This window comes from Garra rufa, chromosome 10 (genome assembly GCF_049309525.1).
Source record: "Garra rufa chromosome 10, GarRuf1.0, whole genome shotgun sequence".
Lineage (NCBI taxonomy): Eukaryota > Metazoa > Chordata > Actinopteri > Cypriniformes > Cyprinidae > Garra > Garra rufa.
This window is the reverse complement of record NC_133370.1, coordinates 398768-449659: the sequence shown is the minus strand read 5'-3', so window position 1 is coordinate 449659 and position 50892 is coordinate 398768. Positions and strand designations below refer to the sequence as shown.

The 50892-nt window shown below is 32.8% G+C and overlaps 2 protein-coding genes across 2 annotated transcripts in view; one reads left to right on the top strand and one right to left on the bottom strand.

Annotated features, from left to right (window-relative positions):
- The first annotated feature begins 974 nt into the window (after positions 1-974).
- Positions 975-31007, top strand: stk11 (serine/threonine kinase 11). The gene is made up of 10 exons (XM_073849051.1): positions 975-1712; positions 7905-7988; positions 9390-9479; positions 9932-10064; positions 12719-12855; positions 15907-16034; positions 21037-21094; positions 22475-22674; positions 25712-25968; positions 30482-31007. Exons 1-9 carry the CDS (start codon positions 1426-1428, stop codon positions 25921-25923), a joined length of 1329 nt encoding a protein of 442 aa, XP_073705152.1. The 5' UTR covers positions 975-1425; the 3' UTR covers positions 25924-25968; positions 30482-31007.
- A 4078-nt stretch (positions 31008-35085) lies between these two features.
- Positions 35086-50892, bottom strand: part of cbarpa (CACN subunit beta associated regulatory protein a) — a 44021-nt gene continuing 28214 nt past the window's right edge. The window contains exons 8-13 of the mRNA XM_073848410.1: positions 48896-49061; positions 42288-42459; positions 40198-40335; positions 39711-39918; positions 38633-38828; positions 35086-37304 (exon numbers count right to left, since the gene is read on the bottom strand). Of these exons, the coding sequence (XP_073704511.1) occupies positions 35738-37304; positions 38633-38828; positions 39711-39918; positions 40198-40335; positions 42288-42459; positions 48896-49061 (2447 nt within the window). The 3' untranslated portion in view covers positions 35086-35737. The remainder of the gene's footprint in view (positions 37305-38632; positions 38829-39710; positions 39919-40197; positions 40336-42287; positions 42460-48895; positions 49062-50892) is intronic.

Sequence of the window (50892 nt, the reverse complement as noted above, 5' to 3'; positions counted from 1 at the left end):
TTATATTTTAATATTCTTATTATACATTTGTGATTTATTGTTATTAATTTTTATATATTTATTTACTTTTTTCTCTTTATTAACTGTAATCTAAAAATCTGAAAACCAAAAAAAAAGGTTGATGTTAATGTTTATAATATCTAACTGTCTTCACTCCCCATAATTGCATTTCCCAGAGCTGGATGAGACATTTGTGACTTATTATTATTCTTTTTAATATATTTATTTACATTTTTCTCTATTTACTAACTTTAATCCGTCTTTGCAACTACTATTAATTTAAATGAATCTGTTTCTGCATTTTTGTTCTAATGTAGTTTTGTGTTTGCATTTAAAAAAATGTAGTTAGTCCAAATAAAAAAATCTGAAAACCTAAAAAAAACAAAAAGATAAAAAAAATCTAAAAATATCTATTTATATTTTAATTTTCAATATTCAAATTATAAATTTGTGCTTTATTATTATAATTTTTTATACATTTTGTACTTTTTTTCTCTATTTATTAACTTTAATCTATCTTTGCAATTATTTTATGTCATGCACTTTTCACTTTGCAAAAAAAAAAAAAAAAATCTGAATACCTAAATGTTTATAATATCTAATTGTCTCCATGCCTTACAGTTGCATTTCTTAAATCTGGATGATATGTTTGTGGTTATATAAACAATCAGGCTGTTGAGATTTGCTATATAGTAATAATATATATATCACTTATGTGAGTGTACAGTATATAAATGATAAAATTGTCTGTACTATATATCCAATTTGAAGTCACTAGGTGATATATCCATTACATTTTGCAATTATACAATAGTTTACAACCATGAAAAATCACCAAAACGCCATCTGATTCAACATAGTAAAGCTTCAGACACGATGAAGAAAAGTGAAAAGATCCAGTTTGAAAATAATAGGGCCTGTTTTGCCACTTATAAGCACCTTTGATTAATCTTGCGTCTTATTTCTGGCAGGTATTTTGGATCTTGGTCATGGATTTCCCGTAAAGCTGAAGTGAAATCGCTAATCCTCACCAAAGAGAGTGTTCACGTGTTTCTGGAAAGGATGCAATGCTTTCCTGCGACTGAAGTTTAGATTTTCTATTTCTGCAGAGATGTCCGGAGCGATTCCCAGCGTCGGCTGATCGAGCCTCAGGACTAAAATCCAGCATCGCCGGCAGATTGTCAAAGACTTGTTAGACGCGGTTTGTTTTAGGTTATTGTTTGGATCTGTTCTCTTCATCCTCCGGAGCGATGCTCCTCCTGCGGTTTACCGGGCGTTTGTCGGTTGTGATGTTGTTCTACTGAGCGATCTTCCCACACTGAACTGCTCTTCCGTTCGCTGTACCGCTTCGGAATACGAATATTCCCGTCGAGCGACCGGGAAAGAGCGCGGGATCGGCGGGAGGAGAGCGAGGGGCCCGGGAAGATGAGTGTAGGTGGTGAACTCCAGCATCTGGACTACCTGACGGAGAACGAGCTCATGGGGATGGACACCTTCATCCACCGCATCGACTCCACCGAGGTCATCTACCAGCCGAGACGCAAGCGCGCCAAGCTTGTCGGGAAGTACCTGATGGGAGATCTGCTCGGGGAGGGGTCGTACGGGAAGGTCAAGGAGATGTTGGACTCGGAGACTCTGTGTCGCAGAGCCGTTAAGATCCTCAAGAAGAAGAAACTGAGGAGAATTCCCAACGGAGAGGCCAATGTGAAAAAGTAAGAGATGCTTGCTTTCTTTACTTTGGAATTTTAATGTCAATGTGGCATCAATTTATTGATTTTTATTTATTATGATAGCTAAATATTTATATTTATACTTGATAATGAATGAATGAAAATGTTTTTATTTACAATTTTGGTTGTAATTTTTAATGTTCAAAAAGGTAAATTTTAATCATGGAAATCTTTTTTTTATTTATAAAAAAAACTTATAAAAATGTTGTATTAATAAAAAGTTGTTAATTCATTTATAAAATATTTTATGTATTTAAATTAATTTTGTTTATTGCAATTTATTCGTATTTATATATTGTAATTTGGTCAAATTAATTTAAGAAAACTTTTTTATTTATAAGAATGCCATTTTTGTTTGGAAAAGTTATTTAAAAATATTTTTTTATTATTTTTAATTTTAAATTAGCTTGATTTGCTTATTAAAATAGCTAAATACTTATACTCTTAAAATTAAAATCTTTTAATTTACAGTTTTATTTATAGTTGGTACATTTTATTTATTTTAAAAATAAAAATAAAATGTTTTATTAATAGAAAATGGTGTTGAAATTTATTTCTAAAATATTTTATGTATTTAAATCTATTTTATTTATTACAATTTACATTATTTATAAACATTTTATTTCTAAAAAATGTTCTTTTATTTTTAAATAGACTTTTTTATTTATAAGAAAGTTATTTTATTTGGATTTATATTTTAAAACTATTTATTTATTTTAGAAATATTCTTATTTATAACAAGTACTTTAAAAAAAAAATTTTTATTCTATATTAAAGTTATTACAATTATATTTTAAGATAGTATTTTATATTTAATTATACAACATTTAAAACTCTGTTTTACACTTTATTTAAATAATATTTTAATATTCTTATATTTATCTATGTTTTATTTACATGTGACCCTGGAGCACAAAACCAGTCTTAAGTAGCAATAGCCAAAAATACATTGTATGGGTTAAAATGATCGTTTTTTTTGTTTTATGCTAAAAATCATTAGGATATTGAGTAAAGATGATGTTCCATGAAGATATTTTGTAAATTTCCTACCATAAATATATCAAAACTTAATTTTGATTAGTAATATGCATTGCTAAAAACTTAATTTGGACAACTTTAAAGGTGATTTTCTCAATATTTAGATTTTTTTAGCTCCCTCAGATTGCAGATTTTCAAATAGATGCATCTCAACCAAATATTGTCCTTTTCTAACAAACCATACATCAATTGAAAGCTATTTATTCAGCTTTCAGATGAATTTACACCTATGACTGGTTTTGTGCTCCAGGGTCACATATAGACATAAAAGTTTGTCTTCATAATCTAAATGTAATAACTTTCCTATCAAGCAATAGTCAGCCTTTCTCAGTCTTCCCAATAGTCATTTAAAGCTGGGTAACCGTGGGAAAGTCCTGCTATGGTTGTTTTGTTGGTCCGTTCGCTCATAAGTATTACGTCACGAGACAGAAGTGAAATGACTTGTGGATGTTCATGTTTACTTTAACTTCACTTACGAAAGTCTCACATCTTCAGTGTTTTCTGACTCTCATCATGTCCGCTCTGCGCTGTGAAATATCATCTTCATCTCTTGCCGTTTAATCACACAGAGCAGTTAGATTAATTAAAATAATGTGCAGTGAAGCCTCTGCTTTAAATAGACGAGAGCTTCTGGACCGGCTTCAAACCCCTCGCGTGCCAGGACACGTGTGTTTGGTCTTGATCGAAACTCCTTTAGAAGATTAGTCCAGCTCCGTGCCAGAACTACATAGACAGCACCCTTTTAAGGCAGCATCCTCCTCACTATAATGAACACGCATTTATTGCATGTATTCACCGCTATAGAAGTTTACTGACCATGACGACTTCTGCTTCTGAGAACCGCAGATGTGAAAGGAGTCTGTGATGAATACGTGTGACGCAGCATAACCTTCTGACGCCTTCATAGGGCACTCACTATAGAGTTGTCATGATCACAGGGTGTTTTCTAGTGAATCTCAGTATTGTGTGGATCCGAACTGAAGTCTACAGATCGAAATGAAGTGTTTTGGCTAATATTATAATATCACAGGTTGTCTCTCATTTATAGGCTTTGCTAGAGTGAGACATTATAAGCTGTAGATGTATGAATTCTGACGTTTCATTCTGCCGATTGAAGCGAGCGGAGTGTGTTTGTGTCCTTATACGGCCGCTGCTCTGGTCGCATGTTCGTTGACAGCAGGTCTGGAGCGGCAGCAGGACCAACGTTACGTAACGCGTGCGCCGTTCCCATGGACACACCAGAGCAATGCCAGACCCTGAGCGGGGAAAGAGGTCAGTGGAGTACAGGAAACAGGAAGTGCTCGAGAGGAGCACAGGTGACATTGAGTGGAACAGAATGAAGCTCTTTTTGGATACTAGTGAGGGCTCTAGTGTGCTCAGTGTGAGATGACACTCCACTGTTGTTGTTGTTGTTGTTGTTGTTTTGGCCTGACTGTAATGGTGCGTTCACACCGCACACTTTGTCTGCGTCAGGCAACGCACCTAACGCATCTAGTTTGACGCATGTACGTTGAAGCTGGCAACGCTTGCTTTTTGGTGCGTTCACACCGCACACGTCAGGCAACGCTCCCAACGCATCTAGTTTTCTGCACACTTCCCCTGAATAAACCATGGCAAACTATTGGGACTGGACATTTTGGAATCCTCTCATGAACATGTTTCGCTAGCTAACGAAATGGGAAATAATTACGTTGAGAAAAGATTTGACAACCCGATCTCTTCAGCGATCTTCATCCAAGCAAGTTCCTTTACATTCCTGTCTTTATACAACAACGAGGACGGATCATACAATTCTCTGCGATTGCAGACGGCTAGAATAAGTTTGTAGCCGTCGTCAATCGCAGAGAATTGTATGTTGTTGTTTTTTCTGCTCCCGCTTCATTCAAAATACGTGTGGTGACGTCGCTACAGTGAGACGCTCTGATTGGTTGACGCACTGCGTCAAGTGTGTTAAGTCCGTCAAAAGTTCAACTAGCTGAACTTCTGCGTTGCTTGCGTTGGCTGCGTTGACGCTTGAAACGCAGGTAACGCTTGAAAAGTTGACGGATCCAACGGACATAACGCAACGCAGAGCCTCTGACGGACTCAACCATTGACTTTACATGTAATCTTGCTGCAACTGACACATGACGGTTTGGGCGGTGTGAACGCAGCATAAGGCAGTGTTGTGTTTGAATGCTTTGGGAATCCCAGAATGCTTGTCACATTACCTGGAAACACTTTGCAGTAAGGTTCCATTTGTTAATTACGTTAGTTAACATGACCTAACAATGAAAAAATACTTTTGAAGCAGAACCCAATGAAGCTCTTTTTGGATACTAGTGAGGGCTCTAGTGTGCTCAGTGTGAGATGACACTCCACTGTTGCTGTTGTTGTTGTTGTTCTGGCCAGACTGTAAGGCAGTGTTGTGTTTGAATGCTTTGGGAATCCCAGAATGCTTGTCACATTACCTGGAAACACTTTGCAGTAAGGTTCCGTTAGTTAACATGACCTAACAATGAAAAATACTTTTGAAGCATTTCTTAAATGTAGTTAATGTTAATTTCAGTATTTTGCTAATACGTTTTTAAAATCAATAGTTGTTGCATCTGTTAACATTATTTAATGGATCTAAGCTAATAAAAACTAACAATGACCAGTTCTCTCCATTTAGTGGACTTCTGTGGTGCTCCTCGTAGGGCTGCTCGATTTTGGCAAAAATCATAATCACGATTATTTTGGTCAATATTGTAATCACGATTATTTAACACCATTATGACCGGGTCCAAAGCTTTATATTAGTGATTAATTTAAAGATAGCAATACAGCAGAAAAAAGATACAAATAAAAAAAAATACTAAACTTTTATGCAAGTCTAAAGTAGTCAACAATACTACAGAAATTGAATGTAATTTGAATGTAAAATAAAACGGCGTGTTCACTGTAATAGTTAAACATGCTTTGTTTCTTATTAAAACTACTAAAGTCCTTCATTCAAGAGCAGTGATTTTTCTCTTTGTATTTTTGCGTTTTATTCATATTAAGCACAGAGACGGCAGAAGGAATATTATTTTTTGCCGCTTTAAGAGCCACACAGATCCAATCTACTGTTACACACGGATTTCATTCTCAACTGTTTATGATCATTTAAGACACAACTGACAAGGGTTTACATCAATAATCACCAAACGCCTCATTTTGAAATATTTTGTGTGTTTGAGCGTTTAGGCGCACCTTGAGCTAACAGATAACTTTACATGTCCATGTTCTGCTCCGTCTCTGAGCGCAAACAGAACAGCGCAGGTTTTCTTACACGCAATTAAAAACACAACATCATAGAAACATTAATAAATCAAGCACGTTCCGTTTTATGAAAGTCACATTACATGATTTTGCTGATTTGCATGTGAAATTAGTCTTTTATGGAGGAGCAAAATCACACCACTGGTACGCAATAATCGTTTCATCTCCATTATGGTATTTTCATGATCGTTTTAAGCAGAAATCGAAACCGAATTTCGATTAATCGCACAGCCCTAGCTCCTCGAGTTTGAACTTCCAAAATGCAGTTTAAATTAGGGATGCACCAAATGTTCGGCAACCGAAATTATTCGGCTGAAAATAGGCAAAATAGCGTAAAGGCAGAATAAATTATAGTGAACAATGGCGTGATGCGATCAAATAGAGGCACATCCCTATTAATATCATTCAATAGACCTGAGCTAATATGTGACCCTGGACCACAAAACCTAAAAGGATTAGTTCACTTCCAAAACAAAAATGTACAAATGATGTCCTCAGCCCCTTGTCGTCCGAGATGTTCATGTCTTTCTTTCTTCAGTCATAAAGAAATGGGTTTTTTTTTTTGAGGAAAACATTTCAGGATTTCTCTTCATATGTGACCCTGGACCACAAAACCAGTCATAAAGTTAAATTTTACAAAACTGAGATGTATACATCATATGGACGCTCAATAAATAAGCTTTCTATTGATGTATGGTTTGTTAGGATAGGACAATATTTGGCTGAGATACATCTATTTGAAAATCTGGAATCTGAGGGTGCAGATAAATCAAAATACTGAGAAAATCACCTTTAAAGTTCTCCAAATTAAGTTCTTAACAATGCATATTACTAATCAAAAATTACATTTTGATATATTTATAGTATGAATTTTACAAAAAAATCTTCATGGAACACGATCTTTACTTAATTTCCTAATGATTTTTGGCATAAAAGAAAAATCAATAATTTTGACCCATACAATGTATTTTTGGCTATTGCTACAAATATACCCCAGCGACTTAAGACTGGTTTTGTGGTCCAGGGTCACATATAGTGGACTTCAATGGTGCCACCAAGTTTGAACTTCCAAAATGCAGCTTCAAAGGGCTCTAAACGATCCCAGCCGAGGAATAAGGGTCTTATCTAGCAAAACGATTGGTTATTTTCTAAAAAAAAAAAAATAATAATTGATATACTCTGTGATGCGCATTCACACTCTGTGTACTCCTGTTCAAGACAGTTAGGGTAAAAACTCCCATCTCATTTTGTCCTCCAACTTCAAAATGGTCCTACATCGCTGCAGAAGATCCGACCCAATGTTTACGAAGTGTTTTCAAACACCATTTACAAAAAAAGGTAAAACAGCAATGTAGGGCAATTTGTTTGCTCTTTAATGGATTCTCTAAATTAAACTTGGAAGTGAAAATCCTGCACCATATCCAGCACACATTGATCTCACACGTGTGATGCGGTGGGTCAGATAAAGCACATGCGCGTGCACTAGTGTGTGTTTGCATCAGCCTGCAGCTATTTTGGTCGCGTGGAAATGCGGCCCGTCTCTGTTCTCTGAGCTCTGCTGATTACTACACATCTCTCTCGTGCTTTTCATCTCATGTTTATTTGAATAGGATTTCTCTTGAATGTTCACCATGCAAATGTTGGTGCCAGCCTGTTGTCGCACAACCTCCTAAAATCTTCAATAACCCTTAAATACCAACTCTTTTAGTGTAAGCGCTGATCAATTAGGCCTTTAGTATGTTCATTTCATAAGTAGTGTTCTTCTGATTAGCTGGTAAATGTTGCTGATATGAGCAGATGGGAGATGTGTGTTTGTGTGTGTGTTTAATGGATGTGTGTTTTGTTGTTCTGCAGGGAGATTCAGCTGCTGAGACGACTACAGCACAAAAACGTCATCCAGCTGGTAGATGTGCTGTACAACGAGGAGAAGCAGAAAATATATCCTTTACACCAGCCGTGTGCGTGTGTGTGTGTGTGTGTGTGTGTGTGTGAGTGTGTGTGTGAGTGTGAGAGAGAGAGAACGCATGGATGCATGTGTGACGCAGAAATGACTAAACACGCGGTACTGCGTCAGCATTCAGCCTCGTCTTAAAGGAAAAGTTCAACCAAAATAAAAATGTGCTTAAAATATTATCTACCTCAGGCCATCCAAGATTAGGATGAGTTTGTTTCTTCATCCGATTTGTATAAATATGTGATTCCATCACTGTCTCACCAATGGATCCTCTGCAGTGAATGGGTGCCGTCAGAATGAGAGTCCAAGCATCTGATAAACAATATCAAATTAATCCACACCACTCCAGTCCATCAGTTAACATCTGGAGAAGACAAAAGCTCAAACAAATCCATCATTAAGACTTTTGTAACTTAAAATACGAGTCAATCCATAATAACACTTCCTCCAGTAAAAAGGTGGTCTGGTCTGAATCAGGAAAGAAATCTGCACAGATCAAGCACTGTTTACAAGCCAAAAACAGTCCATAACCCTCCAAACTAAAAAGCATTTGTCTTCTCAAGATGTGAACCGATGGACTGGAGTGGTGTGGATTATTGTGATGTTTTTATCAGCTGTTTGAAATCTCATTCTGACGGCACCCATTCAAGATCCATTGACGAGCATGTAAACAAACTTTATGAGAGTGGAATGTGTTGTTGTAGCACACAGTAAGATGAGTTGGTTTCTTTATCAGATTTGTGGAAATACGTCATTCCATCAATGTCTCACCAATGGATCCTCTGCAGTGAATGGGTGCCGTCAGAATGAGAGTCCGAACAGCTGATAAAAACATCACAATAATCCACACCAGTCCATCAGTTAACATCTTGAAGACAAAAGTTGTGTGTTTGTAAGAAACAAATCCATCATTAAGACGTTTTAAGCTTAAAATCCAAGCTGTTTTTGCTCTGTGCAGATTTCTCTCCTGATTCAGACCAGACCACTTTTTTCACTGCAGGAAGCGTTATTATAGATTATGAACTCGTATTTTAATTAAAAAGGTCATAATGATAGATTTCTTTCATCTTTTGTCTTCCCGAGTTGTTAACTGATGGACTGGAGTGGAGTGGATTACTTGTAGATTATTGTGATGTTTGTATCAGCTGTTTGGACTCTCATTCTGACGGCACCCATTCACTGCAGAGGATCCATTGAGCCTGAAATAAACAATGTCTCAAGGCAACACTTCTATTTTCTTTTAGTTTCCTATCTAATCTAATGTTCACATTTTATTTCAGATAATAAAAATACTTTTTATTGGTTTATTTGCCAATAATAACTGTGTAATGCTGATTCAGAGTGATTGGCTGTTGCTTATGTTTGTTCCTTAACCGCTGGTGCACGTATATGGTGATGGAGTATTGTGTCTGTGGAATGCAGGAAATGTTGGACAGCGTTCCAGAGAAGAGATTTCCAGTATTTCAAGCTCACGGGTGAGAGACGCTCAAACACCAGCTGAACATCAGATAAAACACACACACACCTCACTGAAAGCCAAAGACTAAGAGGCGCCACCACACCTGAGGCTCTTCTAGGTCGTTATCAGCCACTCTGATGGCTTGTAAAATTTCCATCATAGTCTATTTTTAGCCTGTTGATACGGGGTTTTATTTCCCACAGATGTCATATGTCATTCCATTTGAGTTTGTAGGCTTGTGTGTGCCATCTTGACCTTACAAAATATTGTTCTAGTTTAGGCCTGAAGTTGATGTTTCAGACTCTAACATGTTAAAAAGAATTCAAAACTAAAATCACTGTCAAAATTGAGTCTAGTGAAACAACAGGTACAGTCTTAATTTTCAGACTGAGAATGTTACATTAAAATACATTATTTTGTTACTGATAACTAATACGTTTTTATTTGTTGTTCTTGTGTCTCTTTTAGGTACTTTTGCCAGCTTCTGGATGGTCTTGAATACTTGCACAGCCAGGGAATTGTACACAAAGATATTAAACCAGGGAATTTGCTGCTCACTACAGATGGGGCGTTGAAGATCTCTGACTTGGGTGTAGCGGAGGTGAGACACCCGTCTGTTCTCACATTCGATCAACACTCTGATGAGTATTTTATCAACACACTGAGCTCATCAGCAAATGATTAACCCTGTAAATCCTTATATATGAAATGATAGTGAGGAACAACTATTTGTCTTAAATGAAATGGTACGTTTGATCCTTTAGACAAAGTTTACGAGGCTTTAAACGTTCATATAGTCTATATATAGTACGAATATGGAGGAAAAAACAGCTCGGTTTTATTTAGAGACTCAAAGTAAGCAAAAATATGAATTTGGTGCAGATTCTGAGTATTTATATGATGAAATTCTGATGCTTGTAATGTAAATCAATTAGATATTTCTAATAGTACTGAAGATACTGACATAAAATAATGAAATTATCAGTGTTCACTAGGGATGCACCAATAGGATTGGCCGATACCAATTTTAACAAACGATTATTGGCCGATATCAATACCGATACCGATTTTAACAAATAATTATTGGTCGATACCGATTTTAACAAACAATTATTGACCAATTCTAATACCGATACCAATTTTAACCAACGATTATTCGCTGATATCAATACCGATACTGATTTTAACAAATAATTATTGGCCGATACCGATTTTAACAAATAATTATTGACCGATTCTAATACCGATACCAATTTTAACAAACGATTATTCGCTGATATCAATACCGATACTGATTTTAACAAATAATTATTGGCCGATACCGATTTTAACAAATAATTATTGGTCGATACCGATTTTAACAAACAATTATTGACCAATTCTAATACCGATACCAATTTTAACCAACGATTATTCGCTGATACCAATACCGATACTGATTTTAACAAATAATTATTGGCCGATACCGATTTTAACAAATAATTATTGACCGATTCTAATACCGATACCGATTTTAACAAATAATTATTGGTCGATACCGATTTTAACAAACAATTATTGACCAATTCTAATACCGATACCAATTTTAACCAACGATTATTCGCTGATACCAATACCGATACTGATTTTAACAAATAATTATTGGCCGATACCGATTTTAACAAATAATTATTGGCCGATACCGATTTTAACAAATAATTATTGGCCGATACCGATTTTAAGAAACAATTATTGGCTGATATCAATACCTATACTGATTTTAACAAATAATTATTGGCCGATACCGATTTTAACAAACAATTATTGGCCGATACCGATTTTAACAAATAATTATTGGCCAATACCGATTTTAACAAACGATTATTCGCTGATATCAATACCTATACTGATTTTAACAAATAATTATTGGCCGATACCGATTTTAACAAACAATTATTGGCCGATACCGATTTTAACAAATAATTATTGGCCAATACCGATTTTAATAAACGATTATTCGCTGATATCAATACCTATACTGATTTTAACAAATAATTATTGGCCGATACCGATTTTAACAAACAATTATTGGCCGATACCGATTTTAACAAATAATTATTGGCCAATACCGATTTTAATAAACGATTATTCGCTGATATCAATACCTATACTGATTTTAACAAATAATTATTGGCCGATACCGATTTTAACAAATAATTATTGGCCGATACCGATTTTAACAAACAATTATTGGCCGATACCGATTTTAACAAATAATTATTGGCCGATAACGATTTTAATAAATAATTATTGACTGATACTAATACTGATACCGATTTTAACAAACAATTATTGGCAAATACAAATTTTAATAAACAATTATTGGCCGATACTAATACGAATACTGATTTTAGCAACAAATTTTTGGCCAATACCAATTTTATTAAACAGTTATTGGCCGATACTGATTTTAACAAACAATTATTGGCTGATACCGATACTGGTCAATTGCATAAAGCAGTGCTTAAAAACAAAACAAAAAATGGATTGTTCACTCTGAGCAGAATCGGTATTTAACTTTTATTCTGTTCCTGTGTATTATTACAGCTCCGAAACAAGTTTGAGCAGAAAAAATATGGTTAATAACATTATTTTTAAAATATTTTATTTGCCTACAATAATAATAATAATAATAAGGTACAGCGTTTTCTTTACTTAAAAAGAAAAAAAGAAAAAAACAGGTTTTTGATCTGGTAGCCTATCTTGCACTTAGTCATAGCAATACAGCATCATCTTTTCTAGATTTTGACCAAATGTATTAAAAGAAAAAACTGTCAATGTTTTAAAGGCATTAAAGTATTTTTTCAAGATATTTAAAAATAAATGAGTAGGCTATAGGCCTACGTCGCATTTGATTATTACAGTAAGAAATAATGTAGGCTAAAATACTGGTAAATAAAGCAAAATATTTACAAACACATTTACGCTATTTTAGTTCTCTTCTCTCCACAACAAATCCTCAAAAGTTGGATTTAGGCTAAATATAAACGTCAAGCCTAACCAAATTAATTAAAAAGCGAAACTACAGTTTGTACAGTTCCACTAAAAGAGCTTTTAATCGATTACAAACACCTGAAACTATCAATCAGACAAAGGCATGGAGTACACTGTGTGCATATATAGTTTATGTTTGTGTACAGAACTCGTGCTCAGAAACACCAGTGATGACATCTTCTGCACTGACTGCATGTTGATCTCTGACCTTTGACCCTCCAGGCGCTCCACCCGTTTGCCGAGGACGACACGTGTCGGACGAGTCAGGGGTCGCCGGCGTTCCAGCCCCCAGAGATCGCCAACGGCCTGGACACGTTTTCAGGGTTCAAGGTGGACATCTGGTCTGCTGGGGTCACACTGTGAGTTTCTTCAGATTCACGCTGGTGATGAGAAACACTGCAGTTTAATGTAAACACTGTCTGCTGGAGCTGCTGGGCGGACACAGGTTCTGGATTAGCTAATAGAATCAATTACTGCCTCCCACTTTTTCAGTGGCTTTGGTTCTGGAAGCGTTTTGTGGATTAAAACTTTAAACTGTTATGAGCCTTGCAGAAAAAAAATCTGCTATGAGAAACTTTGATTTTAAGAAAAAAAGCATTTCAAAATCAGACCAAGAGACAAAGATAGAAAAACTTGACACCTTTAGTGCGGAAACTAATTTTTTTTTTATTGTTTTAAATGAGCATATATGAAATAGAGAAAATTGAAAAGCACCTACATAAAATTGTATGTTTTTAATTAAAATGCTCACTAAGCCTGCATTTATTTGATTTAAAGTACAGCAAAAACAGTACGATATTTTGAAACGTTTTTACTATTAAAATAACTAACTATTTCCAATTGAATATATTTTAAAATTTTATTTATTCCTGTGATTTCAAAGATGAATTTTTAACATCATAATTCCAGTCACATGATCCTTCAGAAATCATTCTAATATTCTGATTTAACAATAACGATTTATTATGAAAACAGCTAAGTAGAATGTTTTCAGGTTTCAATGATTAATAGACAGCATTTTTGTAACATTACAAATGTATTTATCACAAGTTTTGATCAATTGAAAGCATCCTTGCTAAATGAAAGTGCTAATTTCTATAATTTATTTTCCAAAATAAACAAATACAACAGACTCCAAGCTTTTAAATGGTGTTATAGTATGTGATATTACCAATTCATCTTAAATAATTGCTGATCTTTGAATTCTTCTATTCATCAAAGAATCCTGAAATTTTTTGTAAATATTGATAAGAAGAAGAATACAAAAAGTTTGTTTCTCTTTTTTTTTAATATACACTGCTGCTCAAAAGTTTGGGATCAGTATGATTTTTAATGCTTTTTTAAAGGAGACTTTTATGTTTATTTTATTCAAAACACAGGGGAAAAAACTGTAATATTGTGAAATGTTATTGCAATTTAAAATAGCGTTTGTTTATTTGAATATACTTTAAAATACAATTTATTCCTGTGATGCAAAGCTGAATTTTCAGCATCATTTCTCCAGTCTTCAGCGATCCTTCAGAAATCATTCTAATATCCTGATTTATTATCAGTGTTGGAAACATTTGTGCTGCTTAATTTTTTTGGAGCCTTTGATACTTTTTTCAGGATTCTTTAATGAATAAAAAGTAAAAAAAAAACAGCATTTATTTAAAATAGAAAACTTCTTTTTACTTTTATTTAGCAAGGATGTGTTAAACTGATAAAGTTATAGTAAAGTCTTATATTGTTAGAAAACATTTCTATTTTGAATAAATTCTGTTGTTTTTAACTTTTTATTAATCAAAGAATCCTGAAATAAGTATCACAGGTTCCAAAACCTATAATATAAATAAAAAGCAGCACAACTGTTTCCAACATTGATAATAAAAGTAATAAATCAGTATATTAGAATGATTTCTGAAGGATCATGTGACACTGAAAACTGGAGTAATGGCTGATGAAAATTCAGCTTTGCATCACAGGAATAAATTCTATTTTAAAGTATATTAAAATAAAAAACTGTTATTTTGAATTGCAAAAATATTTCATATTTTTTCTGTATTTTTGATCAAATGAATAAAACTTTGATGAGCATAAGAGACTTAAAAAAAATCATACTGATCCCAAACTTTTGAATTTTGCAGTTCTGGAGCGTCTAATAATGCAGAAAATCCAGCTGCGCATCACAGCAATCTGTTACAGTTTAACAAAGATTTTAATAATATTTCAGCATTTTTCTGTATTTTTGATCAAATAAATGCAGCCTTGGTGAGCATTTTAGATTGTCTGTCAAATATCAAATTAAACTGCTTTATTTTTATATTCTTTAAAAATGAAAATTGAATCAATTTTTATATTTTCTGTTTTCATTTCAACTGTAGTCAATAAAAAATGTTAGATTAGTTTTGTTGGGTTTTTAAAAAAAAAAAGTTTTAGGTTTTTTATTTATTTTTTTATTAAATTTTAGTGATTCAACTAAATAAAAGTAATTAAATAAAAAATGAGAAATGTTGCTGTTTTCTTATATATTTTTTTTAATTTTTCTTTTATTTAAAATTTTTGTTATTAAACTAAAAAGTAATTAAAAAAGAGAAATATTATGTTTATATATATATTTTTTTTTTAATTAAATTTTAGTTATTAAACCTAAATAACAGTAATTGAGTAAAAAAGAAATGTTATGTTTTCTTTTTTATAAATTTTAGTTATTAAACTAAGTAACTACATAAAAATGAGAAATGTTGCTGTGTTTTATATATATATATATATATATATATATATATATAATTTTTTTTTTTTTTTTTTTTTTTATTGTAGTTATTAAACTAAAAAGTAATTACATAAAGAAATGTTACTGTTTTCTTTATATTTTTAAATTTTTCTTTTTCTTTATTTCATCACAGAAATAAATTCTATTTTAAAGTATATTAAAAAAAACTGTTATTTTGAATTGCAAAAATATTTCATATTTTTTCTGTATTTTTGATCAAATAAATAAAACTTTGAGCATAAGAGACTTAAAAAAAAAAATTGTACTGATCCCAAACTTTTGACTTCTGCAGTGTATATTTAAGAGTGTACAGAGGCCGACTTCATTTATGGTTACAGCTCTTTCGGTGTGAATTATTTGCCTCGACTCTATACACATTTTAACAGCAAGTTGAAATAAAGCAGCCAGATGGATTTAACCAAAGCAAATACTGTGGATTGACAGCCTCAAAGATCACAACTCGTCTGTCTCTAATGCTTTTTATAAGGAGAAAATGAATGATTTTTATTTCCAGAACCGACTGTTGCGCTCTTTCAAAGTGTGAAAACTGATTCCTTGCTTTCTCTCGCTGTGAAATTGAACAGAGATTGGATTGTCTCTATTGTGCTGTTGTTTAACCTGCGCACATGAAGTGAAAGCTGTCCGTCTCTCCTCACAGATACAACATAACCACGAGCCTGTACCCGTTTGAGGGGGACAACATCTATAAGCTATTTGAGAACATTGGGAAAGGAGACTACACTATTCCAGAGGACTGCGGCCCGCTGCTCTCTGACCTGCTGAGAGGTGAGCGATGAAACCGCAGAGCTCCTTTGACTTGGAAATGTAGTCAAATTTATTTGTCTGGAGTATTTCACAATATACACGCTTTCAGAGCAGCTGCACAGAACGCCTGACTGTTACAACTATAAAGCCTGAGCGCTTTATCAGAGAGCATATATGAAGATGCAGTGCCTTGCAAAAGTATTCATACCCTTTCATTTTTTTCACGTTTTGTTGCAGCATTATGTTAAACTGCTTTAAATGAGTTTTCCCCCACATCAGTTTACACTCCATACACCATAATAATGACAAAGCAAAAACCAGACAAATTTGACAAATGCATTAAAAATCAAACACTGAAATAAGTAGATTGCATAAGTATTCATCCCCTTAACTCAGTCCATAGTTGAAGCAGCTTTACAGCCTCAAGTGTTTTTGGGTCTGATGTGAGCATCTTTGCACATCTGCATTTGGCAATTATCTGCCATTCTTTGCCTCACCTTTTCACCTCTCCATCTCTGTCAGCTTGGACATTTTCTAGAGTCCTAGTTGTTCCAATGGTCTTCCATTATGGAGAATGCTTCTGTCAACCTTCAATGCAGCAGATTTGTTTCTGAACTCTTCTCTAGATCATCGCCTTAACGCAAGTCTGTCACTGAGCTCTACAGGCAGTTATCTTGGTTTTTGCTCTGATCTGCATTTTCAGCTGTTAGACCTTTTCTGAGAGGTGTGTGTCTTTCTAAATCAGACTCATTCACATGAATTTGCCACAGTTTAACTCCACTCCAAGTGTAGGAACATCTAGAAGCGATATGATGCTCCTGAGATACATTTCCAGTGTCCAGAAAAAAAGGGTATGAATACTTATGCAACGCGATCTTTTCAGTTTTTTTATTATGGTGTATGAGATGTAGATTGATGTGGAAAAAAACTAATTTAAAGCAGTTTAACATAATGCTGCCACAAAACAAAATGTGAAAAAAATGAATACTTTTGCAAGGAACTATATATAATGATACAAGTGATCCTTCAGATTTAAATCTAGCTGTATTGTATTTCTAGTGTTCTCTAGTGCATATATTGCAGTGCTGTAGTGAATCCTGAATGAGCGTTCAGAACAATTAAATACTGATTTTGTGCAACGCACCAGTAAACAATTCTCAAAAAGCATCAATGAAAATAATAATTGAATAATATGTGACCCTGGACCACAAAAAAAGGACCTCATAGCTTTCAGATGAATCATCATCTGAAATCTATGAAATAAAATAAATAAGCTTTCCATTGATGAATGGTTTGTTAGAATAGGACAATATTTGGCTGAGATGCAACTATTTGAAAATCTAGAATCTGATGGTGCAAAAAAATCTAAGTATTTAGAAAATCACCTTTAAAGTTGTCCAAATAAAGTTCTTAGTAATGCATATTACTAATCAAAAATTAAGTTTTGATATATTTATGGTAGGAAATTTGCTAAATAGCTTCATGGAACATTATCTTTGCTTAATATCCTAATGATTTTTGGCATAAATTAAAAATCTATAATTTTGACTATTGCTAGAAATATACCTGTGCTACTTAAGACTGGTTTTGTGCTCCAGGGTCACATGTAAATAAAAAAAATAGATAAATATAAGAATATTAAAATATGACTTCTTAAAGTGTAAAAAAGAGATTTAAATGTTGTATAATTAAATGTAACATAGAATCTTAAATACAAATTTATTTTGTACTAATTTTAATATAAAATAAAAAATATATATTTTTAAGTACTTGTTACAAAAGTTTGGTGATCAGCAGGACTTGTAATGTTTTTGTTTTTTTAAAGAAATCTCTTCTGCTAATCAAGGCTGCATTTATTTGATAAAAAATAGAGAGAAAAAAACAGTAATATTGCAAAATGTTATTACACTATAAAATAATGGTTTTTATTTTAATATACTTTAAAATATAATTTATTCCTGTTATGAAAAACAGAATTTTCATCAGCTGTTACTGCAGTCTTCAGTGTCACATGATCCTTCAGAAATCATTCTAATATTCTGATTTATTATTAGACTTATCAATATTTTAAACAGTTGTGCTGCTTAATACTTTTTTTGGAACCTGTGATACTTTCAGGATTCTTGATGAATGGTTAAAAAGAACAGCATTTATTCGAAATATAAATCTTGTCTAATGATATACGTCTTTGCTATTACCAAAAAAAGAGAGAATAAAAATTTGCTGACCCAAACTTTTAGATGGTAGTTCATATTGTTACAAAAGATTAATAATTGATTAATAAATCAGCATAGAATGATTTCTGAAGGATCATGTGACACTGAAGACTGGAGTAATGATGCTGAAAATTCAGCTTTGATCGCAGAAATAAATAACCATTTTCTATTTGAATATATTTCAAAATGTAATTTTCAATAGTGAAATTTTACTGAATTTTTGATCAAATACATACAGCAAATCAGCATATTAGAATGACTTCATGCAACAATGGAGACTGCAGTAATGATGCTGCAAATTCAGCTTTAATCACAGAAATAAATTACATTTTAAAATACATTCACATAGAAAACTGTTATTTGAAATTGAAATAATATTTCACCATATTACAATTTTTAGCATAAGAAACGTCTTTAAAAACCATTAAAGTCCCAAACTTTTAAACGGCAGAATGTATACTATAGTAAAGTAATACTTTAAAGTCAGTATATATCTGTGATTAAATGCATCCTGAGTTTAAGTCAAACACATTCAATCAAAATTGATCCCATTTATTTAATTAAACGCCCGTTACCTTATTGTGCTCGATCAGCATTGTTTATAATGGCTGTGCTGTAGTTCATATGTTTGTCCTCCAGATGGCGCCCTGATATTAATGTTCAGCACTGATGCTGGATCAGACTGTGTTTGAGAGCTTTATTATCACAGACACTCATGAAAGAACACACAGCCATTAAACACGCTCCTTAGATCAAACTCCTAACACTGAATGATACATTTCAGTCTAACATTTTCTAAACCACAAAAACATCCATAGGCAACCATTAGAGGTGTAACAATGTCACAATATGTCACAACACAAAAATGAAACATTGTATATTGCGTTACAGCTTTCATATTGATTTTATTTTTTATTTATTTATTTATATTTTAGTGATTAAACTAAAAAGTAATTAAATAAAAATGAGAAATGTGGCTGTTTTCTTTTTATATATATATATATATATATATATATATATATATATATATATATATATATTCTTTATTTTTTATTTTTTTTTTAATTGTAGTTATTAAACTAAATAAAAGTATTTAAATTAAAATGAGAAATGTTATTGTTTTCTTTTTTTATATATTTTCATTATTTATTATTTTTGTATTTTATTATAAATTGTAGTTGTTAAACTAAATGAAAGTAACTAAATAAAAATGAGAAATGTTGCGGTTTTCTTAATATATTTAAGTTTTTTTAAATTTCTTTATTTATTTTTAAATATTTTAGTTATTAAACTAAAAATGAACCAGTCAAAAATGAACGTTTAGAACATTTAGGTTTAATGTAGGCTTTTATTCATATATAAACAACAGTGATCTTTGTGGTTATGTATATGTGTGTGTCTGTTTTGGTTTTTAGTGTTATAGTGTAAACACCAAATCTCTCACAGCAGCTTTCATATTGATTTTATTTTTTATTTATTTTATATTTTAGTGATTAAACTAAAGTAATTAAATAAAAATGGGAAATGTTGCTGTTTTTTTAATATATATTTTCTGTATTTATTATATTTTTATTTTATTTTAAATTGTAGTTATTAAACTAAATAAAAATGAGAAATGCTGCTTTCTTTTTTAAAAATTCTTTATTTATTATTTTTGTATTTTACTATAAATTGTAGTTGTTAAACTAAATAAATGGAACTAAATAAAAGTGAGAAATGTTGCGGTTTTCTTTATATATTTCAGTTTTTTTAAATTGTTTTATTTATTTTTTTTAATTTTAGTTATTGAACTAAAAATGAAGCGGTTTAGACTGGTTTAATGTAGGCTTTTATTTATATATAAACGGTGATCTTTGTGAGTGTGTATATGTGTGTGTCTGTTTTTGTTTTTAGGGTGACTTTTTAACATTCTATCAAGGGTCTACAGATGAAAAATATGAAAAAGAATCCTGTCTAATTCTGACACATTTACAGCCATGTTTATTAATATGCTTTGCCTCTGTAAACAAAAGCTACATTTAAATAACTAAACAAACGCTTTAAATAAATCTCCCAAATCTCTCACAGCAGCTTTCATATTGATTTTATTATTTATTTATTTTATATTTTAGTGATTAAACTAAATAAAAGTAATTAAATAAAAATGAGAAATGTGGCTGTTTTCTTTTTTTTATATATTTTCTTTATTTTGTATTATTACTTTTTTAAATTGTAGTTATTAAACTAAATTAAAGTAATTAAATTAAATTGAGATGTTATTTTCTTTTTTATATATTTTCTTTATTTATTATTTTTGTATTTTATTATAAATTGTAGTTGTTAAACTAAATGAAAGTAACTAAATAAAAATGACAAATGTTGCGGTTTTCTTAATATATTTAAGTTTTTTATTTTAATTTTAGTTATTAAACTAAAAATGAACCAGCCAAAAATGAAAGTTTAGACTGGTTTAATATAGGCTTTTATTCATATATAGGGTGTGTGTCTGTTTTTGTTTTTAGGGTAACTTTTAAACATTCTGTCAAGGGTCTACAGATGAAAAATATGGAAAAATTGCCTTTTTGTCTAATTCTGACACATTTTCAGCCATGTTTATTAATATGCTTTGCCTCTGTGAACAAAAGCTAAATTTAAAACGCTTTAAATAAATCTCCCAAATCTCTCACAGCAGCTTTCATATTGATTGACTATTATTATTGTTAATAAATGAAAAATATTTGTATACATTTAAAGTCATTGGTTGAAGTGTATTCTGATAATGATCATGTGGCTTTCTGTTCCTTCATCTGAGGTGTTTTCATTCGCAGGGATGCTGGAATATGATCCTGTCAAGAGGTTTTCAATACAGCGCATCAGACAACACAAGTGAGTTCATCCTCAGGATGGGTCGATGTGATCAAATGTGGTGTTTTTCTGAATATTGTTCATTTAGCTGCCTGATTCTATTCAAATCATTAGGGTACCAGAATGGTTAGGTTTGAAGCAGAGTCAGTGATGTTAGATGAACACAGAGAGGAAGAGGAAGTGGAGAATAGTGAGAGTGGGAGAGATGAGCTAGAAATAATCCTGGCCTGGATTTGAGATCTTCATCCAGTGAGGAAACGGATGCGGTTTCCATGGATACGGGAGAGAGCTCATGAGCACGTGCTCTGATGATGTTTGAGCTCACCTGAGATCAGCATAGTTCAATCAGTTCTGGAGCATCTAATAATGCAGAAAATCCAGCTGCGCATCACAGCAATCTGTTACAGTTTAACAAAGATTTTAATAATATTTCAGTATTTTTCTGTGAGCATTGTCTGTCAAATATCAAATTAAAATGCTTTATTTTTATATTCTTTAAAAATGAAAATTGAATAAATTTTTATATTTTCTGTTTTCATTTCAACTTTAGTCAATAAAAAAAGTTAGATTAGTTTTGTTGGTTTTTAAAAAAAAAAAAGTTTTAGGTTTTTTTATTTTATTTTTTTTATTAAATTTTAGTGATTCAACTAAATAAAGTAATTAGATAAAAAATGAGAAATGTTGCTGTTTTCTTATATATTTTTTTATTTTTATTTTATTTAAATTTTTAGTTATTAAACTAAAAAGTAATTAAAAAAAGAGATGTTATTTTTATATATATGTATTTTTTTTATTTTAAATTTTAGTTATTAAAATAAATAACAGTAATTAGGAACGAATAAAAAATGTTTTATGCATTTTATTTATTTTTAAATTTTAGTTATTAAACTAAATAACTAAATAAAAATGAGAAATGTTGCTGTTTTCTGTTATATATATATATATATATATATATATTGTAGTTATTAAACTAAATAAAAGTAATTAAATAAAAATTAGATGTTGCTATGTTTTCTGTTTAATATAGTTTTTTGTATGTATTTTTTATTTTAAGATTTTAATTATTAAACTAAATAAAAAGAAATTAAAAAAGAGAAATGTTATGTTTATATATTTTTTTTATTTAATTTTAGATATTAAACCTAAATAACAGTAATTATGTAAAAATATGAAGTGTTATGTTTTCTTTTTTTATAAATTTTAGTTATTAAACTAAAGTAACTAAATAAAAAAGAGAAATGTTGCTGTTTTCTGTTTTATATATTTTATTTATTTTTATTTTAAGTTGTAGTTGTTATTTTTTTTAGTTCAGATAATAAAATGTTTTATAACTCTAATAACCCTGTTTTAGATGACGTCCATTGCGGTTGGTCTCACGGGTCATTTCCTCTTCCTGTTTAGCTGGGTGCGTAAGAAACACCCTCCCTCTGAGCTGCCCGTCCCCATCCCACCCAGCGCAGAGACGCGCGACCGATGGCGGAGCATGACGGTGGTGCCGTACCTGGAGGATCTCCACGGTTACGCGGAGGAGGAGGAGGACGATGACGAGCTGTTCGATGGGGAGGATGACATCATATACACTCAGGACTTCACTGTACCAGGTGAGCATCACTGACTCCGCCCACACTTCACTTTCAGCTCCTACTTAGTGTTGCACAGGTGTGTGTCTGTGAGAGTGTGATTTAAATCGGACAAAAACTGCTTTTGGGAATGTCCTTGTTTGTAAAAATGGTATAACAATAAAGTATAGATACTTTTTAAATTGTGATTTTTAAATTTAATTTAAGGCAAGACCGGTCGACCAGCTGTGCGTTAAGTTACAATTTAGCCTAGTTACGACGTAAATGGACACTAAGTTGCATCTTACGCATTACTAAATAATTTTGCGTTGCACCATTAAACTTAGTTTCATCGTAACTCGCACGTACTTTCACCCCCCATCTACAGCGCCACTCTATGCACTTCGTGTTGCGCGTGCCAGATGAAATAATAAATGAATAGCATTTCTTTTTTTATTGATCCTTATTTATTTCAGTTAGTCTCTGAATGTTATTTACACATGTGACCCTGGACAAAAAAAATAGCTTACATATAAACTAATGTTATTATTGTTTCGTTTTTAATGGAAACTTGTTTTTACCGTAAGTATATGTGACCCTGGAGCACAAAACCAGTCTTAAGTCGCTGGGGTATATTTGTAGCAGTAGCCAAAAATACATTGCATGGGTCAAAATGATTGATTTTTCTTTTATGCCAAAAATCATTAGGAAATTAAGTAAAGTTCATGTTCCATGAAGATTTTTTGTAAAATTCCTACTGTAAACATATCAAAATGTAATTTTTGATTTGTAATATGCATTGTTAAGAACCTAATTTGGACAACTTTAAAGGTGATTTTCTCAGTATTTTTGATTTTTTTGCATCCTCAGATTTCTGATTTCAAATAGCTGTATCTCAGCCAAATATTGTCCTATCCTAACAAACCATACATCAATGGAAAGCTTATTTATTGAGCTTTCATGTGATGTATAAATCTCAGTTTTGTCAAATTTAACCTTATGACTGGTTTTGTGGTCCAGGGTCACATATGTGAGGCAAAAGAAGTTAGAATGAAGGATAAATTACAATTCATAGCATTTAAGTTCTGCTCGCGTATTTTAAGGTTTCTATTGGATTTAGTGTAAACGTCATATTATGAGACTACGCATTCCTTTAAGCAGAGCTAAGTCCTGCCTTACAAACAACTGGTGCAACCAAATAATGCATAGATTTAGTTACAAACTAGCTAGTAGTTACTAAGCCTCTAGTGTGGACTTTACGTTCCAATTTAAGTAAGAACTTATGAATGGCTGGTGCAACCCTACCCAGGTGAATAGGGTCAAAAAAAAACTAATAGTTATCACCTTGTTTACCCAGTTGATTGATTACGCTGATAATTGCAAACTTTTTTGTTTTACAAGCTTTCTAAAATTTTTGGTTAAATATGCAAATGGAGCCATTGTTTAATGAAATATGTGCTCATTTGCATACATTTCTAGTGAAAGAATCTAAACACTGGATGAAGTCAGTTTCAAAATTCTTTTTTTTTTTTTTTTTATTTTTTTTTATACATATTAGAGTCAAATGTTTTTACAGAGGCAAGCTTCTTTAATTCAGAAAAAATTTAGAAAACAATATTTTTTTAAATTTGTGGAGGGAATAAAATGTTATATAAAATCAAGCAAATTATATCTGAACAAATCCCTCTGTTAAAACCTTCAGGATATAGACAGGAATAAAAATGCAAAGTTTGGTGTGTGTAAGAGCTACTGAAGTGGAGATTTATAGCTCAGTTTGAGAAACAGTCTTAAAAATCTGTATTGTAATTGAAGTCTGTTGACGCAAGTAGATAAAGTGCTATAAAAGAAACACTTAACAGTGTCTTTTGAATGTTTTATGAAAAAGCAAAAAGCCTAAAATCTCAAACTTGACAGGTGCATGAAAAACCTGTTTTTGCCTGCACTGTCTCCAATTAAAAAAAATAATATATATATTTTTTAAGAAATTCATTAAAAGTGCATAAGGTTTTCTGATAGGGTTAGTGTGTCTTTGTGATTATTTGTTAAATGTACTAGCAAATTCTACACTTGATTTATATTAATTTGAAGTTTTTAATTTTGAATTAATTTATTTTAATTTTAAATTTTAGTTATTAAACTAAATAATTGTAAATAACTAAATGAAAATAAGAAATGTTGCTATGTTTTCTAATTTATATTTTTTATTGACTTATAAATTTTATTTATTTATAAACTTAAGTAACTAAATAAAATGTTGCTGTTTTCTTTTTTTTTTTAGATATTTTAGTTTATTTATTTATTTTATTTTAAATTTTAGTCATTAAACTAAATTTACTAAATGAAAATGAGAAATGTTGCTGTTTTCTTTTTTATATATTTTAGCTTTATTTATTTTTTATTTGAAATTTTAGTCATTAAACTAAATTTACTAAATGAAAATGAGAAATGTTGCCATGTTTTCTTTTTTATATATTTTAGTTTTTTTATTTATTTATATTTATTTATTTTTTAAATGTCATTTAATAAACTAAATGAAAGTTATTACCTAAATAAAAATGAGAAATGTTTCTTTTGGTATATTTTATATAAATATATTTGATAGCACTTTATCTATCTTATCTTTGTGTCAAAAGATTACAATACATATTTCTAAAGGCCATTTTCTCAAAATGAGTTTTTTCTCCTACACTGAGCCATAAAACTCCACTTCAGTAGCACTTACACACACCACACTTGACAACCTTCAGGATATAGTCAGGAATAAGATTTTTACAGAGATTTGTTCATATATAATTTGCTTGATTATATACAGCATTTTATTCCCCCCCAAAATTGTAAAATATTTACAAAAATGCAGTCTCTCCACTTAAAAAAAAATATTTTCTTTTTTAAAAATAATTAAATGTGCATAAGGTTTTCTGTTAGGGTTAGTGTGCCTTTGTAATTATTTGTGAAATGTACTAGCAATTTCAAGTGTTTCTACCTCCTAATTTGAAGTTTTTTTGAATGAGTGGTAGTTTTGACTCATCGTCTGTGCTGTTGTTGGTCACTGACGCTCCTGTGGTGTGTGTTTGAACAGGGCAGGTTCCGGAGGACGAGGAGGACGAGGAGGAAGAGCGTGCTCCGGAGCGCACCTGTGCCGTGGCCAAACCGGTGTGTGTGAACGGGACGGAGTCGGCCGCGCTGAAACCCAAATCCGAGCGGCGCTCCAGCTCTTCCTCCAACCCCTCCAGGAAGGGCGTCTCCGCCGCCAGCAAGATCCGCAAACTTTCCACCTGCAAGCAGCAATGACCCCCTGCAGCTGCTGCACTGCACACCTGCGCCTCCTCTGTACAGGTGAGACACAGCTGCTCTCATCACACACTCGGACATCGGATTATATTTATTTTATATTATGTTTTGGAAAGAAGTCTCTTCTGCTCACCAAAGCTGCATTTATTTGATCAAAAATACTGTAAAATTGTGAAACATTATGACAGTTTAAAATAGACATTTTCTATGTGATTGCTGTTCAAATGTAATATTTCTGTGATCAAAGCTGATTTTTCAGCATCATTACTCCAGTCTTCAGTGTCACATGATGCTTCAGAAATCATTCTAATATGCTGATTTCCTGCATTTATTTGATTAAAAGTACAGTAAACTTTTTGAAATAATATTAGAATTTAATACAGCTGTTTTCTATGTGAATATCTTTTAAAATATAATTTATTTCTGTGATCAAAGCTGAATTTTCAGCATCATTACTCTAGTCTTCAGTGTCACTTGATCCTTCAGAAATCATTCTAATATGCTGCTTTCCAGCTTTTTTTTATATTTGTTGTGAACAGTGCTAATAATCAGAAATGTTTCTTGAGCAGCAATGATGCTGAAAATTCAGCTTTGATCACAGCAATCAATTACACTACTGCTCAAAAGTTATTGATTGATAAGATTTGTTTATGTTTTAGTCTCTTCTGCTCATCAAGGCTGCATTTATTTGATAAAATACAGGAAAAAACAATAATACTGCAAAATATTATTACAGTATAAAACAATGGTTTTTATTTTTAAAATACGTTAAACTATCATTTATTCTAGTGACGCAAAGCTGAATTTTCACAAGCTGTTACTCATATGAGCCTTCAGAAATCATTCTAATATGCTGATTTATTATTAGAATTATCAATGTTGGAAACAGCAAGTATTTTTCGGAAGAATCTGTGATGACTTGCAAGTCAAAAGAACGGCATTTGTTCAAAATCTAAATCTTTTCTAACAATGTAAATCTATGCTATCACTTTTTATTAATTTAACACATCCTTGCTAAATAAAACTATTAATTTCTTTTGGGGGAAAATAAAAGAAAGAACAAATGCCCCCAACGTTTTAAACAGTAGTTGTTAGTAAATCTTTAAACCTTTATTTTAAATAAATGCTGTTTTTTTTTTTTTTTTTTTTTACCTTTTATTGATCAAAGAACGAAAAAAAAAAGTATCACAGGTTACAAAAAAATGAACTGTTTTCAACATAGATAATAAATCAGCATATTAGAATGATTTCTGAAGGATCATGTGACACTATAGACTGCAGTAATGATGCTGAAAAATTCAATTTTTATTACAGATATAAATTAAATTTGAGTGTATATTAATATAGAAAAACATTGTTTTAGATCATAATAATATTTCACAATATTAAAAAAATTTTCTGTATTTTTAATCCAATGAAAACAGCTTTGATGAACAAACTTTTTTTTTTTCTTTTTAGTCTTACCAATCCCAAACTTTTGAGCAGTAATGTACATTTGAACAGATATTCACATAGAAAACAGCCGTTTCAAATTGTAGTAATATTTCATGTATTATTGTATTTTTAATCAAATAAATGCAGCTTTGGTGAGCAGAACTGAAATTTTCAAAAATCGTATTTATTCCGAGCATGGGAGCAGTAGTGTGTTCCATGAGCTGAACTGTCCTCCGATGAATCTCAGGATGATCAGTGTTATCCAGAGACAGGAAGTGTGTGTGTTCAGGGTGGGGTTCCTCTGATGCTGATGAGATGCCGCAGTGAATGCGATGACTCAGTCTCTCTCCATCGCATCATCCTCTCTCTCTCTCTCTCTCTCTCTCTCTCTCTCTCTCTCTCTCTCTCTCTCTCTCTCTCTGTGTGTCTCTGATGGAGCGAGTGACTCAGACTCTTCTCTCTCTGCGTCCGTCTATATTTAGTGCTTTCATCTTCAGCTCTGCTCGATTGGATGCAGTTGGATGGAAACCTGTTTACACTTTCATCTCGCAACATGCGGAAATTGGAAATGCATATGCATCAAATCACATCGTGTAACGAGAACGCCACATAATGAATCTAAAGCAGATCTCGCTGATGTTTACAGCCGAGTGAGATGACCAATGAGTAGTTATATTGATACAATATAATATTTTTATAATCATATTTTCATATATATATATATATATATATATACTAAAAACAATAAAAACATGTCAGTAGCCAAACATATTATTTTGAAATATATTTTACTTTTTATTTTTGACACTAATGGTACTCCATACCTCAAAATGATCCAAATATTAAAACAAATGATATTTTAAAGTATATTCAAATAAAATTGTTTTTTTTTTTATTGCAATATTTTTTTATGTATTGGAACTTTGATGAGCATAAAATACTTTTTTTTTTTACTGAATACTGAATTTTTCCCCCCAGTTTTTATATATTTTATAAATGTATTTATATATTTTCACTTTACAGTAAAATGTTTCCATAATATTTTCACTACTATTCTGTTTGACTACAATTAATGTTTTTTTTTATATTTTACAAATGTATCTGTTTTTTCACATTACTGAAAAATATTTGATTGTCAGAGTTTTTCTCTGATTTATGAGTTAACCCATCTTGCAATTTTTTTGCAAGCTACAGATTAAAAAAATATTAAAAAGTGAAATGTTTTATCTCACAGTTGTGACTTTTCTTGCAATTGTGAGTTAACATTTTGCAATTCAGGTTTTTTCTCTTACAATTGTTTATATCGTGCAGTTCTGACTTTTTTGTCACTGAATCTTAAAATAGAATTGTACTAATTTTATTATAAAATATTTTTTAAAGTACTTAATAAAAATATTTCTAAAATAAATAACTATTAAAAATAAACATTTTAATGTATTTAAAAATAAAAGAACAATTTTTACAAATACAAATATTTTTTATAAATAAAATAAAATAGATTTAATTACATAAAATATTTTATAAACACATTTTAACACCATTTTCTATTAAAAAATTTTTTATAACAATTTTGATAAATAAAAAAGATTTCCTTAAATAAAATGTGCTAAAAACTAAAAACAAAATTATAAAAAAATAGATTTTCATTAAAAAAAAAAAGTATAAATATTTAGCTATTGTAATATATAGACAAGAGTTAATTTTGATGCCACATTGACAAGTATCTCTTACTTTTATTTGGTCGAGATGCAACTATTTAAAAATCTAGAATCTGAGGGTGTGAAAAAAATCTAAATATTGAGAAAATCACCTTTAAAGTTGTCCAAATGAAGTTCTTAGCAATGCATATTACTAATCAAAAATTACATTTGATATATTTACAGTAGGGAATTGACAAAATATCTTTATGGAACATGATCTTTACTTAATGTCCTAATGATTTTTGGCATAAAGAAAAATGTATAATTTTGACCCGTACAATGTATTTCTGTCTGTTGTTACAAATATACCCGTGATGCTTAAGACTTTTAAAGAATATTAAAATGTTATTTAAATAAAGTGTAAAACAGAGTTTCAAATGTTGTATAATTAAATATAAAATAGAATCTTAAAATATAATTGTACTAATTTTAATATTAACTAAAAAGTACTTGTTATAACTAAAAATATTTCTAAAATAATATTTTATTTTAATATTTTTACAAATACAAATGTTTTATAAATAAAAAAATTGTAATAAATAAAATTTAAATATTTAATAAATACATTTAACACCATTTTCTATTCATAAGATTTCCACAAATAAAATTTACACCTAATAAATAAAAAATTAACTTTAAACAAAATTATAAATAATTTTTTTATTTAATAAAAAGTACTTGTAATAACTAAAAATATTTATATAATTAAAAATAAATGTTAATATTTAAAAATAATTTTACATCTACAAATGTTTTATAAATAAAAAAAAATTTAATAAATAAAATTTAAATATTTTATAAATACATTTTAACACCATTTTCTATTCATAAGATTTCCACAAATAAAATTTACACCTAATAAATAAAAATTAACTTTAAACAAAATTATAAATAAAAAGTTTTTTATTTAATAAAAAGTACTTGTAATAACTAAAAATATTTATATAATTAAAAATAAATGTTAATATTTAAAAATAATTTTACATCTACAAATGTTTTATGAATAAAATAAATTGTAACAAATTAAATAGAAATATTTTATAAATACATTTTAACACCATTTTCTATTAATAAAAAATTTACACCTAATAAATAAAAATTTACTAAATATGTTTTTCATTAAATAAAATATAAATATTAATCTATTATATAAAGATTGAGTTAATTTTGATGCCACATTGACGTTAAAAAGCAAAGGTAAAGGAAGCAAGCAACTCTTATATCTGGCTGAGACACAACTATTTGAAAATCTAGAATCTGAGGGCGCAAATAAATCAAAATATTGAAAAAAATCACCTTTAAAGTTGTCTGAATGTTCTTAGCCAATCATATTAGTAATGAAGTTTTGATATCAGAAATGAAGTTTTGCTATATTTACAGTAGGAAATGTCCTAAATATCTGCCTGTGTGTGTGTTGTGTGCAGGTTTCTGTTGTTTCCCAGCAGTCAGTACTGAACGCTGTTCCCGACGCACATTTCTGCCGTGACGATGACGATGAACTCAAACACTCAGTGCCAGGACTTTATCTGGAACGGACTGACTTGACTTTGAGAATGCTGTTAAAGAGCGGAGACGTTTCCCACAATCCTCGGATCATCCATTGGGTTTCTGTCCGTTTAGTTTTAGACGTCTTTTAATTTCCAGTGGTGACCTGCAGTTAAACATGCAGATGGTTTGATGTAAAGAGATCACTTCTAATAGAGAGAGATGCTGCAGATGATGATACCAATGTTAAAAACTAAAGTGCATGCTGTGACGCGGACGCCGCAGGACCTTTGGCTTCATTTTCCCCATTTGGTTTGTTTTTCTCCATAAATATTTTTTAAGTATTATTTATATAAAACACATCCCAACTGAAGCTGAGCTCGTGGTCTTTATTTGCACGTGTTTGAATGGAAAAAGGTGATTTTTTTTTTTTTATATATATATTTTTGGAATAAAAACACAAGTAGAATTGCACTGTTTTATCTCTCAACTCAGATTTGGGTTCTCACAGAATTGCAAGGAAAAAGTTTACATCTTGCAATTCAGGGTTTTTTATTATTATTTTTTGTTTGTTTCAGCCACAAAATAAAAAATAAAAAGGGTAGTTGCAATGTTTTATCTCACAGCTGTGACTCTTACAAATGGTTATATTTCACAATTCTTATTTTATCCTCACTATTGTGACTTCCTTGCAATTCTGATCTTATTTTTTTTACAATAGTTAATATTTTGCACTTCTGACCTTTTTTCTCAGTTGTTTTTCTTGCAAATCTGAATTTCTATCTTGCAGTTTTGACTTGTTTTTTCTTATGATTCTGAGTTTATATCTCACAATTATTTTCATCACAATTCTATGTTTGTCTTGCCATTCTGACTTTCTTTTCTTACAAACCTAAATTTATATCTTTTATATTTCACTTTTTCCCTCACAATTCTGTTTGTCTTGCAATTACAACTTTTTTTTTTCTCACATTGGTTAATATTTTGCAATTCTGACTCTTTTTTTTTTGTTTTCTTACTAACCTGAATTTATATCTTGCAGTTTTGACTTTTTTCTTCTTATGATTCTGTTTATATCTCACAATCATTACTTTTTTCCTCACAATTCTGTTAGTCTTGCAATTATGACTTTTTTTTTCTTATAAATCTGAATTTATATCTTGCAATTATGACTTTTTTCTCACAAAGGTTAATATTTTGCACTTCTGACTTTTTAGTTTTTTCTTACAAACCTGAATTTAGAACTTCCAGTTTTGACTTGTCTTATGATTTTGAGTTTATATCTGAGAATTCTGAGTGAATGGTAATTTTTTTTTTTTCAATATTGACTTTTTTTTTTTTATTTATTTTTTTTTTTATATTAATTTGAATTTATATTTTGCAGTTCTGACTTTTTTCTCACAAAGGTTCATATTTAGCAATTTTGACTTTTGTGTTTTCTTACAAATCTGAATTTATATCTTGCAGTTTTCACTTTTTCTTATGATTGAGTTTTTTATCTCTCAGTTCTGAGTTTGACTTTTTTTCTCACAAAGGTTAATATTTTGTAGTTTGAATTTTTTTTTCTTATGATTCTGAGTTTACATCTCACAATTCTGACTTTTTTTTCTCACAAAGGTTAATATTTAGCAAATCAGACTTTTTAGTTTTTTCTTACAAATCTGAATATCTGTCTTGCAGTTTTGACTTTTTTTTTCTTATGATTATAAGTTTATATCTCACAAATTCTGAGTTTTATTTTCACAATATCTTGCAGTTCTGTCATTTTTATCTTATGAATCTGAGTTTATATCTTACAGTTCTGACTTTTTTCCTCAAAGGTTAATATTTTGCACTTCTTTCTTTTTTTTGCACTTTTATGTTTTCTTTCAAACCTGAATTTATATCTTGCAGTTTTCACTTTTTTTTTCTTATGATTCAGATTTTTTTTTTCTCAGTTTGTCTTGCAATTCTGACTTTTTCTCACAAAGGTTCATTTCTTATGGTTCTGAGTTTATATCTCACAATTCTGACTTTTTTTTTCTCTCAGTGGTTTATTTTGCAATTCTGACCCTATTTTTTGCTGTTCTGACTTCTCGCAATTCTATTTTAGAATTTAGACTTTTTTTCTCTGCAAGAAAAAGTCAGCACTGTGAGAAAAATCTGCAGTTGTCTTTTAAATTGTTCTATTCTGTAACAAAAACAGGCCTTTATACGACTGACTGATGCTTAGATGGCTTTTGAGCCACAAATCAAAATGCCAGTCCATCCAGAGACAAAACAACCAGGAATTTTCTAATATTAAAATGCTTTCTTTAACAATTATGAAAATATATAATACTTTACAATGTACATTATTGCATACCTTTATGTTGTTAATACATAAAGGTTTCAAGATTCTCTCATCATTTAACATCATTTGGTTTCAAGTGCACTTTTTCTTCTGTGCAACATGAGGAGGATGAGGCTTTTTGTGACATTTTCTGATGCTTTTTGTCATTTTTGGAATTTGCTGGTGTCTAGAGAGGAGCAGCGTGAGCGTTCTGTTAAACATCTCTATTTGTGCTCTACATACAGAGACATGAAGGTGAGTATGTGATGCAGAATTGTTGTGTTTCTGTGAAGTATCTGTGTGTCATCAGTGTTTCTGCAGGACTGGAGTGTTTTGACGTGTTCAGTGCTGCTCACTGGTTCTGATCCGCTGCTCACATCGCACATGTTTTCCAAAGATCAACTGCGTTGTACAGATGTGATCTATGTGGAAACCATCAGTTTATGAGCAGTGTTGGGCAAAAGTTACTTTTAGAAATGATGCGTTACAATATTGCATTACTCTGGAAAAAGTAACTAACTGTGTTAGTTGCAGCGTTTTCTCACAGTTGTGACTTTTTTTCACAATTCAAGTTAAGATTTTAGCAATTCTCACTTTTGTTCTTACAATTGTTTATATCTTGCAATTCTGAGATTTGTTTCCTCACAATTGTGAGTTTGCTTCTCTGTAAAAAGTAACTAACTGCATTACTTTTGGGGAAAAGTAATGCATTTCATTACTTTTGAGTTAATTTTTGTCATCTGAGCTGGGCTTGCTTATATTTTTAATAACAAAAGACACAAGTTAAATTTTTGGCAACTGCCTTTGTCTCTGCACATAAGATTTTTAGTAAGATTTTTTAAATTTGTAATATGACACCTGACTCCACCCACTAAGGGGAGGAGAAAATATACGATAGAGAAAGAATACAAAAAAAGAGCAGGTGGAACAGATGGGATGGTTATATTGTGCTTAAATGTCATGAAAACAACAGAAGCTGGTTCTTAAAATTGGCCTTCATTAGTATTTTGTGTTATTTGTGAAGACTGACTCAACAGGAAGTGAGGTCATGGTTGTGTTGATGGGCAATTGGAGGTTCTCCAGTATTTTTAGAGCTGCAGGAAGCTCAGTGCATTCCTCTTCTCTTCTGCTGCCGTTTCAAGCCGATCATTTGAAAAAAATCTATGAACGCAGCGAGAGGAAAAGGGCCAGATTATCCAGAATCAGCAGAACGGTGCTGCTCCGTCTCTGGCGTGTGACCTATGACCACTTACACGCCTGTTTCCATGGCAACAAGCCTACTTCCACCGAAAATCACCTTCAGCTCCAGTTTCGTTTAATGTGTTCTTTAGTATTTCATTATATGTGATATCTAGCCGACAGCTTTATGTCCATCGGAGCTTATATTGCTCAAGGCGTTTGTTGCTCAACATGCTTCTATCAGTTTGTTTTTGGAGGTTAAAGGCGTCACTGTGAGCCTTTTTGTTTCCAAACATTTCCAGATTTTTCCAAATACGTGAGTCATTACTGTGTAAAAGCAATCATTTAATTTAAACACACATGTACACGTCTCATTTGCATTGATTTTAGCTGACAATTTAAATCAGTTGACCTGATGTTTTCAGTTTTTCCCTCCAATAATCATGATTTTTACATAAAACCAACAAAAGTACCTTTATTGCAAAGGAATTATAATTAAAAAATGACAAATCAGAGTGATCTAGATGTACACCTATATACAATCACCTACACCTGCCCCGTGTTCTCAATGCTAAACACGATCTGGATGGAATAAATGATACAAGACACATTTATGAGCCTAATAGTTGCACATGTGTGATATGAAGACTGAGATATTGAGCACTGATCATCTTATCATCAATGTTTTCATAACAAGAACTTAGCTGTTCTGGATTCACAAATAACTGCAGATTTAAAACTGAGACTCTCGTCAATGGTGATATGCATTGTGCGATATATATATATACGATCTCTATTAACTATTAAGGTCAATCCATCCACAGGGCCAGATCTCAACCTTCACTGTCTAAAGCACATCACAAAGTGTTCTAGATCTGTTTAAATATGGATGTTCAGTGCTGAGTCTGATTGAGTCTTGAAGCACCAAACGGCTGTAGTTTCACAGTGAACGTTAGTTTGACTGCAGATCTGTGATTCTATGTTTAGTCCCATGAGATGAAGTTATATGAGGGTTTCTATCATTACATCTCAACTCTATTATAGTAACTGTGATGAAGTGTGTCATTTCTGTCACCAAACAGATTCGCTTAAATAATGCCATTGGTCAGTTACAACACACCTCACCCTTTAAGTGTGTGTATTTATTGCTAATGTTCCCATTAGACGTCATGCTTGTATTCACCCCTCCCTCCCCCAAGAAACAGATCTCAGTCTGTACATCAGTTGATTTTCCAATAGGTGGCGCTGTACCATTTCAAACTATTCTGTACAAGAACGATAACTATAACGTTAACTATATTAGTGTCCACAACAACGGACAATACATTTCTGTTTTTTCTAAGCACACTGCAGCTTTAAATGCTCAGGGTTTTTAAAGTCAAATTGACTGATGATGTTTGTAACACGTTTTGAATGTGATTCCAACTATATCGATCATCTGTGTCATTAGAGCGATTAACAAAACTTCACGCAGGGGTGCTCAACCCCGTTCCTGGAGATCTACCTTCCTGCAGAGTTTAGTTCCAAACCTGATCAAACACACCTGTCTGTAATTATCAAGTGCTCCTTCAGATCCCAATTGGTTGGTTCAGGTATGTTTGATCAGGGTTGGAGCTGAACTCTGCAGGAAGGTAGATCTCCAGGAACGGGGTTGAGCACCCTTGACTTAATGGTTATAGTTATCATTCTTTCTGAGAACGGCCGTTTACTCTTTGAGATCTAGTGAGGTGCGGCTTACGGTCACAATGCACTCCTGACTTCCTCTTTGAGTCCTCAGGTTCGAGTAGAGCCGGTCGTCCAGTGTGGATGCCAGTTTGTCTGACGGACTGATGTCAGTAAGTGTGTGACGTGTGTAGTCCTGATCCAGATCAGTGGGGTCTGGCACGAGTGTGTCTGTGTGTGAATGCAAACGAGAGCTAAATGTAGTCATAGGTCCACCACGGTCCATCTGTGAATGTTTATGTGAATCTGCGGGATGCAGATTTGTTCCTAAGTCTTCCAGTGTCCCACAATCTCTGGTGCTGTTGTCCTGCGTTTGCACTGAGAAGAAATGCCGGCTTGTGTTGTTGCTGCTGTTGTTTGCGTTTTCCTCCAGGTCTGGACCAGAGCTTCCTGTTTCTGAGGGCGGACCAGCACCCTCCAGCTCCGGACCAGATTTTTCCGGGTCGGGCGATTCCGTACTCGCCGCTCCCTCGCTGGCCTCCTCGTCCGCGGCGCTAGCGATGCGAGGCAAGGTACTGTGGAAGCGTGTGTCTAAGGGGTAGTTGGCGCTGTCGCCACGGCGTAGCGGGTAGCAGCGCTGTCGTTCTAGAGATGGCGAGTATCGAGCGGCACCGGGGTCGCTGTACTGCTTGCTGCGCTGCCACTGCTTCCTGAGATGGATTCGGGAGCGGTGCCGGTGACGCAACGAGGGCGAGCCCTGCTGGTCGAACTGGGGATCGTGGCGTAGGAATTCATTAAACAGCGCCTCCGTCTTCTCATCGATGCTGTAGTCTCTGCGGCGGAAGCGCGTCTTGGGTTTGGTGGCGGGTTGCGGTTCTTGGTGGGAAACCGCAGCAGGAGTCTCTGCCTCAAAGCTTACACCGCTCTCCGATGCTTCATCTTCCAACTCCTCTTTGAACAACCTCGTCTCAAAACTCTCACAAACCGTGCCTTTACGGCCAGAATTGGTGAAAAAGCGACGACGTTCTGATGCTGTCTTTCCGGAGCTACTTCCAAACAATCTAAATTCCTCCGGAGCCTTGCAAGGGGCCTCGATAGAGGCGTATCCGCTGTCCATCTGGAGAAGCTTCCGGTTGTTTGTCTCTCCATCGCTGCCTCTCTCAGCGTCCACACTGTCCCGCCCATTTCTCCTCAGCCCGGCTTCCCTGAGCACATCATCATATGGAAGCTCGTTGTCTCCGTCTATTTCGTCATCGATGTCTTGGGACTGGTAGCTAGGGGCGCCCGCTCTCGCTGAGCAAACGCTGTCGGCATCACTGCGAGTGGAGTCTCTGTCGTTGCTGCTCAGGTCGGAGGAGGCGTACTGCTCCAGCGATGCTCTCAGGCTCCAAATGTCACGGTACAAGCTGGGCTGCTCTAGACTCTCCTGACGACTCACCGGTCCAAACTCTTCACCACCGCCTCCTGATGCTCCTGCCATCATCATCTCATGCCCATCCTCTTCAACATCCTCCTTTTCCAGAGGTCCATGGGATGAGGGGAATGTTGGAGTCATGTCTTTCACTGCATCTGTGTCAACTCTGAGCTCCATCACAGCTTCTACCTCTAGCCTGAAAGGTAAACAAGACTTGTTATGTTACTGTAAAATGTTCTGTGTTACTAGTAGGAGGTGACAGATTTCTAATTAATTCTGATTCTGGGGTAGGCAAGTTGGGTCCTAAAGAGCTGCTGTCCTGGAGAGTTTAGCTCCAACCTTGCAAAATAATCTTACCTGCCTATAGATTTAGTAACCCTGAAGTCATTGATTTAACTTGTTCAGGTGTTTGATTAGAGTTGGAGCTAAACTTGGTGGTGAATTTGCCTACCCCTGTTCTAGATTGAAGGTGATGTCTAAAAGTCCCCAGGACAGATTTGAGAACACTGCTCTAAAGGTCTGAAGTGTCCAATCATGCTCCTGGAAGTCCACTATCCTTCAAAGTTTATCTCAATCCTAATTAAACACACCTGAACCAGCTAATCAAGTTCTTCAGGATCAGTACAAACTTTCAGGTGAGTGTGTTTGGTCAGATTTGAGCTAAACTCAAGGTCAGGGATGGACAACTTTGGTCCTGGAGGGCTCCTGTCCTGCAGAGTTAAGCTCCAACTCTAATCAAACACACCTGCATGTACTGTAGCTTTCTAGTGATCTGGCAGACACTGGTTAGCTGGTTCAGGTGTGTTTAATTAGGGGTTGTAGCTAAACTCTATAGAAAAGTGTTCCTCCAGGACCGAAGCTGCCCATCCCTGCTCTAGGTCAAGCGTGCCCAATCCTTTTCGTGGAGATCCACCTACCTGCCGCATTTAGTTCCAATGTCTGTAATTATCAAGTGTTCCTAATAATTGTGCAATTGTGTTTGGTCAGGGTTAGAGCTAAACTTCGCAGGAATGTAGATCTCCAGGAAAAGGATTTGGCACGCCTAATAGGATAGGACACACCTAATTCAAGAGTGTTAAATCCTACTCCTGGAGGTCCACAACCCTTCAGAGTTTGGCTCAAATACTAATCAAACTACTTGAACCAGATAATCAAAGTCTTCAGGATCAGTACAAACTTTCAGGTGGTTGTGTTAGGTCAGGTTTGAGCTAAACTCTAGATCAGGGATTGGCAACTTCAGTCCTGGAGGACCACTGTCTTGCAGAATTTAGCTCCAACCCTAATCAAACACACCTGCGTGTAGCTTTCTAGTGATCTGGAAGACACATATTAGCTTGTTTAGGTGTGTTTAATTAGAGTTTGAAAGTACCTGTTTCTGTGAGTATCTGTGAAAATAATAACAGCCTAATATTCATTCATTTGTATGTCATAACCATACGATATTGGCCCAGGGAGCAAGATTGGACACCCCTGCTCTTATTTTCGGATATTTTGACACAAGCTCCTGAGGTGACATGGTCATACCTGCTGAGGGCAGGAGGAGCTCCTGCAGTGACGTCCAAAGAACTGGCTGAGAGGCATCTTGGTGGCTCCTTCTGCAACGGTGTGTTGGGTTTTCGCAACAGGAAGTCGCTGACTCCACACTGCAAGGGTTCTTCTCCCTGATCCAGAGTCTCACTGGCTGCCCGCTGCCTCTGAAATGCACGTCTCCTTGGAGAACCTAAGAGAATACAAGAAAAACAGGGGAATGATCAAGTATATCCACAAATGACTCTCATTGAGTAACACAATCCCAGACTAAACACAAGCTCTGTTCCAGAACCTTCTAAAGCAGAATCTGCTTTACAACTGCTTTAGTGACTGGTTTGAGACGCTCTACGTAAACAGCATTGTGTAAGTATTAATTTAGTATTATTTATGTACCCTTATAGTATTTATTAATATCTGTAATTGGCTTTTATTTTTTTCCTAGAGCTCTCCACAGTGTGTTCTTCACATCAGCAGCTCAGCAGGTTTCAGAACAGAGCAAAGCACAAAGAGGAGAAGCAAAGAAGCTTGGAAAGGAGGCGCCATGGCTCCCCTCAGCCTCAATAATGAAAGCATATAATGCGATCTATTGCTCATTAGCAGGAAATGAGCATGCAGTACTGAATGACCTTTCACATCAGGTGAAGAATAATGCGATTATTTTATAATTCATTTATCAGCAGCTTTTGTCCTGCGCTCCTGCTTGAAATTTCTGAGCCAATCAGATCTCACACTGGTCACATGACTGTTACTAAACTGAGCTACTCTACCCTTATTGATCCGGTATTGATTCCTATTCTCCAGGCTCATTCAGGGCTGAATAGGATCTCTGAGTGTAAAACATTGTTTAAGTAGACTGCAGGATGTCTGGCTTTGGATTGTGTTTATGGAATGTGATTTATGAATAATATTGCAGCATTGCATTAAACTACAGAAATTTTTTCAGAAGACAAATCTTCCTCTCCAGTCCAACAAGAGTGTTTAATCGAACTCAACCGCAGAAATGGCTTGATCTGAACTTCACATGTGGAGACTTGAAGTGTTTGTGTGTTTAGTGTGTTTAGATTATCCTCACCTCTGGTTTCGAGACTCGCCGCTCTCTGGAAGGTGTCCAGTCTCCATTTCTTGACGCTGAAGAACGGACCCGCTCCCTCCAGGCTGGCGTGGCGTCTGAGTTTAGACAGGAAGTGGAACATGGTGCCCTGAGCTGGACCTGCGGCCCCACCAGCCGCACAGGAAGTGGAATCTCTGTCCATCAGCAGGCTTCTGCTCATCACCTCAGTCTGAAGAGGAACATCAGGAGGGAAGAGATCATGAAAGTGTCCAACAGGTCAGAGGTAACGCCGGTCAATTGCAGGAAAACATCCGGCTCACATTAAAAACCAGGTCAAACTCAGAAGTCAAACACATTTAAAGAACCAAATCAAATACAATGAAGTCATTCTGTCCGGATGCAGTGCGTAAATTAAAATCTATGTAACAAACAAACAGTGACATGCACACAAATTGCACTGTACAATTTACAGTACCGCTGTATTTTATTGATAATTGGCGTGACTCACGGTGTGTGATCGGGCTGGTTTGCTGGTGTGTTCAGTGCTGTTGTTCATTGTGGAGTTCAGTGTGTTTCCGGGCAAAGCACAGCTGGGACTTTGAGTGCTCCACAAACCTGGAGCCTCCGGCACGGGACCCTCCACAGACTGAAAACACACACATAACATAGTGAGCTGATTATACAGGGTGCATTTTAAGGAATTATACACTCCAGACTATAGCCAGCGTAATATTGCTGCATTGTAAGATGCTTTTTTTGGACCAGATTTTAATGCAGTATCCAGTCCCAGAATTGAATCCCAAAATGCATGGAAAAATCTATGGAATATCAAAACATGAAGCCTAATTCAAAAATGCACTATTTTACTCCACAATTAGGCTCTTTAAGAGTATGACACCACTCATTTAGCACCTTATGAGGTTCCTCCTTCAGTCCAGCACAGGGTTATTATTAACTAATAAATAAATAGAATATAAAAAATTTAATTAAAAAAAAACTATAATTAACTATTTTAAAAACATGTTTGTTACTTAAAAAAAAAATAAGATTAGTAGTTAATTTTTGAATGGTAAGATTCTTCATGTTTTTAAAGAAGTCAGATCTGCGCCAAAAATGCATTTATTTGATCCAAAATACAGAAAAAAAATGTATAATTCTGAAATATTTTCACTGTTTAAAATAACTGTTTTCTATTTGAATATATTTAAAAATGCAATTTTTCTGTGATTTCAAAGCTGAATTTTCAGCATAACTTCAGTCTTTAGTGTCACATGATCCTTCAGAAATCATTCTAATATGCTGATTTGCTGTTCAAGAAACATTTATTGTTATTATTATTATTAATGATCCAAAGATCAGCATTTATCTGAATTAAAAAAGCTTTTTTGACAATATACACTATACCATTCAAAAGCTTCTTATTTTTTGCAAAGCATTTATGGAAATTAATACTTTTTACCAAGGATGCTTTAAATTGATCAAAAGTGGTGATAAACACATTTATAATGTTACTAAAGATTTCTTCTTCTTCTTCTTCTTCTTCTTTATTATTATTATTATTATTATTATTATTATTATTATTATTATTATTATTATTATTATTATTATTATTATTATTATAAATGTTTTGAGCAGCAAATCAGAATGTTAGAATGATTTCTGAAGGATCCTATGACTGGAGTAATGATACTGTAAAATCAACTTTGAAATCACAGGAATAAATTACATTTTAAAATATATTCAAATAGAAAGCAGTTATTTTAAAAAGTAAACACGTTTTAAAATGTTAGTTTTTGCTTTACTTCTTTAAAAACATTAAAAATCTTAAGTTAAAATAACTTTTGACTGGTAGTGTAGATAGATATAGTCTATATAAAAATACAAATATTTTAAACATTCATAATATAAAAAAAATATATATTTTTTAAAATGTCCCGTACAATAAAAATGACAAAAGCACACAACAAAATTCTTAAAACCTTAACTTAAATTTGAAAATAGGAAATATCAAAATAATATTTTGAGCAGTGTGCAAATAAACAAATAATTCAGATTTTGAAGTTGGTTAAGTATTTATTTTGAAGTTAGTAAAATATAAAAATATTACAAATAATATCTATGAAAAACAGTTACAGAAGCTGCAAACCCTGAGTCAGACACTGACAGCGTTTGTGTTGCGTAACTGAACTGCGGCTCTGTGTAGAAATGAATCAGCAGTGAGTCAGAGAGAGTTATGATGAACTTCATCTCATTTACGTGAGAAAGCAAATGGCATTTACAGGCAAATGATAATTCATCTACGTGGACCCCAAAAGTGCTACTGTAATCTGCTGAAATGCTCTTTATTCAGTCATATTTACTGAACAGAGAGAGTCTTTGTGTGTCTGCGGATCATCAGGCCCAGTAAGAGTTTGTTTAGTTGTTCATATAATGTGAGCTCACTCCAGTGTTTAATGTAGCTTCACAAAAGCCTGTGCTGCAAATGGGTCACTAGTGCATTTTTAATGTTTTCTGCAGTGCATATGACAGAAATAAACACGCTGCTGATGCTGTTCATGTTGGAGATGATGTTTGAGAAATAATAAAGCAGTGTGTCACCTGGAATATAGAGAGGGACGGGTGCTGCGAGGGCTGTTCGGGGAGCGTCACGCTGTTCTCCGGTGATTCGCACTCCATGATGGTGAGGATCTTCAGTGCTGGCGGCTGCATGTGCAGGTGCGTCAGACGAGCTTTCTTCAGGTGATGGAAGTCACCCTCCGTCAGCGTGTACCTGAGAGACCACCGCAGATTCAGAATCAATATGAGCTCCAGTGTAAGTCTGGCTCATCTGCTGTTTTCCAATATTCACTGCTTATTTCATTTCCTTTGTTCTTTATGGTTGTGAACTAAAACATAGACTTAATTCTCTGACAGACAGCCAAAGTGGACAATGACAAAACCGACCAACATTTAAATCTATTATTTAAAATAAATTTACTTACATTTAAAAATCGTAATCAAACAAAACCGACTGACTGATGTTTAAATCTGTTAATCGAACAAAATCAAACAATATTTAAATATTCAAAACTCGTAATGAACAAAACCAAACAATGTTTGAATCTCTTAATCAAACAAAATCAATCAACATTTAAGACTGTTAATTGAACAAAACCGGATATTTAAATGTTATTTTAACAAAACCAGTCCACATTTGAATCTCTTAATCGAACAAAACCAAACAACGTTTGAATCTGTTGATCAAACAAAATCAATCAACATTTAAGACTGTTAATTGAACAAAACCGGATATTTAAATGTTATCTGAACAAAACCAGTCCATTTTTGAATCTCTTAATCGAACAAAACCAAACAATGTTTGAATCTGTTGATCAAACAAAATCAATCAACATCGAAGACAGTTAATTGAACAAAACCGGATATTTAAATGTTATTTGAACAAAACCAGTCCATATTTGAATCTCTTAATCGAACAAAACCAAACAATGTTTGAATCTGTTGATCAAACAAAATCAATCAACATCGAAGACAGTTAATTGAACAAAACCGGATATTTAAATGTTATTTGAACAAAACCAGCCCACATTTGAATCTCTTAAACAAAACCAAACAATGTTTGAATCTGTAAATCAAGCAAAATCAATCAATATCGAAGAGTTAATTGAACAAAACCGGATATTTAAATGTTATCTGAACAAAACCAGTCCATTTTTGAATCTCTTAATCGAACAAAACCAAACAATGTTTGAATCTGTTGATCAAACAAAATCAATCAACATCGAAGACAGTTAATTGAACAAAACCGGATATTTAAATGTTATTTGAACAAAACCAGTCCATATTTGAATCTCTTAATCGAACAAAACCAAACAATGTTTGAATCTGTTGATCAAACAAAATCAATCAACATCGAAGACAGTTAATTGAACAAAACCGGATATTTAAATGTTATTTGAACAAAACCAGTCCATATTTGAATCTCTTAATCGAACAAAACCAAACAATGTTTGAATCTGTTGATCAAACAAAATCAATCAACATCGAAGACAGTTAATTGAACAAAACCGGATATTTAAATGTTATTTGAACAAAACCAGCCCACATTTGAATCTCTTAAACAAAACCAAACAATGTTTGAATCTGTAAATCAAGCAAAATCAATCAATATCGAAGAGTTAATTGAACAAAACCGGATATTTAAATGTTATTTTAACAAAACCAGCCCACATTTGAATCTCTTAAACAAAACCAAACAATGTTTGAATCTGTAAATCAAGCAAAATCAATCAACATCGAAGAGTTAATTGAACAAAACCGGATATTTAAATGTTATCTGAACAAAACCAGTCCATTTTTGAATCTCTTAATCGAACAAAACCAAACAATGTTTGAATCTGTTGATCAAACAAAATCAATCAACATCGAAGACAGTTAATTGAACAAAACCGGATATTTAAATGTTATTTGAACAAAACCAGTCCATATTTGAATCTCTTAATCGAACAAAACCAAACAATGTTTGAATCTGTTGATCAAACAAAATCAATCAAAATCGAAGAGTTAATTGAACAAAACCGGATATTTAAATGTTATCTGAACAAAACCAGTCCATTTTTGAATCTCTTAATCGAACAAAACCAAACAATGTTTGAATCTGTTGATTGAACAAAACCGGATATTTAAATGTTATTTGAACAAAACCAGCCCACATTTGAATCTCTTAAACAAAACCAAACAATGTTTGAATCTGTAAATCAAGCAAAATCAATCAACATCGAAGAGTTAATTGAACAAAACCGGATATTTAAATGTTATTTTAACAAAACCAGTCCACATTTGAATCTCTTAATCGAACAAAACCAAACAACGTTTGAATCTGTTGATCAAACAAAATCAATCAACATCGAAGAGTTAATTGAACAAAACCGGATATTTAAATGTTATTTTAACAAAACCAGTCCATATTTGAATCTCTTAAACAAAACCAAACAATGTTTGAATCTGTAAATCAAGCAAAATCAATCAACATCGAAGAGTTAATTGAACAAAACCGGATATTTAAATGTTATCTGAACAAAACCAGTCCATTTTTGAATCTCTTAATCGAACAAAACCAAACAATGTTTGAATCTGTTGATCAAACAAAATCAATCAACATCGAAGACAGTTAATTGAACAAAACCGGATATTTAAATGTTATTTGAACAAAACCAGTCCATATTTGAATCTCTTAATCGAACAAAACCAAACAATGTTTGAATCTGTTGATCAAACAAAATCAATCAAAATCGAAGAGTTAATTGAACAAAACCGGATATTTAAATGTTATCTGAACAAAACCAGTCCATTTTTGAATCTCTTAATCGAACAAAACCAAACAATGTTTGAATCTGTTGATCAAACAAAATCAATCAACATCGAAGACAGTTAATTGAACAAAACCGGATATTTAAATGTTATTTTAACAAAACCAGTCCACATTTGAATCTCTTAATCGAACAAAACCAAACAACGTTTGAATCTGTTGATCAAACAAAATCAATCAACATCGAAGAGTTAATTGAACAAAACCGGATATTTAAATGTTATTTTAACAAAACCAGTCCATATTTGAATCTCTTAAACAAAACCAAACAATGTTTGAATCTGTAAATCAAGCAAAATCAATCAACATCGAAGAGTTAATTGAACAAAACCGGATATTTAAATGTTATCTGAACAAAACCAGTCCATTTTTGAATCTCTTAATCGAACAAAACCAAACAATGTTTGAATCTGTTGATCAAACAAAATCAATCAACATCGAAGACAGTTAATTGAACAAAACCGGATATTTAAATGTTATTTGAACAAAACCAGTCCATATTTGAATCTCTTAATCGAACAAAACCAAACAATGTTTGAATCTGTTGATCAAACAAAATCAATCAAAATCGAAGAGTTAATTGAACAAAACCGGATATTTAAATGTTATCTGAACAAAACCAGTCCATATTTGAATCTCTTAATCGAACAAAACCAAACAATGTTTGAATCTGTTGATCAAACAAAATCAATCAAAATCGAAGAGTTAATAGGCTCTATGCACGCGTACTTCCGCGTTTGACGCAAGGCTGCTATTCCGTTTCCGGTTGGAGAGGTTTGAAGCGGAGAAAAACGCGATTATGGCAGAGTCGACGAATTTTACTCGGTGTTTGCAAGAGTTGCCCAAATGTACAATCACTGATGTGCAGTACAACGCCACAGAGCAAACTTGAGAAAGGTTTCAAGTTTTATGTGTCTTCGTATCTGTGCAATTATGAAGGTAAATTCAGCTAACCTGAACCGCCTGAACTGAACTGCTATTATTTTTTTACGATTCGTCCAGCAGCAGGCGTGTTTGTAATTTTGTCTGAAAGTGTCAGGTAAAATCAGGGCCACAAATGAGATCTCAGTGAACGCTCACTGCTACCGCTCTATGAGGAAAGCAGAGACTCCACACCAACTGAGAGTAGAGTAGCTTAAAAGTGACGTTCAAAGTTCTGTTGGACATGTTCAGTCCAGTTCAGTTTTTACTTTTCTAACGTTACCACTGTTCAGCTTGGATAACCACAGCTGTTATCTTAGCTAGTATGGATGATTATTGTACAAAATAATAAGAATAAAAAATGTAATGCAGTTCTACGACAGATGAATAGCACTGCATTATCACTGCTAATTATAGCTGAAACAGTGGTAATGGAGATACAAGGCGGCAAAGTTGGTTTTATAATCACACATTCTTTAGGAAACGCGTGGAAACTTAGAAAAGTGTTAAATTTAGCAGATGCTGTACACTGCGGCACACAGCAGTGGTGGCTAGAGGGGCTGTCCTCCCGTCTTTGAAAAGATACTTTCATACGTTTAGATGTCATTTTATATGTTTATTTAATATAATAAAGCAAATAAGCATCAACAATATGAGTGGAGTCTGTTTTTGTGACTAACGTTACCGTAGTATAGAAGACAATACAAGTTATTAGAAAAAATAGTACACAACACTCTACAATCGCGCCGGAACGGAAGTAATCCAGCATCCTTATATTCCACCGGAAGTACGTCATTCACCGCCGTGCATACAGCCTATTGAACAAAACCGGATATTTAAATGTTATCTGAACAAAACCAGTCCATTTTTGAATCTCTTAATCGAACAAAACCAAACAATGTTTGAATCTGTTGATCAAACAAAATCAATCAACATCGAAGACGGTTAATTGAACAAAACCGGATATTTAAATGTTATTTGAACAAAACCAGTCCATATTTGAATCTCTTAATCGAACAAAACCAAACAATGTTTGAATCTGTTGATCAAACAAAATCAATCAACATCGAAGACAGTTAATTGAACAAAACCGGATATTTAAATGTTATTTGAACAAAACCAGCCCACATTTGAATCTCTTAAACAAAACCAAACAATGTTTGAATCTGTAAATCAAACAAAATCAATCAACATCGAAGAGTTAATTGAACAAAACCGGATATTTAAATGTTATCTGAACAAAACCAGTCCATTTTTGAATCTCTTAATCGAACAAAACCAAACAATGTTTGAATCTGTTGATCAAACAAAATCAATCAATATCGAAGACAGTTAATTGAACAAAACCGGATATTTAAATGTTATTTGAACAAAACCAGTCCATATTTGAATCTCTTAATCGAACAAAACCAAACAATGTTTGAATCTGTTGATCAAACAAAATCAATCAACATCGAAGACGGTTAATTGAACAAAACCGGATATTTAAATGTTATTTGAACAAAACCAGTCCATATTTGAATCTCTTAATCGAACAAAACCAAACAATGTTTGAATCTGTTGATCAAACAAAATCAATCAACATCGAAGACAGTTAATTGAACAAAACCGGATATTTAAATGTTATTTGAACAAAACCAGCCCACATTTGAATCTCTTAAACAAAACCAAACAATGTTTGAATCTGTAAATCAAACAAAATCAATCAACATCGAAGAGTTAATTGAACAAAACCGGATATTTAAATGTTATCTGAACAAAACCAGTCCATTTTTGAATCTCTTAATCGAACAAAACCAAACAATGTTTGAATCTGTTGATCAAACAAAATCAATCAATATCGAAGACAGTTAATTGAACAAAACCGGATATTTAAATGTTATTTGAACAAAACCAGTCCATATTTGAATCTCTTAATCGAACAAAACCAAACAATGTTTGAATCTGTTGATCAAACAAAATCAATCAAAATCGAAGAGTTAATTGAACAAAACCGGATATTTAAATGTTATCTGAACAAAACCAGTCCATATTTGAATCTCTTAATCGAACAAAACCAAACAATGTTTGAATCTGTTGATCAAACAAAATCAATCAACATCGAAGACAGTTAATTGAACAAAACTGTTATTTGAACAAAACCAGTCCATATTTGAATCTCTTAATCGAACAAAACCAAACAATGTTTGAATCTGTTGATCAAACAAAATCAATCAACATCGAAGACAGTTAATTGAACAAAACCGGATATTTAAATGTTATTTGAACAAAACCAGCCCACATTTGAATCTCTTAAACAAAACCAAACAATGTTTGAATCTGTAAATCAAACAAAATCAATCAACATCGAAGAGTTAATTGAACAAAACCGGATATTTAAATGTTATCTGAACAAAACCAGTCCATTTTTGAATCTCTTAATCGAACAAAACCAAACAATGTTTGAATCTGTTGATCAAACAAAATCAATCAACATCGAAGACAGTTAATTGAACAAAACCGGATATTTAAATGTTATTTGAACAAAACCAGTCCATATTTGAATCTCTTAATCGAACAAAACCAAACAATGTTTGAATCTGTAAATCAAGCAAAATCAATCAACATCGAAGAGTTAATTGAACAAAACCGGATATTTAAATGTTATCTGAACAAAACCAACCCACATTTGAATCTCTTAATTAAACAAAACCGAACAATGTTTAAATCTATTATTTAAACTAAATTTACTGACATTTAAAAATCATAATCAACTGACTGATGTTTGAATCTGTTAATCGAACAAAATCAAACAATATTTAAAAATTCAAATCTCATAATGAACAAAATCGACCAATGTTTGAATCTCTTAATTGAACAAAACAAAACAATGTTTGAATCTGTTAATCAAACAAAATCAATCAACGTGAGTGTGTCTGACCTTCGCCCTTTCTCCTGGTCTTTGGCGCTCTGCTCATAGATGGCGGCCTCGTTGAAAGACACCCGTCGTCCGGTGACCGAAGCAGACAGGAAGTGATCCGCGTCTGTATTGCCATGACAGCTGGAAGTGGACAGCGACTCGCCGCTCTCGAGTCTGATGGTGACGTCTGAAGAAAACAGAAATGATGGTAATCCACATTTTAAACTCACATCAGGCTTTTTGAAAAACAGCTATTTTTACTTAAGACAATGATTGTATCTTTATTAATGGTTTTGGAGAATTTTGACCTTTAGCTAAATATCTTAATTACTAACACTGAAGCGCGCATCTGACCATCAGAATTCTTGTCTGCATCTCTCAACCAATCATATATTCATTTATAACATTTTGAGAATCACATACTCACACTTTGAACAAACCCAGCTGACATTTAAATCTCTTAATCAAACAAAACTGACCAATCTCATAATTAAATGAACCTGTTTAAATATAATAATCAAACAAAAATGATTGATTTTTAACTCAATTCATTGAACAAAACTGCTGTTTAAATTTCTTAACCCTCTGGTGGTTCTCATTTGGGAGAATTGTGGTCTGGACACCTGAAATTGAACTTTTCCCCCAGTAAAATCAATGTAATATATTTTTGTTCAATAATGTTTTTTTTTTTTTTTTTGTATTTTGAGAGAATTTCATGGTACTACTTGATATTTATGTAATAATTATGATTTTTTTCCCCCATTGAAAATGATTAAAAAAAAATCTTACATCTTTAAGGAGTAGAATCAGAAAAACATCTGCAATTCCATAGTTTAGCCATTAGATTCCTATACAGTCCCTCCAGGATTTCACGATTTTTTTTTGTGATTTTTGCGATGAAAATTATAAATTTTGTGGTGGCAAGTCCTAGAAATTTGCGAAAAATTTTGCGATTTATTTAATTTATTTATTAATAATTAGGATATCACATTTACCATATTAGGTATTATGTTAGAGGCTCAATTATCATACATAACACAAATAAAACATAAAATTTGTTTATTCTGATACATTTGAACTTTTAAAATAACCTATGGGCAATATTCTTATGTGACCTATGTAAACATTAACAGCAGGTGTAGAAATTTATACTGTACATAGCCTACTTCATTTCAGTCGCATCTCAGGTACTCTTTACATTTTGGTAGCCCAAAAATTAATTGAACTAGCCCAAATAAAAAAGCTTTTTAATTTTTTTTTAAAATATAGAAATTCAAACAGGAGTCTAAATGTCAATCAAATATGTTTTCAATACACAAATATAAACAAATATCAAGGAAGAAATTTTATTTCACTCTTTAGTGTATCTGCAGAATTTTTAAATATCAATTTAAAGCAATGTATGATCCTTTTTAAGAGCTGCACAAGTAAAATGAACAGAATGAGTGGGGTTGGACAATGTAAGGTAGAATTTTAGGTCAATATCAATATCTTATACAATGGCATTTCAGCCTTTATACCATTAAAAGGGATATATCAAGTATATAATTTATCATATTTATTTAAAACATAAATATTACTGTCTTAATTGTTTAGATTTTTTAGAAGGCACATTAAAAACCCTATGTGTTTGTTGCATAAAAATAAACAGCTGAAAAATGTATTGGAAAAAATTCTAAAAAATTAAAATTAAAATTCTGTCACAAGGGGGCGCTTTAGGAGCGCTGAAATATTATCGTTTCCCTAGTAACGGCTGTATACAAATCAGCTTTAACGCTGTTTTATCAGCATGAAATGAAAATGCCAACGACACGTTTCTGAGGACACTGACAGTCGGTTCTACTCAGATACATTCATTTAAAGACATCAGTGCTGCGTTTTGACTTTGAAATGTGCAGGGCTCATATTTATTCAATGACATCATTGCCTTTAGAAGTTTTATCCAGCCCTATCGTGATTCGTCTTTCCGTCCCTAGCTGACTTTTAAAATTATAATTAAGACTTTTCTTATACTATTT

Excerpts from the sequence above, each read along its gene's own strand:
- stk11 (XM_073849051.1), top strand. The coding sequence starts at position 1,426 with ATGAGTGTAGGTGGTGAACTCCAGCATCTGGACTACCTGACGGAGAAC. Across the intron at positions 9,480-9,931 it reads CCAGTATTTCAAGCTCACGG|GTACTTTTGCCAGCTTCTGG; the intron begins GTGAGAGACGCT and ends TGTCTCTTTTAG. Across the intron at positions 12,856-15,906 it reads TGGTCTGCTGGGGTCACACT|ATACAACATAACCACGAGCC; the intron begins GTGAGTTTCTTC and ends CTCTCCTCACAG.